The sequence below is a fragment of the Triturus cristatus genome, chromosome 5_1 (genome assembly GCF_964204655.1).
Source record: "Triturus cristatus chromosome 5_1, aTriCri1.1, whole genome shotgun sequence".
NCBI lineage: Eukaryota > Metazoa > Chordata > Amphibia > Caudata > Salamandridae > Triturus > Triturus cristatus.
Window position 1 is genome coordinate 982,448,578 of NC_140587.1, and position 72,089 is coordinate 982,520,666.

The window sequence follows — 72,089 nt, forward strand, 5'->3', positions numbered from 1 at the left end:
CATAAATACCACTAGACTATGTTTAAAAAAAACCTGATGTACATGATATCACTCACTGATTCTTGAATTTAAATGTTTAAAAATAGTTTAAAAGCACTATCCATATCCATTTTAGAGCTAGTTGTGAAGATTCTCTGACAATTAAACTGTTTGGTGATTTTGTGTTTAAATGTAATATATATTGTGTCTCCAGCAATAGTTCTCAGTTGCCTCCTTGCCTCAGTTTAGGCACCGCATCAATTACAAAATACTTCAGACAGCTAAAATTGTTATTATGGTGTTGTTTGAAATGTCGGACTACAGGATAAGTGGAATCAGAATTAACAATAGCTCTAAGGTGTTTCAATATTCTTACATGGACCAGTAATTTTGTACTTCCCATGTAGTGTTGCTTGCATGAACACTCCAAAAACATAGACCGCAATTTCAGTTTTAAATGTATACATGCAAGAGCTGCATTTGTATAATCTTTTCTAGAAGTGAGGCAGCTAGTTGTTTCAATTACTTCTGGGCTGCTTCTAGCCAGCGAATTGGTCATTGATGGAGCTTTTCTAAAGGTTATAATGGGATTTCTGGTAAGCCTTGAACCTACAGGATCACCGAATATTATAGGCCACTGTTTTCTGAGGATAGATCTTATCTGTTGCTCGTGTTTGTTAAAAGTTCAAATTAATCTCACATTGGTTTCATCTTTATTATCATTATCGTTTTTGTTTTTGCTTTTGTTTTATTTTTTGTTGTTATTGTTACCCCCAAATAGAATAGCTTCCCTACTCTACTGGTAAGCTTTGGCAATAGCTTGATCAAGGATCTTGACAGAGCATCCGCGTGCCAAGAATCTCTGTTTGACTTCCTGTTGACATCTTTCTGAATCACTGTCTTGACTATAATGTATTCTACAAATTCTTCGTAGTCTCAACATGTTCCCATCTGGTATACTATCTTTGAGATGTCTAGGGTGAAAGCTACTTGCATGCAGTATGGAATTGCCGCCATTGTTTTCCTGTGAAGGTTGAGACTCAGTTCTGTTATTCTGTATGTACAATTGTACATCTAGAAATTCAATTTTTTTACTATTTGTATGTGCTATAAAATGTAGATTCACAGAATTGACATTAATGCTTTCCACACATTTTTCAGCAGTGTCTGGGGTCTCTTTTAATATGATAAACAAATCAGCTATATAGCAAAGCCAACAGATAACATGTTTGTCCCAATATTCACCACGGTGTCTACAAAAGTAGCAGAGGACAACTTCGGTTGTTTGCACACGAAAAGCAGTAAAATGCTGACGCATTTCGGACTTCACGTCCTGTGTCAAAGGGCAAACTGCACAAAGACAGCAACATTGCTTCCAAATCAATCCTATTTTAAAACAGTCATCAAACTCAGGTGAGCAAACATCTGGTGCCAAGAATTATGGGATTGGTAGTCTATGTATTACCGTGATCGCACACAACCAAAAGTAATTTTACAGCTAGCGCGATCCACAACAAAGTCATTCTCAATTGCTTTGACCCCTGTTGTTCCACAAATTGCTTCCCAAATAAGCACACTGCAGACCCACTTCCATCTCGCGGTGGGCCACATCACGGCCAGGTGAGCCATATTAATGCAGTCTAAAGAGACTACCCACAAGCGAAGTGCACTCTCAACCAGGCATTTACTAGCAGAGGACAGCTTCGGTAGATCGCACGTGAACAGTAGTAAAATGCCGACGCGCGTGTTGGACTTCACGTGTTTTGTCAAAGGCAAACTGCACAAGGACAGCAACATTACTTCCAAATCCTCACTATTTTAAACAGTCATCACACTCACGTGAGCAGACTGCTAGTTTCAAGAATTATGGGATTGGTAGTCCATGTATTCGCCAAGCGGGTCGCCATGATCGCAAATAACCAAAAATAATTTAACTGCTAGTGCAAGTCACAACAAAGTCATTCTCAATTGCATTGACCCTTGTTGCTACACAAATTACTGCCCAAACAAGCATGTTGTAGATCTGCTTCCATCGCGCGGTAATGCCACTTCACGGCCGGGCGAGCTGTATTAATGCTGTTACACACACGCGAAATGCACTTTCAATCAGGCATTTATTAGCAGAGGACAGCTTCGGTAGATGCTGGCGCGTTTATGTCTATCTACAATGGCTGTACCCAAAACATATTGCGGGGTGTCCTCCAATAGTTACTCTTTCGGAATTGAAGCTCCAGTACTCGAAAATAATACTTTTACAGTAAAAGGCAAAATTTCCAAAGTAAGCTGTCCCCCAATATTGTGAACTGTACATAATTTGGTTAAACCGTGGCTCAATATTAAATCGAGACAATAAATGATATACCTAAAAAAAACGTAAGCAGAGTAAATGCAAACTTCACATTAGCCTGTCTTGAAATACGATGCAACCTTGTAGGTAAGTCTCAACATCAAATTCATACCTTCTCCCCTCCCTTTGACCAACACCTGCCATCTCCACCCACATTATCACAGCAATTAAATTCAATTACATCAAGACCTGCAAACTGAGCCAGGATGTTTTGATACACCTGTACCTCACCAGGGCATTGCTTCGATGTTCCTTTTCCCATGTGTTCTATTTTATTCAATTGCGTTTTTCCGGAGTGGAGAAGTACCCCACCTGGGGTCACTCTCCAGCACGCTCCCCCAGCAGCTCATCAGAAGAGGGACTTAGTAGTGCTGTTTTCTGACTTACTGGGACCTCTCCTCTTCAGTGGGTTGCAGAAATGTACTCCACTCTACACCCACTGTTCACCATTCGCTGACTTATAACCGTCTCGCCAGGGTTTTCACCTGCCCTGGTTGAGCATCTTTGGTCAAGGTGAACAAAAGTAAGAAAACAAAAACTGCCGTAACACATTTCCACAACATGGATATCTCTGTTCTGGGTGCACCTGCAGTAAAGCCCCACTTCCCTTCGGTTCCTGCATCACAACAACATGCAACAACACGCACCATAATGGCTTATGTGGCTAGAGCACCAGCAAGCTCTGGTGAACAGCAGTGGGTGTGGACGAGTCCTACTGGAACGCAACTGAGAGAGGCGCAGTGTAAGGCTTTTGCTCCAGGATCATCTTTAAGAGTCAAATGCTCTAGGATGGAATGGAAACCTGTTGTTCAATAGTCTGGGTGCACCACACAGCACCGGTCCCTTGCAGGTTAAAGTCTGAAAGAGGACTAGTGAGTTACAGGGCCGCTTCCACTTATATTCGAAAAGCGGGCAATTGAATAGATACCTACTACCTGTCAGTGTCCAGTGGATTTCACACTTCAAATGGTCAGTCAACTAGGCTGGGCTAACATTTTCTCTCCTGAAAGAACAGTTCTGAGAAAGTCCTCTGCCCTCTCCCCAAAGTGCTGTACAGGCGCCTTTGCTTAGTTGAAGAAGCCAGGTACATCTTCCAATTTGCTGCACTATCAGGGAAACAAGGGGCCTGATTTAGATGTTGGCAGACTGGTTGCTCCATCACAGCGGTGATGGATATCCCATCCACTGAAATAATAATCCCATTATATCCATGGGATTTATATTTCAGCGAACTGGATATCCATCACCGTTGTGACAGAATAACCCATCCTCCAAGATCTAAATAAGGTCCTATGTGTATTCCCAGCCAGAAAGTCCTTAAACGAAGGATAACAGGTAAGGAGTGTAGGCTGGAATTGTTCTCTCTGGGTTGCACTCTTCCTAAATCTAACACACTTTATTGTTACACCAAGATAAATGCTTATGATCAGCTATTGGTAACTCTTACAACACATGCACAGTAGTATTTGTGAAATATTTGCTGTACACATTTGTTGCAATGTTTGCGAAGGGTTATGGCAGAACTGACTGGCCATAACGTACAGAAGCACTACATTTACTTGAAAAATATACACAATGGGGCCGCAATCTGTTCCAAGCCTCTGGACTTAATTTACATGTTGACTCCAACAGGCAACTCCCCTGGATGCCACAAGGTAACCTGAAAAGTTTAATAAGCTGCCATCAGCCAGGGATCATGTAGATGGAGGCAGGAAGGCAGCTACCACTTTCAGAGTATGGGGTGAGAAGACTAATTTATGGTCTGCCTTCTCAGGGGTCACCTAAAAGATGACACTAAGAAACATGCACCAAATTCCAGTTTCAGGGGCCCTAGGGATTAGGAGTCAAAGAACTTCTAACAAAAAAATACAGGGAAACTTCTAGGGTAAATGAAAACAGGGCAGGGAGGTTCTGCTTTATTACGCATAGGGACCTGTGTCATTGCAATTACTCTTTTAGAAGCCTCCTCCTGATTTTTGTCTTGAAGTCCCATTATGCCCAGATACCATACATTTCAATGCATCCTCGCTTAACCCAATGCTCTAATAAAAATCCCAGGGTTATCACTACCAGTCAACATGGACTTCTGACTGTTCTAATGTATAGATTCATTGTAATCTTTTAAATTTCTTAATTTTTACTTCCTTTGCCACGAGGGGCTGGAATTAAAGATCACGCCATATAAAATCTGATCCGTCAGGGATCAGAAATTATCAAGTGTGAAAATGATCACCTAACAGGAGTTTAGCTTCACAAAATGGGGGCATAACTTGCGTATCGACCATTCATTCTCCCCAGGTATATATTGGCAGGTTTCAACTGCTTGATATGTTCCTGGGCAAAAATGTGGTGGTATAGATTTAATCTCACACTCTAATTTCAGAGTGTGGTAAAGTTCTCCCACTCATAACTCGAACCCTTGCGCTAACAGGGCCTTGTGCAAGGGTCAGAATGATGTGGCCCTCTGGTCATCAGGGGTTTGCGTAGACGAGACTCACTCATCCAAACTTTTCATGCAAATATCTTACATTATTCCATTTTCCGGGATTATATAAAATAGATCATAAACTCCTTCTATAGAGTATAAAACATCTTTCCCATTATGCCATGAATGCCTATAATGTGCATGAAAATGTCACTGTTAAGCGAGCTAAACACACACACACACACACATATAGCAACAACACAGTTGTTATTATACATGTGTCATTGCACGTTGAACTATCCTTTCCGTTATAAGAAGATACATTCATATAGGTAGAAAAATGTATATTACACCACAAGAGACAAGTGCATATTCGACAATGCCATAATTGCTGCTTCTATGTCCTTATAGGTGCATATATAATGAAGAGTTTACGCCTGTAACTAAAACTCCAAGAAATGTCATGAAAAAATGTACATACTTCTCCAGAAGATAACTGTGCACTTCAGACCATTTTAAATATTCTGTACATAGTAGGGAATGGCTCGTGCATATGTGTATGTCTAAGTTAATTCAAATTATTTGATTAAAAAAAACTTCTTTCAAACTTTCTCCCACCCCTCCCCCCTCTGACTCATCCCAAACATTTCTGATATTATAAACCCCCCCAAACCGTCTTCTGGAACTTTCCCCTGCTTTCTTTTACCCATGTCACTCAACTAACAGGCTCACACGACCTCTACTTAGAAAAAAAACACAACTTTCTTCTTTCCCTTTCAAATCCTCTCCCATCATTCTATGCCTACTCTAAACTCTGCTAAACACACAGCTAATCAAGAGCACAAACCTAACACAACTAATGCACAAAGCCGCCTGGTGGCTGACAACATGGCCGGCTAGACGTGTCTCGCGCTGCTCCTGCCCCAACGGACGGAATCCTATATAATCCTTGCGTGACAGTGACCTGCAATAACCTAGATCGATAACGGAACCCCCCGGAGTTTGTGGACCCCGGTGGTGCCTTGAGACAGCGGTCTGCAGAGTCAAGACGGGCGGCCGGAAATGCGCTGAAATCCTGTCCCCAGAATATCGCGACCGCCATGCTGCAGTGAAAATGGAGGACTGCGGCAGATGGCTCTCGAGCTAACTGACGGGCGGAGGAGGTGCCTGTGGCTCCAGGCAAGTCCCGTCAGCATTATTTGGCAGATGTGAGGCCCCGGACGGGGGTGCCGGTGAGGAGGGACGGCCGCGTACGGCCGCCTGGCAGGTCGCGGGCTACCGGGAACGAGCACTAACTGAGACAGGTGCGGTGGGGCCTGCTTGCTGCGGCCCAGAGGTGCCTGGAATTCCGGCGTGGCGGCTCCAGGAGACTGAGCGGGCACCGCCGTGAAATGCCTCGGGCCTCCTAGTGAACTGGGAGGAGGCCCGAGATACTTGATGTGATCCGCCGCAATGAGGAAAGTGGCAACAGCCTCCGTAGCGGCCTGCATTTCTGGGGAACAAACACGCCTGCAGTGAAGTGGGAAATCACACGGGGCCTGCAAGACCGGTCATAAGATGGCTGGCCTGTGACAGAGGCTCAAGCAGGGAAGGTGAAGAGCCCCCCTTCGGGCCAGGGCCTGGATCACTCGCTCCTCTGACCGGGACAGAGACTCCAGCTGGGGTGGTGGGGAGACACCCACCCCCATAACACGCAGGATCTCCTGGGGCTGGAAGGGCCACGAGGCGCAAACACAGGGCCTGGGACGGAGGCTCGGGCGCGGGGGTGTGGAGCCCCCCCATAATACGCAGGATCCCCCAGTGCGGGAGGGACAGCGAGGCACAAGTGAGGGCCTGACACACTCGCTCCGCGGATCGGTGGTTCTTTAAGCTGGACGGAGTGGCGTTCAAAGCAGGGAAGTCCGGTGGGGCCCAATAGCTATCCTGGCCAGCAGAGGGCGCAACCTGGGCAATATCGCCAACACTGAGGCTCTGGGTTCTGGTCGGGCGGCGTGGGAGTACGCCTAAGAGGGGGCCCCTACACACGTCATACCTGTTTGTTTGCCTAACGGGGCGCCAGAAAGCATCATAAGAAGGCCGCGCTGGACATGGGGAAAGACCAGCCTCTTAGAGGCGCCCAAACAAATAAAATATTGCAACACACTGTTCCGGGCCCGACGGCGGCAGAACGCCACAGAACACACCCAGAACAGGGAGCTCACCAGGACACGGCGTCCCGAGATAAGGCCGACATACTGGAAGCAATTTGTGACTCCAGAATGCGCTGGAAACCAAAGTGGACGGAATGGCCATGGACATCAATCATCTGCGCCTGGATCTCAGAAAGGTGGCCGAGAGGGTTACCACAACAGAAGGTGACCTGAATGCTTTGCAGACAGAGGTTCGTCAGCTACGGGAAACGGTAACGGCCCTCCAGGACCACACGGCTAGGCTGGAAGATAGGGCGGACGATGCAGAAGGCCGGTCGAGGAGGAACAATCTCCGTTTTTTGGAATTTCGGGAAAAAACGGAAGGGCCAGCGGCGGTCTTATTCTTGGAAGATTGGATTTGCACAACATTTCCAAACCTCAGACTCTCCAAACTGTTCGCTGTAGAGAGGGCCCATAGGTCTCTTGGGCCGCCCCCGAAACCAGGAGCCCCGCCCAGAGCCATGATCGCGCGACTGTTCAACTTTAGGGACCGGGACGCGATCCTCCAACATATTCGCACTAATGGTCCGCCCAGGTTCGAACACCAGGATATCCACATCTATCCAGACTACACGAAAAAGGTGCAAGACTTACGTAACGGCTTCCTGGGTGTAAAACGTCAGATGCGAAATCTCAACATTAAATATAGCTTAATGTTTCCAGCCAGGCTTCGTGTACAGTATGGCGACAAGGTGCACTTCTTTGATAACCCGCCGTAGGCAACGGACGGGATGGACTTGATGGGCTTAACTGGTCAGGCTCAAAACCGCGGCTGGAAGTAACAGAGGAGGCGGAGTGGTCGACAGTGGAACCGACAAAGGCAATATGAGGAACAGCGACCAGGAGCCCAGGAGCAGACGGACGGAGGACGTATCCTGGTGGGACCAGATGGCACACTCCTTACGGAACGAGAGGCGATTCCAACGCAAAACCAGTTCTCGCCGCTATGCTTGGTACAAGAAACACAATCAGAACTGGGGGACGCCGCCAGCCCGGTGGTTGAGGACTCTGGCAAGGGCTGAATGGCGGAGCGGGAGAGGAGATTGAAGGGGTCTGGGTCATGGACATTGTGAGTACATGCTCTGGGAACTGGACTTTACTGAGGGACTTGAGTGGGAGGGCCATGGGCTCGGGGACACGGTGGGGGGGGGGCTTGGGAGAAAAGTTTTAAGAGTTTTTGAGGAGATCACCCTATTACGCTAATATACTTCCTAGAATGGCTGGCTGTTGTGTGCCGAGGTGATCCGGCTAGGCCATTGGCCGGGCGGGGCCACGCAGTGCCAGTCAGTCGGTTACATTTTGGTAGTTGGGAGGGGGGTTTCTTGATTTGGGAAAGTAAGTGCTTTGCTAACTGTTCATTCAAGTTGGGTGGGGTGAATTTGGGGGCGGGTGGAACTTTGGGGCGGGGTTCTGAGTCCTCACAACAGGATTGGGTGAAAATGAAGTGCTACTGCTTGTGGGCTGGGGGTTTACATGTTGGTTCTGTTTGGGTCAATGCCGGGTCTGGTCTTTGTTGCATGGTTAGAGGTCAGGGAAAATCGTATCATGGGAGATTATGCTACAGCATGATAGGGGGTCCCATACAAGACTATTGGGCGCAACACCACACACAGCTGCTAACTCATGCACGGTGACAAACAGAGTTATAAACTAATAACGTGGAATGTTCGGGGGCTCAATAATAGGGTCAAACGGATCCGGGTGGCAAATTATCTTAGACGCTATGGGATAAGTATAGCTCTCCTTCAGGAGACGCACCTATGGGGAGACTGTCTTAAATATGTTCAACGTAGATGGAAGGGTCCGTTTTTTGCTACTTCCTACTCGGGGTTTGCCAGAGGCACGCTTATATGGGTGGCACCGGGGGTTCCATTTATGGCCTTACACACGAAACAAGATCCTGACGGGAAGTTTGTGACGCTGGATGGGCATAATGTGTGTGTGGTGAAAATCTATGCCCCAAATAGGTTTTTAAGTGGGGTTTTGGGGCAGCTGGATCTGGATCCAGACACGAAATTGATTGTGGCAGGAGATTTTAATTGTGCCCCGGATGGGGAATTAGACAGACACCCCCCAAAACTAGATGTCAAACCCAAAGTCAGAGAAGTGATGGGCCAGATGATTCAAAACTATGGCTTATTGGATACATGGCGTCACCGCAATCCAGATCGTCTTTTGTACTCGTGTCACACACCGGCTGCCAATACCTATAGTAGATTAGATTACTTCTTTATCCAAAAGGCGGCGGCGCATCAGATAGGGGAAACGCAATATCTGGCCCGCTATTTGTCCGACCACTCCCCACTACTAATAACTTATTCGCTGGGCCGACTGAGGTCTAAGATACCGCTATGGAGGCTCAATACTGAAGCTTTCGGGGACCCGATCTATAAGGACACTGTATCGAACGGATTGGAGGCCTATTTTGAGACAAATTGGGGCTCTGCCAGCACTAGGATGATCGAATGGGATGCAATGAAGGTGGTGGTACGGGGGGTATGCATGTCTACTGAGGTGGGGGTTAAAAAAAGTGCTGGAGCGAGACCTACGCCAGCATGAGGAACGTTAGGCGGCTCTGGAGAATTAGCTTCCCACGAATAAGGAGGACATGCGACGAAAGATTGGGGACATATGGGATTCACTGGGCAAATTCATTAAAATGCGAGCAGGCATCGCTGGTAAACAGAGGGGGATAAGGCGGGTCGGTTATTAGCGCGCCTGATTTGGGCGGAGACACAGCCCCACCCGATTTTGGCACTAAAAAATGACCTTGGCCGGATGGTCAATACACAACACGAGATTAACAAAACATTCTGGACCCATTTACGAAGAATATACTCTGAGCCTGCATCCCCCATGGCCCCCGAGGTGGTGGAGACTTTTCTGGAGGGCTGGAACTGTCTTGCATGGACTCGGAGAGTCAGGAGGCTTTAGGAGCCCCCTTTAGCAGGGAGGAGATACGGGCGGCGATCGCCCATTTGAAAACCGCTAATTCCCCTGGGATAGATGGCATGGTGGTGGAACTATATAAGGAATATGGAGGGGTCCTGATCCCAATACTGCTAGAAGTCACGGAGGAGGCCAACGAGTGTGGACAGCTCCCGGATTCCATGAGGGAAGCATTGATAGTAATGATCCCCAAGCCAGGGAAGGATCCCCTGATCCCCAGTTCTTATAGACCAATTTTAATGTTGAACGTGGACATTAAAATGATCAGTTAGGTGTTGGCCAATAGGCTCCTCCCATATCTTCGGCGGCTGGTTCATGAGGACCGGTCCGGGTTTATATCGGGCAGAAACACGCTGCAGAATATCAGCCGAACTACGAATTCCGATTTACTCACCTGTTATCAGGAGAGAACCCAGTGCTACATCTTTTAGCCCAGCACTGACCCTGAAAAGTAATTCTAAGCGTACTTACCAGTAACTTGTATTTCCTTCCATAGGAATCCATTGTGTGGTTTTCAGCAGAAAAGTTTCTGTGTCTATTTTTGAAACATACAAATATGCCTCTAAAATCAGCCGAACTACGAATTTCGGGTTTTGGGGCAGCTGGATCTAGATCCAGACACGAAATTGATTGTGGCAGGAGATTTTAATTGTGCCCCGGATGGGGAATTAGACAGACACCCCCCAAAACTAGATGTCAAACCCAAAGTCAGAGAAGCGATGGGCCAGATGATTCAAAACTAGGGCTTATTGGATATATGGCGTCACCGCAATCCAGATCGTCTAGTGTACTCGTGTCACACACCGGCTGCCAATACCTATAGTAGATTAGATTACTTCTTTATCCAAAAGGCGGCGGCGCATCAGATAGCGGAGACGCAATATCTGGCCCGCTATTTGTCCGACCACTCCCCACTACTAATAACTTATTCGCTGGGCCGACTGAGGTCTAAGATACCGCTTTGGAGGCTTAATACTGAAGCTTTCGGGGACCCGATCTATAAGGACGCTGTATCGAACGGGTTGGAGGCCTATTTTGAGACAAATTGGGGCTCTGCCAGCACTAAGGTGATCAAATGGGATGCAATGAAGGTGGTGGTACGGGGGTATGCATGTCTACTGAGGTGGGGGTTAAAAAAAGTGCTGGAGCGAGACCTACGCCAGCATGAGGAACGTTTTGCAGCTCTGGAGAAGGAGCTTCCCACGAATAAGGAGGACATGCGACGGAAGATTGGGGACATATGGGACTCACTGGGCAAATTCATTAAAATGTGAGCAGGCATCGCTGGTAAACAGAGGGGGATAAGGCGGGTCGGTTATTAGCGCGCCTGATTTGGGCGGAGAGACAGCCCCACCCGATTTTGGCACTAAAAAATTACCTTGGCCGGATGGTCAATACACAACACGAGATTAACAAAACATTCTGGACCCATTTATGAAGAATATACTCTGAGCCTGCATCCCCCGTGGCCCCCGAGGTGGTGGAGACTTTTCTGGCGGGGCTGGAACTGCCTTGCATGGACTCGGAGATTCAGGAGGCTTTAGAAGCCCCCTTTAGCGGGGAGGAGATACGGGCTGCGATCGCCCATTTGAAAACTGCTAATTCCCCTGGGATAGATGGCATGGTGGTGGAACTATGTAAGGAATATGGAGGGGTCCTGATCCCAAAACTGCTAGAAGTCACGGAGGAGGCCAACGAGTGTGGACAGCTCCCAGATTCCATGAGGGAAGCATTGATAGTAATGATCCCCAAGCCAGGGAAGGATCCCCTGATCCCCAGTTCTTATAGACCAATTTCAATGTTGAACGTGGACCTTAAAATTATCAGTCAGGTGTTGGCCAATAGGCTCCTCCCATATCTTCGGCGGCTGGTTCATGAGGACCAGTCCGGGTTTATATCGGGCAGGAACACGCTGCAGAATATCCGCCGCCTCGCCCATGTTATGCAATCATTGGAGGGACGGGCCCAACAGTGCACCTTAGTGTTCCTAGATATCGAATAAGCATTCAACTCGATCAGGTGGGACTATTTATGGCAGGTACTTCTAAAAATGGGACTGGGTGAGGGTTTCGTCAGTTGCGTGAAATTGCTCTATGCCCATCCGGTGGCGAGGGTTCCCATAGGAAGGGTGACGCAGCAAAGATGTCCACTCTCCCCCTTGCTGTTCGCCCTGGCAATGGAGCCATTGGCCTGCCACCTCCGAGGGATACTTGATGGACAAGGCATACGGGTTGGGGGTTTGGAGCATGTCATATCCCTAGATGCCGACGATACGCTAATATACTTGAATCAGCCGACCCGATCCTTACCAACCCTGATCGCTGCATTAGCGCAGTTTGCTGCCACCTCTGGACTTTCCATCAACACAACGAAATCTCAGCTTTACGCGATTGGATCGGAGAGTGATTGGGAGGGAGCCCAGCGTCCGGTGATGCAACTTCCCTGGACAGAGGGCACACTCCGATATCTGGGGATATGGATCGGCAGGACTGAGGCCATTTTCTATCAGCATAACATGGGGAGGTTAATCCGGGGTCTACGGGGGAGTTTTGCCTTTTGGAACATACTTAACCTCTCCCTAATGGGAAGATCGCCTTGATAAAGATGGTGGTCCTTCCTCGATACCTCTATATAATGCAAGGGTGCTTTTTTGAACTCCCACCCAGAGATTTCAAGGAGCTCGATGCACTCCTGGTTCTATTATTGTGGAATGGGAAGAGATGTCGGGTTAGCCTTGAGATCATGAAGCGTAGGTGGGGCAAAGGGGGTCTAGAGGTCCCGGATTTAGAACTTTACTACTTTGCATCACAATTGCAACGTGCTATAGCCTGGCTGGACACGGACACCTCATGGGAGAGGTCACTGCTAGAAGGCACTTATGGGGACCGACAGTTAAGAGCGCTTCTCTGGTGGGCGGGGAGGCAGCTGAATGAGAGTCCTACATTGGTGAGACTTGCAGCGGCAATATGGGACCAGGTGGCACGACGACTGATTCGGGTCCGGCCGTTTGCCCCGGAGGCGGTCTTCTGGCTCATGCCACCCTTTGCTCACATAGACCAGATTATGTACACAGATAAATGGAAAGATGGGGGCCGCCTGATGCTGTCTGACCTTTACCCTGACAATAAATTCATTACTTATCAAGAGGCGGTGAGCAATTTTGAGCTGGGATCGGAGCAGTTTCTGCAGTATGCTAAAATAGCTGCAACAGTGTGACACTTATGGCCCTCATTCCCAGAGGCCCCAGGGTGCACCCACAACCTGGTCACTATGCTCACCATGGCCGGGGGGCGGAAGTTTGTTTCTCACCTCTACAGGCCGTTGAGAGAAGATAAGAAGAATAGCCCCTTAAAAATAGAAGATCATTGGCAGTGGGTGTGTCTACAGGAGATTACACCACGAGACTGGGAAAAGATACACGAAGGTGTGCGGAAAGTATCGGTATGCAACCGCTTTAAACAAATTCAGTATAACATAATTAGGGCTCCCGGTTTTCCGTTTTTACGGATTTCTACATATAAATACAGACGGAAAACTATATTTCCTTTGTCTGTATTTATATTTAGAAATGGCAAAATACTAGCACATTTTGCCGAGCTTCAGTGCAGAGTTTCCTTGCCATGCCCTGTTTAACCCTCTCCAGCCGCTCAACCATCTAATCAACAGTAAACTCTCACCCACGTCACTTTCGTCCCACTTGTCCGACTCACTACACATGCGCGAGTCACCTCACTAATCCTGTTCAAACCAATTATCCTCCCCACTGCAATGGTGTAACATTAGCCCCCAGAAGCTGAGCACGAGCAGAGAGCAGCGAGAGGTGAACCCAGGCTGATGGAACAACCCAGGGGTAAGCGGGGCGCAAAGGGTTAACAGGCTCCAAGTGGCAGAAAGAGGCAGAGGGAAACTTCCCAGGAGCCCGACCACTTAGTGCGCTTGCCTCAGCTTGACACAAAAGCCTCACAGCTTATGCATATTCATTGAACGTGTGTGCGTGTTCATTTAGACTTCCTATGTACTGCGGGGTTGTGGCTTTTTGTGTTGTTATGAAACCCGTAACCTGAGGCCAAAACACCAAGGCTCATTTACAACACATCAGTTCTTGGCATCCTTTTGAATAATACAGTTTATCTATGCGAAGACCCTGCCCCCCCCCCCCCCCCACTACCTCTGAAGTTAGGACATTCTTACGCGTGACAGCGTTTCTTTCTATTATCGTATTGAATGTAATCATCCATTGTTAAAGTGAAGAGGCGTTTTCTCCAAAATCTGCTTTGGCCCTTGAGGCTGTCCTGGCTGTCCGACATGATCCACGACAGACTGTCCCACAGTCCCCACGTGCAGATAGCTTATCCGTGCTTGTCTGCTCGATGCCTGCCCTGGGGTGTACAGAATGCCCCAACTGCTCGATCGCTTTCATCCAGTTACTCCAATTATACATTTCATGTGAAGCTCTCAGAAGCATTCAGTTTTAGCAGGCGCTATAAAAAAAGATTGATCAACAATGGAGGTTACCACTGGGAAGTTGGGGAGAAATGATGGATAATGTTGAATTGTCTGTTTCTCATTGAGATTCATATACGTTGTTGCATTGTTATTACTTCCTGTTAAACTTTGTTGAATTCTTCTATCAATGCTATGTCTTGTAAAGCGCTCTGATACCCTCGGGTCTAGCCAGCGCTATATAAAACTCCCAATTAAGCCCCCGCCTGACACCCCCCCTCCCCCCAGCCTCGTTAACAAGTGAATGGTCTTTTAAAGACCTGTGAAGTACTCGGGTGCGGCTGGCAGCTCAAAAACGGTCTGTGTCTGTGTGCCTGTCAGCATCAGCACTTCCCCCCTCTCTGCCCAGTATCTTCTGTGCCCGCCCAAGTTCATCATCAAATGATTAAATATTAGGTGGACATGAAACCTGCATTTATACATCGTCCTTTCTGTCGGTGTATCTCCCTGTTCCTCTCTACGTGCCTGAGTGTGCACTGTCTGATTGTTTTTGCATAGGGTGAGACTGAGTTCAATCCTGTTTGTACTTTGTCTATGTGTGTCAGCCTCTGCATGTTGGGTTGTGGGTATAGGTACCTGGCTCTCCCTCATACAAGTGTAGGGTGCCAGAGCACTTTGCATCAAACACACACATTACATAGAGACTATCAATCATACATGTGTAAATCAGTGTATAGGAAATGTTACATAAGCCAAAGGACTAAAAGTGTAGGTACATGTCATGCATACTGGTAGGCAGTATAGTTTAAGAGTGCTTGGTCTGGAGAAGCACAAACTCAGAGTCGAAAAAGAAACAGCATAGTTGGGATGTTTTTTTCAATAATAATAATCGAATTCTAGCCAAATTAACCCTTTATGCAACATTAATCAATGTTCTAATGTATACTTTGCAGTGGGTATGCAGTCCTATGATGAAAGTTAATAGCTCACTGTTGAATATTATGACTTTAAGTTATAAATTGCAAGTAACAAAAGGATGTCTTTTTTAAAAGCAGTAACCTGCTGATCTGTTTACATTATATGCACTCTGTAATCTACTTGGTACACGTTCTTTGCAGCAGGCATGTTAATCCTCTGCACTAACTTAACATAAGTTAAAACCTCAACTATACAAAACACTGATCTCTCTCCAGGAAGATAATTAATCACACGAGTTTTCTTGACATTTTTGTGAGGCCTGGTAATTACCAGAAGAAAGAAACGCTGCAGCAGGTGCTTGAAAAACATACTAAACTTGCAAACACGGTGCCCCCAGGAAGGCAGCACCCGGTGCTATGGCACCAGTTGCACGGCCCTAGAGCTGGCCCTGTGTGCATTGTCAATTTAAATAAATGTGGAAAAATACTAGCTGTAGCGTTGGCGTTTGCTTGTGGCAAAAATAAATGTGGATAAATACAGAAAAAATGCCCAAAAAATAAATATGGATAAATACAGACGGAAATGGCAAAAAAATAAATACCATAAAACTGGGAGCCCTAAACATAATACATGACCTATCTCTCACCCAAACGGCTTCAGGCCATCGATAATACCAGGGACACACACTGTCCCAGATGTCGGAGCGCTCCGGTGGATTTCCCGCACATGGTGTGGACGTGCCCAACGATCCAGAAATACTGGCTGGTGGTCCTAGAGGACCTGACCAGGATAACGGGATGGATAATTGACCTGGACCCGCGTGCCTGTCTCTTGGGCTTGATTCCACAGGATCCTAGGCGCACGACGAGTAGACGGTTCCTGGTTTTGGGCCTCGTTATAGCCAAAAGGCATATCGCGATCCATTGGTTAACCCAACAGGGGCCGCTAGTGGCGAAGTGGAGAACAGATTTGAAGGAGTGGGCACTGGCAGAGGAAGTGCATATGTATAACAATAGGAGAGACAACAAACTACCTGAAGTGCTGCTGGCGTGGGGAGTGATGATCCAAGAGATAGCGGGACATACCGCACAATCCACACAAGAAAGCTCAGGGCTGACGCCTCCTGCAGGGGGGACTGCCCTAGGTTCCAGGGGACAGACACAAGGCGACCCAGTATAACAGATACGATGCATAGACCTCGAGTTATCCAGACCCGGGATGGGGGGGAGGGGGGTTGTTGATGGGTGGGGGTTCAGGGGGGGTTGGAAGGGGAGGGGGGAGTTAAGTTGCAGTTAAGTTCTGATGTCGTTCATAAAAAGGAAAAAGAACATTGAAAATGTGGACTCCTCCACCGACACGGCCTTTGGTCTAATTTAATGACTTGTATTATTACGAAAACGTGCTCCGCCTCGGCTGAGGTGGAAGAGATCGATGATGGTTATTGTACATTGTCTGCAGTAATGGAGGAAAACCAAATAAAGAAATAAAAGAAATAAAAAACTAATGCACAAGGCAAAAAATATATATATATATAACTATGAACCTCTAACCTTGGGCTCCAGAGGGGCATACTTGTCACCGCAAAGAGCTTCAACGCCTCGTCATGGGTAGTAAGCGCTATGACTCCGAATGAACATGGAGCGGGTCTCAAATCGGCCGAGTAAGTATACTTCAGTTAGCATTAAATTAAAGGTTACTTGAAAAAACCCATAACGTTCTACGCTTGTACTTCACTTTTTTGCTGTGCTAAGCACCAATACCTCTCAAAATGTCTTTGAGTCCATGGACACTGGGTGAATTTACACTGTGACAGACAGGTCAAGCATCACAGCAATGCTTCCAGGGCTTCACCAATTTAAAACAGCTGATCTCCTTCTTAAAATATGCATCCTTGAAACAGGTCCCTTAAAAGTGTGGAAGAGGAGACATTCGATAGAAATCTCAAACTGGTATTTTATTCAAGGAAATACGAGCTCACGTGCCTAACGATAAAATGCTACAACAAACAAATGATGGACGGAATGCTGACAATGCAGACATTCTCCCCCAGTCAAGAGATCTGGGTTAAATCCATCGTTCTTTTGCCCACTACGCCACACCAGTTTAGACATGGCCATATGCAAATCAGTCTTGACCCTGTGTCTCATGGGAACAGTCCAGCCCGAACTGCCAAGCCATGTCTTCCCTGGACCGGTCCTAGGATGCTTGTTTCCAGTCCAGGGATGACCTGGCTTGGCAGTTCGGGCTGGACTGTTCCCATGGGGCACAGGGTCAAGACTGATTTGCATATGGCTGGGTTCAAACTGGAATGGCATGGTGAGCAAAAAAACGATGGATTTAGGCCCAGATCTCTGTACTGGGGTGAATGTATGACATTGTTCTGCATTCTGTCCATCAATTGTTGTTTTTGCATTTGTCACCCCGAGTGGGAAGGGTGTGCTCAGACGTGAGTCCCTTGCTCTCCATGCCACTGGAATCAAGCTATCCTGGCTGACGAGGGCTGAAAGCCCGAAACCGGTCCTAGGATGCTTGTTTCCAGTCCAGGGAGGACCTGGCTTGGCAGTTCGGGCTGGACTGTTCCCATGGGGCACAGGGTAAAGACTGATTTGCATATGGCTGGGTTCAAACTGGAATGGCATGGTGAGCAAAAAAACGATGGATTTAGGCCCAGATCTCTGTACTGGGGTGAATGTATGACATTGTTCTGCATTCTGTCCATCAATTGTTGTTTTTGCATAACGATAAAATGCTGCCATTTTGTTCATTGCCATCCATGTTGGTTCCCTCTGCTTATCCTTTGCTCGCAATGCCATCCATCCACTGACGTAATTCATTTCCCAGTTTCCGCTTTTGGCCCCGAGTTCCAGCGTCCTTAATGTACAGGAGGGCGATTCATAAACGCAGCATTACTTCCGTTCAGCTGTTGAAAGATTGTTCGCGCAGCTAAAAAAATTCGCTTGCTACAATCGTTCCATAGATATTTAGTTTTTGTGTTGCTCAGCTTGTTAAAGGAGTCATTTCTCCCACATTAATTGAAGTGGAGAAAATGACCGGAGTGTAGTTTGAATTCCTCCTTTTAGAGTTCAGTCAGAAAGAAGATGGTGTTTGCGTGACTTTCACGATGATGTCACTGAGATATTATCTTGTCATGATGTGCGCCATCAGTTGATTTAATGTTATTTCTCATGGTATTATGATTGGCATTAATTTCAAGAAATGTCTATGGGTGTTCATTACATAATGTGCCAGTTTAGTTTTCGTGTACTGCTGCCCTCATGTTTTAAAATGGGCTTCATCGTAGGCATAGAAACATGCCATGGTGATGTAAATATTTTTAAGATGTGCGTACAACCAGATAAAAAGCCTTTAACACAGATTCTCTTACAGAAGCTGATGTCAGATGTATGTGGTCTAATATGTTAAATTTTATGGTTTGGGAGTATAGAATGTTGTACCACTGTATTAGAATGAGATTGCCTCCATGATTACACTAATTATATGTTAAGCTTTAAGCTTGTGGCAGTTTGGTTCATATCATGAAGAATTATGTAAGTACCGAGGCCCTCATTTAGGGAAAGTCAAATGTTATTAATTTTCGACTCAACTATAATTTGCTTGCACTCAACATTCTCCAGTACTATGTGATTGCTTAGTTCTCTTTACCAAGGTTATGTAGTTGAAGTTCCGCATTTTTTCGAGAACAACCATTTCTCTTTCAAGTTTTATTGTTGTGACGTTTTCAGCAGCATACCTTTTCAAAATAGCTGCACTTTTTTTAAACTGCTGAAATAGAGTGAAATACCTGGTTAGTTGGCTTCTTGTGAAATTTCTATTGATCTGCACATGAGTGTCCATGATCTGTGGACTATATGGAAATTCTTCTTCTTTTCTGAATAAGATGTGCATATTCACTATGCAGCAAAGTGTTTTGAAGCACAGAGCAACTGGCAGCCAAGTGTTGAGTTATTTATTCCTGGCACCTTGTAGTAATGTCTTGCGATAGGCCATTGAATTATGAATTGAAATGTGATTGACATTACAGTCAATGAAGCAACAATTGAAAGTCACTCTGCATAAATCTGTGTTGGGAGACTACCATTAACGATACTAGTGATATTCACTTGTCATGGCTAAGTGCATATAGTCTCCCCATACACATTGATATGATCAAAGGCATTATTGTATGTGTTTGAAAACCTTATATACACATACAAATTAAAGAAAACAGCAATACATCTATATAACATACAATAGAGTGTCTGATTCCAATATTCCATGACGTGTTCACAATATTGTGTCTTTTTATGTCTCATGTTGGGGTCAACATGGCAATTTGCAAGTGAAATCCTAAGAAGCTGACTTTGAGCTTGAAGAACAGATTTAATTTCTGTCAGGGCAATGGAGTATTTTACTACGTTGCCCTGACGGACATCCTGGCCACCAAATTGAGAGATGTCTGCCAGCTTGCGGACATATCTTAATGTTGGCGGGAACTGCTGTCATGATGGTTCATGTCAATTTGTAAAAGTTTGTCAGACAGCATTTTCAAACAGGATGTCCATCTGTCAACCTTTACATAGATTTACTTTTTTTAAAGCAGTATTTCTGGTATCACTTCTTTAAACAAGTCACATAAAAAATCTATAAGTATAGTAATGGTAATATTCTGCACAACTGACATCACCATCCAACAGTTGTGGGTGTGATTATTTCATAGAAATAAGATATACCCCCCTTGGCATCCCGGTTGACTAATGGGCTCTACAATATCAAGAGCTATCTTGATATGAGACCTGAACAGGTGAGAGTGGGTTCTTCTTCACCACTTTCTTTTTATCCCTGAATGAACACCTCATACATGATTTAACCATCTGTTCCACTATCAAATCCATGTTTGGCAGCTACTATTGGAACCTAACCTACTTTTTGGTGATGCTTCTACCTACATGTCTTTCATGCTCTAGATCAACAATTTTCTCTCTTAATTTTGAAGGAGGAACCACTGTGCTCTATTGAAAATTATTGCCACACTCAGTTTCTTATTCCCAGTTACCTTTACTCTCCCTAGGAAGGTTGTCACGATTCTTGGACCATTCCTCTGAGATCCTTACTCGAGAATCTACCAATGCTTTGCCCTTCATACCCATACCACTCATCTTTTTTAAGTCCAGAGTCCTCAACAGCCAACACCAATTCATTACACACTTTCTCAGCGTTGTACTCTTTGGTCAACAACTTCAGCGATAGGCACCTTGCAAGTACTCTAGTCTAAAAATATGCGCCTCGAATCCTAGGAGCCAATTGGGTATTCTGGGTTTGATGTACTTAAATCGTTTCACTGTAAATTAATTAGCGAGTGATTTGCAGTCTGTTTTCAGGATAAGAGGGATGTTAGAGAGAAAGAACTTTAAGTGTCAGATGGCCCAATGGATTGCCAAAGTCTCCCGTTCCACAACTACCTGCACTCAGGTCTTTTTACGGTGCCAGAATCAAAAATAACAATGTGTTCATTCCCGCCTACGAATTAGGTTGCAGTGGCCCCTCTACCGTTCATGCGTGTGACTGTAGTTACAATAGCTTGTAGTTTATCTATTTACATCAAAGTTGTCGAAAGAAGACACATTTGATCCCATTTAAACGGAACTCTTTTCTTTAGCAGTAATTACATAGGTTGTAACATACAGGCAATATTACTCCCAATCTTGTAATAATATTTGGCTAGCCCTAAAAGGATTTTGCTTGCAGGTGCTGAAGGCTTTTTTGCTGCCTTGACTAGATCTAATTTGAACTTAACCACATCTCTAGATATGATAGGCCCAATTAGTTTGCAGACCTCACACCAATATGGCATTTTTCTCTTTTTATGGTTAACCCACCCTTTCTTATTCTTTGTAGTACAGTCCTCAAGGATGCATTGCAACTCGCCTCTGACTTACTATAAGCAAATATGTCATCTTAGAAGCAGAGAACATTTGGGAGACCTTTTAATATGTGCTGCTTAATACAATAGACCATCACAACAACTCAAACGGCATCTTGAGAAACTTGCACATTCCTGTAATTGTTATGAAGGAGGTTACTGGTCTCAATTCAGGATGCAATTCAGCCTGCTGGTAAGCTGAGGAGACATCTATCACTCTGAATCAGTTTGTGTCCGCCACCAGGCTGAACATTTCATGGATTCTGGGAAGGGAATGTCTATCTACCCTTATTCATGAATTTAGGTCTCTGAGATCAACACACAACATGATGTTCCTTCACCATGAATTAGTGGCAATAACAATGGGTGCCAACCATTCAGAACAATCAATAGGATTATTGAACCCTTCCTCCATAAATATTTTTCAACTTAGACCTAATGTTTCCTTCATAAGGTGAAGAATTGGGCGTGCATGTTTAATACTCAGTTTAGTTTGGTGTTGGAAGTTGGACAGTAGTCCTAGCTTGTTGGAAAACACTTCTGGGAACTCCTTACACACTATCTCCACACTTAATGACATTCCAACTACTACTACAGGTTCAGTTTTGTTGTGGTTGAACTCGATAGCTAGTTCATTTTAGTGTCTTCACCCCATACAGATTGATGCACATTGGAACCATACATATTCTGACCATTGCTTTCAGAGGGATAGTTTTCATTGTGTTATATGTGACTTATGTCTTCTTTATCTAGAGCCTAGTTCTCCAAACTGATTTTCTCCAAGAACATCCTTCTATCAATCACGGTCAATGGAAAGCAAGACTTAGCAAATAATATGATTTATTTATCATCCATTGCTATTTTATAGCTATGCAAGTTGACCTTTAGGCTGTGTCACAGGCCTGCATCTCTCAAATATTTGCAGCAGTGTACAGAGGAGCTCTACAGTGCAGGCCATACTGGAAATGTCATTGAGATCCTTGATAAGGAGAAAGAGAGACAACTCTGAAGGTTCCCTTCCCCTCACTAAGCTCCTTATGCAAGCAAGGAACACTGACTGAAAAAATAGTGTATTTAAGACTACCACACACAGGGCAACTCAAGGAACATGGATCAGCAGAGAACAGACACCACCATTGTACAACAGGTAACTCTGGTGTTGCAGTGGGACACTGGTAGAGGTGGCTAAGATAGAGCACAAATAGGAAGACATAAGCAGCAGCACCTGCACACCCAGAGAGGTGCAGAAAGAGTGCGGCAACACTTCAATGTATTGAGGAAGCCTGGGCATAAGAGGCAACAGTGTATGGAAGTCAGCAAAAAGTTTCATCAATAACATAAATTCACGGATCGTGATATGAAGCTTGTAGGCCGCAAAAACAGATCCTAGGGTCGCAAACCCTGCCTTGTACTTCACAAACCACCTTGCCAGGGCTCTTGAACCCTTGTTGGTTCTTTTCTTGAGTTTGCCAACCTGGATTTGGGTCTGCAAACTTAAAGGGGTCTAAGAGTCCATAAGGCACCACAAACGTACTAAAAAAAGAAAAAAGGAAATAAAGAAAAAATGTTGATAAAAAAATTCTAAAACTTTAAGATTGAAGGCTGGGTGTAGCAGACAATTCCCTGAACATTTATAATTAATTCATGGCTAGGAATTGTTTTGAGCACATTAACGTACATTTTAAACACCTCTGAAATGTACTTCCCAATATTTATAAAAATAAGTTACAACACCTAAGGGTGCATCATTAAATAACAAGAAATATTCAAATCAATAAATAATATCATATTTATTGTCATTACAATAACAATGGTAACGGTGATGTGACACATAGTCTGACCTGTACGGTTATTTCTGCATTATGGCGTTTTTAATTTCATCGATCAATCAATCAGGGGTTTTATATAGCGCAGCTACTCACCCGTAAGAGTCTCAAGGTGCTGAGGGGGGGGAGTGAGATCATCAGCATTTCCTTTGCTGTGCACATTATTATACACATTTAATATATGGTTGATTATCAATTTCTATTTGTAAAGCATTTTATGGTTTGTTTATTACTTTGGTGCTATTTGGAGTATTTATGTAAGGTCCTACCTCTAAGCTAGTAAAAGTAAACTTGACTATGGGAACCAATGTCTGGGAACATAAACTGGTACCATTTTGCAAAGAAAAAATGTATTACTCTGTTTCATTATGTAACTCCTATTAAATCAGATTATCCCAAATAAACTTTTTCCATATTTTAAGAGTGAGAGCACATGCACTTAGCCTGACAGTGTTGCAGTGTACAGATTCGAAAAACCAAAAGCTTTAGTACCAAAAAATAGAGGTGATCATATCAAGTAGGGCACTTTCTCACAATTTCTAATTCATCTAGTAAAGAAATTTGAACCAGTTAACAGAAGATTTAGAATTGGGTGACATTCACAAATCCTTAACTTTGTGGAGGAAATCCAAAACCCTCTGAGAAGATGTCATTGGTGACATCCGACTCTTGGGAATAACTCATTATTAAAAAATCAGAGGATTTTCCATTATCAATCAACTCTACATTGGGCTCTTAAACTAAAGTATGTTTCTATCGAGAATTGACTCTATTGATATTTTGCATATTAACACAATTTTGAAATTAGGAGTGGACCAAAATGGAAATACACTTGTTACAGATTTGGAAATAACACCCAGCTAATCATTAGCCTAATATCCACAGGTGTAAGGAAATTACTTCTGTTAGACATAGCATTTCATGGTGTGATTACCCCTGACGTTTGCCTCTACCTCCTCTATTTTTAGTGCTGTGATGGATTTCATTTTGCCAACTTAGATGCTTTGGGCACTTTGCCACTGCTGATCAGTGTCCCTGTGTAAAGTGTAATGGTAATTGGTTGTCCATGATTGGTATGTTTGCCTTACTAGTAAAATCCCTAGTAAAGTGCACTATGTGTGCCAGGGCTGGTTATGCAACTGCTACTAGTGAGCCTGCAGCACTAATTGTGCCACCCACACAAGTAGCCTTACAGAGGAAACTCAGGCCTGCCATTGCAGTGCCTGCGCGCAGTTTGTTAAACTGCCATGTTGTTCTGACAAGTGCAGCCACTTGCCAGACCTTACCCTTCGCTTTCTATGCACATCAGATACCCCTTTGGTAGGTCCAAGATACCCCCTGGGCAGGGTGCAGTGCATGTGAAAGGTAGGACATGTACTAAGGTGTGTACCAGGCCCTGACAGTGAAATAATCTCCATTTCGTTTTTCACTGTTGAAAGGCCATCTTGCCCATAGGAAAGAATGGGGAGGCTGTGTCACATGTTTTCCAGCCTATCTTCCCAAAGGCTTAAGATGGAGAGGTGAAGTTTAGTATGCCTGAACTCACAATGTAATAACACATCTTTCTATGAAGGTGGTTTTTACATTGTGTATTTCTAAGCCACTCTTTTATAAGTGGCTGAGTTTTTGTGCTCTAACATTTCTTTGTGTCTCTGCCTGGTTGTGAATTGACTGTCTGGATTTGAAAGTGATAGGATCTGGGGAATGTCTTGACCCAGGGGAGAAGGTGAGACAGCAACAGGCTGACTTGCATCTGGAGTGTAAGGGGAGGAGTAACCCCAAGAGGTGAAGAGGCCTGGGTTGCTGCCATAAAACAATGGTCCCATCTCCTGCTGAGTGATTGAGAATCCAGACCCCCACTAATCAAAGGAAGAGGGTATCACTGGTAGGGAGGCACTCAGAACTTGTTTGAACAGGGGTCAGTGCCCCCTGAACACAAAGACTTCAAAGACATTTGCTAAGGAAGATACAACTGAAGAGACTGAAGGAAAGGACTGACCCTTGCTGTGTGTTCTGGGGCTTGCCTGCAGTTTGCTGTTTTAACCAAGGAGAGGCTAAAGAGACTTTGCTGTGTGCTGTGTCCCCCTGCTTGAAGGGACTTTGCTGTGTTCTGTGTCCAGAAGTAACTTATCTCCAAGGGCCCGAGGTGAGCTTGCTCCCTGTTGCGGAAACTCAGGAACACAAAAGTTTCCAGGAGAGTCTCAGCGACGCTGTGTGCAAGTGATTTTTGCAGCCTGAGACCCTTGTAAGAAGTGCCCTGTGATCGTTGGCACCTGCAGTCCAAGCAAGGCTCAGCGATGCTGTGTGCGTGTGCTTTTTGCAGCTTGAACCCTTCGTGAGGATTGTCCTGTTATCGTGTGCACCGGAGTTCAAGTGAGTCTCAGCGACGCTGTGTGCATGTGCTTTGTGCAGCCTGCGACCATCATGAGGATTGCCTTGTTATCGTGCACACCCTGAGTCCAAGTGAGTCTCAGCGATGCAGTGTGCGTGTGCTTTGTGCAGCCTGAGACCTTCATGAGGTACCCTTGTTATCGTGCACCCAGAGTCAATTAAGTCTCAGCAACGCTGTGTGCATGTGCTTCGTGCAGCCTGAGACCTTCCTGAGGTGTGCTCTGTGATCGTGCACCCGAAGCTCAAGTGTGTCTCTGTGACGCTGTGTGGGTGTGCCCTGTGGCAGCCTGAGATCTTAGTAGCATCAGCCGCCAGCCGTTGCCAGACCTCGAACCAACCTCGTCGAGGGAGGACCCGAGTCCCAGTGCCCGGAATTCACAAAGATTGCATCGGAGGCCCAATTCGCTGGAAGAGGGGAGGAGAGCGAGGTCCCACCCCCCAGGTAACGTGTGTCCACTCCTGGGGGGAAGTGCAGGCTCGGAGGGAGACGCTCTCGGCCTCTCCCATTCCTGCAGCACGAGCCTCTGCTTCAGCTTGTATCGCGGCCCGTACTTGCCAAAGGAGTGGCAGTACCGGGGCTGAAGGGCAGAGCTGCACTTTTTGTTACACCACACCCGTGTGGGGACAACTGTTGACAGAGGCTGACTGTGAGTCAGCACGAGTGGCGGAGAGACCACCTAAGGCACCGTGATCGGTGCGGGAGTGTATTACGCATTGCATTATTTCTGCATAAGGAACTACATGATTGTCGTATTACACATTGCCTTACTTCTGCATTACGAACTGCCTGATTACTGTATTACGCATTGCATTATTCCTGCATAACGAACTACCTGATTAGTGTATTACGCATGGCATTATTTCTGCATAACGCACTACCTGCTTGTCGAATTACGCATTGCATTGTTTCTGCATATTGAACTACCTGATTAGTGTATTACCATTGCATTATTCCTGCATACCGAACTACCTAATTAGTGTATTACGCATTGCATTTTTTCTGTAGAACGAAGTACATGATTGTTGCGTTACGCATTGCATTATGTTTACATTGCAAAGTGCCTGATTCTAGCATTAAGAACTGCATTATTTTTACATTGCAAAGTGCCTGATTCTAGATTTACGAACTGCATAGCATTGCATTAGGACTGCAGTGGAACGTTTAGAAGTGCTCATTAATATCGCCAGAACTTACAAGGGCTGGCTGACCTAACAACCGGGAAGGAGGAATATTACAAATACGCATATGTTGGATTTATATGGTGTGGTCTTATCGTATATTTTTTAATATAAATTTATACTCGTTTTTATGAATCTTGCGTGGAATCCATTTGTCGGGTTATCATTGGGTTGCTGTGAGCGTGGTTGCAAATACTTTACACATTTGCCTTGAAGATAAGCCTGGCTGCTCGTGCCAAGCTACCAAGGGGATGAGCGGGGGCTATCTGCGAAGGTGTCCTTCCTTTCCCTGATGTGGAAACGAGGGTCCCTATTTGGCCTAGGGTGCCTGCCTCAGCCAACTAGGGATCCAGGGTCTAACAACTTCCCTTTCCCAAGTTTATCCACTAGATTTATTTTTTAACATACTTTAATGATTTTCCTTTTATCAGTTACATTCATGAAAACATTTTGTACATTATGCTGTAATTAAGCAAGGCATCATACGTTCATTGGTTACATTAAACTACAGACGTCAGTTAAACTGAAATTGTAACAGCTACATCATGTATACATATATCTCACCATGGGTTAAGATAAACTTCCAGTGTCTGGATTTGCACTCAAGCTACAACAACTACCCGTCCCCCCTCCCACCTCCCCCATTCTGGCTAGTCTGATCTGGCCTCTACTATGTTGCTGCGTCTTGGTCACATTTGTGCTATGTTTGCAGTAGCAGTGTATGTACTATCTGCTTGCGCGCCATACCTGTGCCTGCACTGGGCTCTTCTATACAGTGTTGAGTCAAGTCAATGTGTACCGACTATGCGCTAGGGGTGCTAAGCATGGGATCAAGTTCTCGGGCTTTGAACATGACATCCCATTCCATAGAGACGGGGTTCTTACGCAGCCCTCGGGCGTCATCCCGCCGTATAGCTGTGCTCTCAGCTCCACCCCAGCACACCACCTCGCTGTGCCAGGTGTACACTGTTGGAGGTTTTACTGACTTCCATCTCATTGTTATGGATCATTTAGCTATAAGTAAAGCTAGGTCTAAAAACCAGAGCTGTACTTTTTGTGAGGCGGTGCATCGGCGGAGCCCTAATAGACATTTTTCAACTGCTTCCCTGGTTTGGAGGTGGGTCACTGTGTCTATGTTTCACCGTACTTCCTCCCAGTATGTTCTGAGGGGTGGGCAGGGCCATAACATGTGGACTAAGTCCGCTCCTTCTATTTTACATCGGGGGCAATGGTGCTATGTATTTGGGAACATCTGCTGTAGGCGGTGTGGTGTAAGGTAGGCCCTATGTAGGTCCATGTATTGTATGAATTTAAATTTTGCATTTTGTGTGACTTTCTTAGGGTATTCTAAAATGCTAGCCCATTCCCTGTCGGATATCTCCTTTTCTATGTCCCCGGACCATTTGTCACGCAAGTCATTGAGGGACACCGTAGCCTGTGCCCGAATACCTGTAGACAGCCTTTTAATGAGATGGCGTCCTTCACCTATTAAGTACATCGCCTGCACTAATTCATACAGTGGGGGTTCTTCCTGGCAGGAGCCCAGTGTTTCTTTATGTATTGTATTATGGCATCATGTGTCATATATAAATGGCCTGGGACTATGTTCTCTTGTGTGAAGTTCTCATGATCTAACAGGATTTTATTGCTGAATAGTGCCCCTACGGCATTAACCCCCTATTCAGTCCAGACAAGAATACTGCATTTCGTGATCTGTCCACTGGGCAGTGAGAGTCCTAAAAGTAGGATGTTATTTGCGTATGGGAGACAGAGATGCGTGTATTGTATTGCTTTTTTCCAATACGCAAGCGCTATCCGTAATAGCGACGGTGCGTCCTGAGGGATCTTGCTTTTGGGCAACAATAATGTGTGTAGGGTTCCCTGGTTGTTATCGTGCATAGTGTATACTAGCTCCTGCAGATTACGGCCTGCAGCCCAGTAGGAAAGCCACTGGAGCTGGCTCGCATAGCAATACGCACAGAAATTCGATGCCCCCAGTTCTCCTCTGCTAGTCTCCAGTTGCAGTGTCTTTAGTTCCACCCTTCTTCGCCAGGTCCCCCATATTAGATCCAAGAGTATAGTGTCTGGCTTTTTGAAAAGAGAGGTGGGGACTGATACCTGCATTTTAGTAAAGAAATATAGGAGACACAGGAGGACCACCATTTTGGATATGGCTACACGGCCCATCACGATAATGGCAGCAAGGTCCAGAAGGCCACTTTAGACCAGATCACCCTAATCGCTCTGGTAAGATTGCCCTCTAGTAAATCCACCTGTGATCTGTAAATGTGTATGCCTAGGTACTTGAATGTATGCTGTGCTACTGATAGGGTGTATGGACCGAAACAGATCTCATCGGAGTGGTCACCTTCCCGAAAAAATAAGGTTTGTGACTTTGTCTCATTGATGGTAAGTCCTAATATGCGCTCAAATTGGGAGAAAATACTTGGTACCAGTTCCAGCGTATCGGTCAGGTCCTGGGTATATATTATCATGTCATCCGTGTAGGCTTATATCAAATGTGTGATGTTGCCTAGTTGGATTCCTGTTTGGCCTGCCTTCTTTCGCAGATTAACAGCAATATAGTCCCATGTAAGTGTATCAAATGCTTGCCTCAAATCAATTGTGACGCATCCTGCATTTTTATGGTCTGCTGGGGTGATTTCCGTTATATGGTGCAGCCTTCTAATGTTTAGGGATGTTCTGCGTGCTGGCATGAATCCACACTGATCTGTGTGGATAAGCTTACTCAGATATGGGAGAAGCCTATGTGCCAGTATTTTGCTTAATATTTTATATACTGTTGCAAGGAGTGAGAGTGGGCAATATCCTGTTATGTCCGCCACATCCCTTCCTGGTTTAGGGAGTGAGATGACCAATGCTTGCATAGTGGAGGGGGGAAGGTGGCCTATTTCCAGTGATTTGTTATACAGCGGCTCCAGCTCGGGAACTAAAGCCTCGGAGAATGTGTCGAATAATTCTATAGGTAGGCCATCCAGGCCTGGTGCCTCGTTACATGGCAGTTTCCTAATGGCCGCTTTGATTTCTGCTTTCTTAATGGGGCCTGCCAGTTCTTCTTGCGCTTCTATGCTGAGTTGGGGGTAGGGCAGATCATCTAGGAATGTGTCTATGAGCACACTTTCTATGTGGGTAGGTGCACTGTATGGAGTATCATAATATGTGCAGAAGGCCTCATTAACGTTCTGTTGAGTGACCACAATTTCTCCCCCCGACGTATTGATATAATAGATTACAGTGGTTGGCGGTGTATCCCTCAGGATCCTGGCAAGGAGTGTGCCCGATTTGTCTGCCTCTGTGTGCTTTACCTGGGTGTACGCTCTATGGTCTATAACCCTGAGGCTCTCTAGCAGCTCAGCATGCTGTATGCCCGCCTCTTGCAGTGATGCCGTTTTTGTAGGGTTTCTCACTGTCTCCTGCTCTAAAGTATTAATTTTATTGTCTACTGCTTTATGATTTTTGTGTATCTCCTGTCTTGCACCCACAGTGGTGCTTATTGCTGTGCCTCTTATGAACATTTTGAATGCATCCCATTCCACTAGGATCGAGGAAACTGTATTTGTGTTGTCTGTAAAATATTTAGTGATGGTAGTGGACAGGGTGCTGCGGAATGCGGTGTCCTTCAACATTTGGGGCCAAAGCTTCCATATGGGTACCGGGGTGGGGATTCTGCCCCATGCGAGGGAGATTCTTAAGGGTTATAGTCTGAGAATGTGTTCCTTAAGTAAGTGCCATGTGTCACCTGTGCGGTGATGGAGAGCGAGCACAGTATTCTGTCAATTTGTGTGTGTAGCTGATGGGTTGCGGAGAAGATTGAGTATTCTTTGCTAGTCGGGTTCTTCATTCGCCATACATCTCCCAGTGTCCACCCAACTACCCATCTGCATAGGGCTTCTGCTTGTTTAGTAGTTCCCGCTCCGTGTAGTGGGGTGTGCGAGCGATCTATTTGTGTGTACATAACTGCATTGCAGTCTCCTCCCAGGATCCATGGGTACGCCTCCCATTCCGTTAATGTTGTGTTTAAACTCTAAAGCATTTGTCCTGGTCAACATTTGGGGCGTATAGGCTGCCTATCACTACGTGCGCACTGTCTAGCATCCCTCGTAGCAGTATATACCTTCCCTGAGGATCTATGCGCTGCTCTAGGATCTCAAACGGGACCCCATGTCTAATCCAGATCGTCGCACCCTTGGCAAAGGCTGAGTATGTTGTGGAAAACACTTGTTGCTTCTATTTTTTTCGTACCTTCCCCGCTTCTGACTCCATGAGGTGGGACTCCTGCAGTAGCACTATTTGCGCCTTTTGCCTGATCAGTTGCGTGTGTATCCTGTGGCGCTTGTTCACTGAGCCCAGCTCCCCCACATTCCAGGTGACTATGTTATATGAGCCTTGCAATGTGTGTTTGGTGTTACTGGTTTGTCGTATGTCTAATGTATGTGCCGAGATCATCTATGTGGAACATGTTTTCAAGTGTGAGCCAGAACCCCAGAACTCCTATTTCAACCATGACTACTAGGTCCAGCCATCGAACTGTGCTGGTCCAAACTAAAAACATATCTGTGTTAACAATAGTCCATTTAGGTGGTGCTTTCGCAGTAAAGGGAGTGTCGCTTATGCCATGCATGGTATTGTAAGCTTTGTGTGGGTTCTGCAGTGCCTGTACTGTATACTTGTTTTAATACATTACCTACGTAGCCAGGTAAAGGATATTTGTGCCAATTGCAGTAGTTACCACTTCCATGACTTCGTTTGTCCATCTGGCAAACGAGGCCTTCAATCATGCGCCTCATTAGCTTAACAAATCGTCCGCAGTGTGAGGCGTTACCGTGGGGAACAAAGCGATACTGTTCTCTGAGTCCTATTGCACAGTACTTTCCTCTAACGATTCGGATGCTGCATGACGGCCACAGTCTGTGAATGTGCTTGCTGCTGGCAGGGCCTCTTCTTTGCTCCTCCAGGCTTGTTCAAGGGTAGGGCTGCTCACTTGTGATTTGCGGGTGGTTTTCATGTTGCGGTGTGATCGCCGTCCCGGTATTTTCTTGGGGCTGTGTGAAATGCTTTGTGATGAGGTACCGGATGCTGTGGGGGGGGGGGTTCATGACCTCTAGCCATTCCTCTGCTTCTTCTGGGCTCTCAAAAAAGTATGACTTTTGGTCGTGGATAATCTTCAGGTGGGCAGGAAATAGGAGTGCATATTTAAGTTCCAGGGCTCCGAGCTTCTTTTTAACTGGCTGATATGAGGACCTGCGGCGCTGGACCAGGAGTGTATAGTCAGGGTAAAGTGATATGCGATGGTTCTCATATTCTTTTGGGGATCTTTCCCGTGCCTTTTGGAGGAGGACATCCAGGTTACGGTAATTTAGAATCCTGACTATTCACGCCTGCGGCGAGCCCCCGCAGTCGGTCTGCCGGTAGGATTCCTGTGGGCCCTCTCGACACAAAAGAAGTCCGATAGGCCCTCGGGGGCCATGTGCTCACTGAACCATTGTTCAATAAAGCTGGTGGCTTTGGGGCCCTCGCTGCGCTCTGGGAGACCAATGACGCCGTCGTTATTCCTTCTTGTTCTACCCTCGGTGTCTTCGACTCGGTCTTGTAGTCCGGAGACTTACCTTTGTAGTTGCTTGATTTGTGTCACGTGTTGCTTGTGTTGAGGCAGTATCTCCGCCAATGTCGATTTGTTGGTCTGTACTGTAGCCGCCAGTTTGTTGTGATCTGCTTTAAGTAGCATAAAGGCCATAGTTAGGGAGCCTATTTGCTGCTCTATGGCCTTCCGAGACTCTTTGACCTCCTGTAAGATTAAATCCAGTTTGCCTGGGGCCGCCTCAGTGTTTGTGGATGGTATACAGCTGAGCGAGAGTGGATGGGTGGAATGTTCTGGATCTTCAAGCTGTTGCGTGTTGGCATATGTATCTGGCAGCTTCCCTTTAGGGCGCCCCATGGCGCATTGTATTTATCCTCAGTGGTGGGGTTTGTCTGTAACTTCCAACTGTATGTAGTGGGTAGTGCCTATGTAGCCCACCCCGACATGTATCGCGAATCTCTTGTTGGTTGCCTTATCTCGTTGCTGTGTTGCTAGCTAAGGGGGCCCCCCTGCCGGTGGATTAACCATGGAATGAATAGCTGTTTTTCTCTTGGGCTGGTTACGCTTTGTTAACACTCTGGGCATCTCTGGGACATGGTGTCCGGGTGGCTGCTGTGCACTTCGTCTTGGTTGGAGGTCCTAGTTTTGGTGCAAGCCTTGTGCGCCCCACTCCTTTTCACCCTTGGTGGTGCAAGAGGATATAGGCCCTACAGATCACTTCATGCTGGTATCGCCACTCCAGTTGCACCAGTACACTTCAGTTAGTGGTGTGCCTCACGCAGGGTCCCCTTCTCTGCCTGCGGCCCTGTTCAGTATGTGTCGCACTTCAGTACAATGGGCCACAACACGTGTTTCGGGATGCACTATTTCTTGCCGCCCCACTTCGTCTTCATTCGCCGAGGCGGCATTTACCACGCTTATTTTTATATCTGGTGCGGCCCCCCTGATGTTCTTCGCACTGTGCCTGGCCTTTCATAACGTATTTATTTCCGGCGTCTTCACAGGGGGCACCCCTCGGTTCTGGAGGCCCCCTGTGCGCACCGCAGGCCTCACCGTGCTGCACGGCTCCTCCTCCTCTGCTGATGCAAGCTGGGCCGCATGGATATTGCTGCCCTCACACCCACCGGGGTCCGTTTACAGCGCAGGCCTCACCGTGGAACCCGGGCTTCCCGGGGTTGTTATCCACAGCTGAAGCGGCCAGCTGGCTTATTCTGCTTCCATTGTCTGGCCGGTTGTTTTTTGGGGCCTGGATGAGCCCGGCTGATGGTAAGCGAACAAGATTAGGCGGCCCAGGCTGAGTGCTCCGCTAAACTGCAAACACCATGTTTGGCGGTTAGCCACGCCCCCCAAGTTTATCCACTAGATGACTGCCCTTTTCTATTTAGGCAATAGAAGAATTAAAAACTAAGGTGAAATGAGGTTTTACCATAGGGCAGCGCCACAGGCCTTCCTGCTGTGCTGACCTACGGAAAGAGAAAAGGGCAGGAATGCAACGTATCTATCAGACACGGCGCATTCCTGTCCTTTTCCCCTGTGCCGGCACACAATGGGCTGCCATGCGCTAATGAAGGCACCTTTGCCTGCATTGCAAGGATGAATATTTCTGAGTAGGAAGGGAAACCTTCCTGCACAGAAACAATCAGAAGAGGCTTGTTCCTCTTTCTATGTGTGCTGCAGAAAGCAGCACACATAGAAAAAGGAAAAATTAGGAGAAATAAAGATATTTCTCCTCGTTGTGCCTCCCTTACACCTCCCCTGGGGAGGCATACGTTTTTGCCGCTGCCTCAGATTTATGATTTCTCGTGAATCTGCGGCAGTGTCAAAATGGCATGGATGTTGCTGGAACGCTCCCTGCAACACCCATTGTATGCTCCTTTAACTCAGAAAACAGCGTTAAAGGGAGTCATACTTATAAGGTGGCATTAGGCCCAAAAAAGTGACTTAGTGCTGCAACGTAAATATGGAGCAAGGTCCTGCGCCATGAAAGATCACAAAAAGTGACGTTCCGGCGGCGCAAGGGGCCTCATAAATGAGGACCTAAATGCTAGTTGGGATGCAAAAAAGTTATTTTATGTTATCACTTTTTAATAGTTAATATCAGATATTAATCCTTTGTCAAAGAAACAATTTGTGCTTCTGTTAACTAGAAAATCCATGATCTTAAAGTTGTCTGACCTCTTTTATTTTGAAATCATTTTTGGGCGAATAGAAGCAAGATATAGAGTTGCTTATATAAGACAGAGTCAATCCTAATGATAGGACAGACCCTTTTCAATTATATGTAAATGAAGATGACACTCCCAGAGTGGTCTTACACATTGATGTTAAAATAGTGAACTTAATGAATGTATTCATTTATCTGTGATACCTTAGGTGCAGTGCACTGAATACATGGAACTTTAGGTCACCAGGTAGGGAAAGGGTGTAGGGGAGAAGAAGGGGAATTAATCAATAGTAAATTAGCTAGGACTTTGACAGCTGTGTACTTTACATTTAGCTTACTTCTTTACAGGTCAAAAACAATTTGGTGTGTGTGGTCTTGCTTTCTTCCACTTGTTCAATATTTTCCTCTGGCTATTTAATCTTCCTTAATTGAAGATTGAAAGTTGTCATTCTGATGCCTATTCTCTGCACAGGAAGGCATCCTTTTGCTGTTTCCACCAGGGCTATAGATTATTCCGTGACTCTGGGTCTCATCCTCAAGTATTTTTTTCTCCAGTTGATTTTTGCTGAATTTTGTTATTACACTCCTACTGTCTGTCACCAATCTGAATTGTGGGTTGTAGTGATTAAGCCAGTTGTTTGAGTATTTGGCCTCCACGTTAAGGAGTCATACATATCATCTTAAAGCTGACTCTTAGTTCGATGGAAATCCACTATCAGGGTTGTAATGCAGCAGTTATGTTATTTGATCTTGCATTGTTTTGAACCACTTGAAGCTGTTTCAATGATTTTTAGAACCGGTTAATGTAAAAACCATTAAACTAATCCCTATGGGATAAGGCCAAGGCTCATACCAATTTCAACATGTAGTTGTTGTTTTCCATGACTCTAATGTTTTTTTTTATTGTGTGGCTTAAGATGAGCGTTTTTAATGTAAATTGATACTTGTATAGCGCACTACTCACCTGCAAGGGTCTCAAGGCGCTTGTACGAATACCGCTGTGGAACCCATCCTGGCTTTCCCTGTGAGGCGTCCACTCCTGGGCACCCCCATGGTGGAGGCCAGGCATCCTTAGCGTTGTGGGGGCCGTTGTGGAGATTACGCAAGCTATTGCCTAGAGTTGCAGAGTGGGACTCCATGATTGGATTGGCACCGAGGCGAGAATTATCAGGTCCATGGAATTTTTGAGCCTAAGACCCGCCCAGGCGGGGAATTGAACCCTGGTCCCGGGCTAGAACTCTGCATCAAGGTCTGCTGCTCTAATCATTGAGCCACACTTCTCCACTTAATGACTCCATTCATCTGAGGGATGAAAAAGCGAGCAGAGTCAAAGGTCACCTCCAAGTTTTTACCGTTTGTCAGCAGGTTTAGGGGCTTGCCCAATGAAGTTGATCATTTGAATGATTGATGGCATTGCCTCACCTTGCCAAAGAGTACAAGATGAGTCAATTGATTAGGGGAAAGCTTGTTTTCCCTCATTTATTCTTGGACATATGTGTGGCATGAGGGGGTCTACTCTGTGGTTCCACACGTAAGTGAAGCGTAAACTCTAGATCATCCATGTACTTTCAGAACAACAACACTGAGCAAGATGTTGGTCAATGAGTGGGTGTATCCAATGAACCACCACTGTGAGAGAGCTGAGTAACTGCCTAGGCTATCTCATGCACTTAGAGGCAAATATATTTATCCTTGTTGCCTGCAGTCCTGCGAGATATAGGCATTCCAAGATAGGGCTATCACAGTGACACTCATGTGAACTGGAAAATGTTGAAGTAGGATGGAATAGTAAACAGTTTTGTTTGCCACTAAAGGCTTAAACACGTTTAGGTCTGCAGATTGGTCCTCCAGAAGAACCTTTTCACAGACACCTATCAAGGTAGTTTCTCTCTTCTTAGCCAGCCCAATTCTAAATTATTAGCTAGTTAAGAGGTGCCAGTTCTCGCTGTGCTGTCAAAATTGGCTTGGGCATCTCTCTCTTTCATATAATTTAACCTTGATCAAGAGATGTGAGATGTGGCAATAGCTGGCTGTGTTCTTAGCATTTGCCTTTGTATAGTTTTCCTGCAGAGTGGTAATAAGCACTATCAAGCTGGCCCAACCGCAATATGATATTGCAATGATTTAAAGATTTAATCTAGTATTGAGGCAAATACCTTTACCTGTTTCTTGTTACAACTTTCATGACATGGCACAGAAGAGACCTAGGAAGACTTGGCGAGCAAAAATGTTTTAATTATTAATTCATATATCATTAGAGTAAAGGTTAAGAGGGCAGGGACGGTGGTAGAGAATATTAGCATGGGTGCCTAAATTGTTAAATTTGGGATTGATTGTTTTCAAGTTTCCATGAAACCTAAGGCAGAAGGGAGTTTACGTGATTATGTTTTTCAGCTGGTGTGAAACTACTTCTTTGAATTCTTGTCACTGGTTTCTACTGTAAATACAAAAATTCTCCCCAATGAATCGCCATTCATATTAGTCAAATTGTTCATAAGTAAGGCTTCCAGTTTTCCGCTTTTACTGATTTTTATAGATAAATACAGACAGAAAACAATATATTCCCAGTCTGCATTTATTTTTAGAGGCGAAAACATTCTGAAAATTGTGCTTCTTGTGAATGACTCTCCATTGTCATTAGTAAATTCCAGAACAGCAGCTGAGTAGACAGACAGTATGAGGAGTTAAAAAACAGGTTGAACTTTTCCTAAATACAGTCATATGTTAACAGATATTTGTAGTATGCTGATATCTATCTGTGGGTGCAGTGTTTTGCTATATTTGTCTGCTTAATTTGCTAAAACGCGACAGGTATGAAAGTATGAGCGCATGTTTATCAGCTAAATAAAGGTGGAAAGATACCATTTTATGACTCCATTTATTCTCCAAAAACACAAAATAAATAAGGATAAATACCAATAAGATGGCCAAACATTAGATATGGATAAATACAGACGGAAGGTTAAAAAACATAAAACCGGGAGACCTATTCATAAGGTAAGTAACTATAAAAATTGTCCTCTTATAAAGCAATAATGTCGGCAGGCATGATGAGTTTTTCCTGGAACAGATATACATATATTTTGCATTTAATTCTAAAATACATTAGTGAATAGTTAATCGAGCTTAATGCTCTATTAACTTACCGGTAATCTTCATTACTCCGGGTCCCGTTGTCCTCGTCCCATTCATTAACAAAGCGGAGATACCCATCTCCCGACATAAAAAAAGACCAGAGGAATGCTGGGACCTTAACCCTGCCCCTCCCACTGGGAGTACAAAAGCAGTACTTACCCAGCATTCCCCCTGAACAACTAAGCCCACTCAGGAAGGCTGACCGTCCGGGAGGGAGGGAGGGGCGTATGAATGGGACGAGGACAACGGGACCCGGAGTAATGAAGATTACAGGTAAGTAATAGAGCATTACCCCCAGGTCCCTTATGTCCTCGTCCCATTCATTAACAAAGTGGAGAATACCAAAGCAGAAACCCGGCCTTCCAAACCCTCAAGCAAACCCAGGAAACCACACCAAAGGTAGCAACCCAAGGGAAGCAAAAAGGGGGGAACCACAGGAAGCAACCGGCCAGCAACCCAGAACAGGACAGCAGGGACACAAACAAGGACCGGAAACATAGCCAAGGAACTCCGAAGGCTAGAGCCACAACAAGGCCAACAGGACATGGCCAAGGGAACCCACAGGACAAGGCTGACAAACCCAGAACCACCAGGAAGGCACACAGGACCCGTCAGCAGCACAAACAGCGAGCAAACCCCAACCACACTGGAGAAAGCAGAAGAAAAGAAAAGAAGCCAAAGCCGATCAACAGGGAGCAGGCACAACCACCCAGACCAACCAGGAAGGAGGGAAGCACCGGCCAGGCACCGCCCCCCAACCCCAAACAGAACGACCCGGCCACCAGAGAGGCCAGAGGGCCAAGCCCCCAAAACCCCGCAGAGGAGGCCCAGGCCCCAGGAAAGAACGTCCAGCATCACCAGGGCCGCCAAAAGAACCACCAAGCACTCAGCCCAGAAGGCGCAGCCACAGCTAGAGCCCAGGAGCCGGCCAATAGCCAGACCCCAACCAAACAGAAAGGACAGGGAAAGACCCAGAGACCAGAAAACCCACAAGGCCAAAAGCCCCACAGCAAAGAAGGCCACAACCTGAACCAGGGCCTGACACAAAACCCCAGAGCAGCAGGAGCAGAGGATGCCAACACCAAAGGCCACAGGCCAGAGACGTCCCCAGAAAGACCAGGCAGACAGCCAACCAAACAACAGAGAGTCCAGCAAAGACCGGAGACCAACAACCCGGAACCGCACTGGCACACAGACACCAAGGCCCAGCAGGCGGTAAGGGCGGGCAGGAGCAGCATGGCGCATAGCACCCCAGACCAGGAACCAACCTGGCTCGACCCCACCCAACGCCGGAGAGGAGACAAAAACAGGACACGGCAGGGGCGAAAGGCCACAGGCCAAGAAAACCGCCCCAACCAATTCAGCAAACACAAAAAAAGGAACCAGGAAGCCAGGACCGAAGCCAAGCAACCCGCCAAAGCAAGAGGACCCCCCCCACCCCCCGGCCCAACCACACCTGGAAGAAGCCCACGCATCGCACAGATCGAGGCAAAGGGCAGGGAGACCAACAGAGACCCCCAGCCCACAATTGCCAGACCACACAGGAGGCCGGAAGTAAAAAAACAGAGGCAACCACCAAAGCAGAAACAGGAGGAAGTAGAGTAGCCAGAAGCCCAAGCAGCACCAGAACCCAGACAACCAGCAGCAAGACCCCCAAAGCAGCAAGACAAACACCACAGAACTGCACCCCAACAGGAGAAGGAGGGGGAGCGCCAAACAACAGACACATACCAGGAGCAGAGTCCAGGGAAGCAAGAAGATAGGAGCAGGCCACAACAGCGGCACTAGAAAAGGACCGTAGAAGGCAGGCAAAACAAACCCCAGAGCCGGCAGAGAAGCGAAGCACAGCCAGCAAACCAAAGAGGACAGCCGGAGGCCACACCGAACCAGCAGCAAGCTGGCAGTCCATACAGCCCCGAACAAGACCAGATGCAGCCTAGGGCGGAAAAAGCCGCCAGCCACAAGATAGACCAACGAAGGAGGAACCCCGGGCCAACAGGGGGAAACCCGACGCCCAACCGCCACCAAAAGAAAAGCAGGACCAGGCAGAAAACACAGACACCTAACCAGAGGCAAACCAAGCCTGGGAAGGGAACAGCCAGCAGGAGCAGAGCCAGAAGGGGCACACCAGGGCACAGCCGAAACCACCGGAACGCTATGCCAGAAGACCCAGATAGCGCACAGGCAAGGACGCAGAGCCGAAGAAGGCGACCAACAGGCGCTGAAAAGCCCACAGGAATAGGAAAGCCGAAGCGGCCCCCCAACCAGGCACCAGCCAGGCCCGACCCTGCCCAAGGACGGAGATAAGACACGACCAGGAGCCCCCAAGGAGCAACCGCACCCGGAGCCCAGACGGACCCCCAACAGGGAGAACCATAGAGAAGAGAGGAAACCCAGCACCAACGACTACGAACACAGCACCAGCAAAAAACAGCCAGGTGGAAACAGCAGCGGCAACCCAGAACAGAAAACCAACAGGCGAACTGCCCCAGGGAAGACACTCCCGGGGGGAACGGGAGCAAAGAACAATATCCAACCCCCAGCCCAAGACGTGCCACCATGCCAGGGCAAGAGGAGGAACCAGCCCAGGCGCCAGGCACACTGGGGGCAGAAAAAAAACAACCCAAAGCCAACGGCCAGGCCACAAGAGGGACGGAGCACCAAGGCCCCCAACGGACAACCAGAGGCAGACCCCAAGGTGCAGCGCCCAGGAAAGGAAGTGGAAATGCAACCAGAAGAAATCAGGGGGCCGAACACCAGCACCAGCCACCAAACAGGAGGAGACAGGCAGCAGGCAGAAGCCACCAGCAGGCAGAGGGCCGCAGAAGGAACAGCCACAGACCAAGCAGCAACGCCGACGGAACCAGAAGGGCTCGGCCAGGACCCACCAAAGCAAGCCAAAGACCAAAGGTAAACACAGAAAACAGAGCAGAGCCGGCAAAGACAAGACCAGAAGACCCGTCATGGCAACACTGGAGGAGCAATCGGAGCGCAGCAGAAGCAGGGGAACACAAGGACAATGCCAAGGAAACCGAAGATGCCAGGAATAGTGAGCCACAAATGACAGCAGTACCCGGCACGGAAGAGGCAAGCAGCTGGAGACAGCACCAGCCAGCCCCCAAGAAGCAACCCAAAGGCAGAGGACAGGCCACACAGTCCGAAGGCCCCAGGACAAACACCGGGAGCCCCAAGCCACACAAAGCCTCAGGCCACACAAGACCCAAACCAGGAGCCACCACGGGGCGCAGTAGGAGAAGCACAATGACAAAGGCCGTGGAACGGTACCGCCCAGGCCACAGGACCAACTTCCAGAGCCAGCTCGAGGAGCAGGACACCAGCACACCGACCCCAAAACACACCTGCATACATACACAAATGAGGCACGCAAAGGAGAACAGCACAGCTGTAAAGGATGCAGCAGGTGCGAAAGAAGCAGCAAAGCGCATACCAACCCCAGAAACAACACTGCGGCCAGCCCCACCACCCATGACGGAGAGAACCACTGCAGCCCACATGACCTGCTGCCATGAAGCAGGCCTAACCGCAGGGCAAAGGGCGAGCAAGCGAACAGCGCAAGCCAACGACACAGCCCGTGGGAGCTGACACCGAAGCCCCTGGAGCAAAGTATGCCAGCAAAAACAGAGTGTGAACAAAACCAGAAAGGCACAACAGAGCGCCACACAGAACACCAGATGCGACACATGGAAACCAGCAGAGAGGAACCAGGCACAGCCCACGGGAATCCAAGCAAGGAAGCAAACAGCTAGACCAGAGGAATGCGCCCCGACACCAAGACGCGAACCCAGATCCCAAACCCAGTGAGAGCAGCCAGCTACACAGACCGCCACAGCCGCCGGACCAGAACTACACCCCATGGAACAGCGGAGCAAAGAAGGAGCAGTCTGGACCCCCTGCAACAGCAAAGGGCCGAAGGACAAAGGACCGTGCAGCATGGCAGAAAGCATACCAAACCACCACTGTTAGTGGAAAGGAGGCACGAAAAACACTCAGCAGCCCCAGGAGAGGCCCGAACTCACAACCATGCCAAGGCTCAGTGCAAGCACCGCCGTAGAAGCACCGTGCGCCAATCCACAGTGCTAACGCAGATCACAGCATACAGGAAGGCAGGGCCAGAGGCACCAAACAGCCACGCACCGCCCTCTACTGTCTGCACAGAAGCAGAGGCGACCCCGAGGTGCGAACCCCGGCCACCCAGCACCAAGTAGACCAGCCTCGAGCCCCCCCCACCCCGTAAACAGCACAAACTGCAGGGAGAGAGCTGCGCACCCCGCACTCAAACATGCGGAAACAGGAACCACTGGGCACCGTGACACACTATCCAGAACGTCATACGTAAAATAATGCACAGTCACTCATTGGCCCAACCGGGTCGGCTGGTTAAGCTCCGTTCACTGTCCGAGGGATACTAGCATCTGACAGACAGAAAGCAGGAAACAGCAGACATGTGCAAGTAGTCCACTGAGCCCTCCAGGGGACTGTTTGCATACTTCACACAAGAAGCACCCCACACCAGACAGCACAGTCACAGTGGGGAGACCCATAGACAGTCCTCGAAGAAGTCGGGCGCGCCGCCAGCAGTTCGGAAAAGGAAAACTGATCCAATCCAAAACAGAGAAAGAATCCGCTATGCGGCACTCACCCTGAGCGAGGGTCACCCAGGAACAAAGCCCCCACTCCAACAGCCAGCCCAAGGGAAGTCCTGTCGGCAAGATTACCAGGAACACCTCCAGCGCGGCACTTCTTCCACCCGGCCAGGCCCCAGGAAGATGTGCCCGCGACCCGGAAGCAACCGGGATGCCACACCAGCCACAAAGGGCCGGCCGGCAAGGCAGGGCCGCCACGAACACCAACAGCCTCCCAGCAAGCCCGGCAGGCCAGGAGACAGTGACCAGGAAACCCCCCCGCCCGCACAGCCAGGCAGCCGGGTGGAGGGAGGAGAGAAGAAAAGCTACCAAAGCCGAGCAGGAGCAGCACCAACATCCAATGTCCATTCTGTCGACAGACAGAAAAAAAGAACAGGGGGAATGCTGGGTAAGTAAAGCTTATGTACTCCCGGTGGGAGGGGCAGGGTTAAGGTCCCAGCATTCCTCTGGTCTTTTTTTCTGTTGAGAGATGGTTATTTCCACTTTGTTAATGAATGGGACGAGGCCATAAGGGACCTGGGGGTAATACATTTTCCTTCTTTGGCAAAGTAAGCATGAGCATACCTATAGTACACAAACACTTTTTATAAATGACTCCTTGGGGAACATTTTTGTGCTGATTGTTTTAGAACCAGCTCTCCTTGGGAATGCTGCTGTAAATAGTGTATGATTACTGGTGTCTGGTAATCAGTAATTATAATAGTCTTTTTTTGATTCATGTTGTTTTCAGATCCCCTTTGCTCTTTATTTTACAGAACATGGTGTCTAACTATGTTTTCGATCATCTCTGCCTTTTTAGGGCTACTTGCCACATACTGATTTTTATTACTAATTTTCTATTCTTTAAGCTATGAAGTAGAGTCTGACCAACCTGCAATGCAGGAGGTCATGATTTAATGGCGAGTATGTTCATTAACAAAAACCAAAGAAAAGGATGGACGGAGTGTTGAACATTGCAAGCACTCACCCCCAGTCAACTGATCTGGGTTTAATCCATCACCGTTCTTTAGCCCACTCTGCCACCCCAGTTCAGACATGGCCATATGCAAATCAGTCTGACCCTGTGCCTCATGGGAACAGTCCAGCCCGAACTGCCAAGCCATGTCTTCCCGGGACCGGAAACAAGCTTCCTAGGACCGGTTTCTGGCATTTCAGCCGTCTTCAGTCAGGTTTGCTTGAATCCAGTGGCAAAGTGAGCAAGGGACTGACATCTGAGCATACCCTGCCAACTTATGGCGAACAAAGCAAAAACCAAAGAAAATGATGGACGGAGTGTTGAACATTGCAAGCACTCACCCCCAGTCAACTGATCTGGGTTTAATCCATCACCGTTCTTTAGCCCACTCTGCCACCCCAGTTCAGACATGGCCATATGCAAATCAGTCTGACCCTGTGCCTCATGGGAACAGTCCAGCCCGAACTGCCAAGCCATGTCTTCCCTGGACCGGAAACGAGCTTCCTAGGACCGGTTTCTGGCATTTCAGCCGTCTTCAGCCAGGCTTGCTTGAATCCAGTGGCAAAGTGAGCAAGGGACTCACGTCTGAGCATACCCTGCCAACTTATGGCGAACAAAGCAAAAACCAAAGAAAATGAGGGACGGAGTGTTGAACATTGCAAGCACTCACCCCCAGTCAACTGATCTGGGTTTAATCCATCACCGTTCTTTAGCCCACTCTGCCACCCCAGTTCAGACATGGCCATATGCAAATCAGTCTGACCCTGTGCCTCATGGGAACAGTCCAGCCCGAACTGCCAAGCCATGTCTTCCCTGGACCGGAAACAAGCTTCCTAGGATCAGTTTCTGGCATTTCAGCCGTCTTCAGCCAGGCTTGCTTGAATCCAGTGGCAAAGTGAGCAAGGGACTCACGTCTGAGCATACCCTGCCAACTTATGACGAACAAAGCAAAAACCAAAGAAAATGATGGACGGAGTGTTGAACATTGCAAGCACTCACCCCCAGTCAACTGATCTGGGTTTAATCCATCACCGTTCTTTAGCCCACTCTGCCACCCCAGTTCAGACATGGCCATATGCAAATCAGTCTGACCCTGGGCCTCATGGGAACAGTCCAGCCCGAACTGCCAAGCCATGTCTTCCCTGGACCGGAAACAAGCTTCCTAGGACCGGTTTCTGGCATTTCAGCCGTCTTCAGCTAGGCTTGCTTGAATCCAGTGGCAAAGTGAGCAAGGGACTCACGTCTGAGCATACCCTGCCAAATTATGGCGAACAAAGCAAAAACCAAAGAACATGATGGACGGAGTGTTGAACATTGCAAGCACTCACACCCAGTCAACTGATCTGGGTTTAATCCATCACCGTTCTTTAGCCCACTCTGCCACCCCAGTTCAGACATGGCCATATGCAAATCGGTCTGACCCTGTGCCTCATGGGAACAGTCCAGCCCGAACTGCCAAGCCATGTCTTCCCTGGACCGGAAACAAGCTTCCTAGGACCGGTTTCTGGCATTTCAGCCGTCTTCAGCCAGGCTTGCTTGAATCCAGTGGCAAAGTGAGCAAGGGACTCACGTCTGAGCATACCCAGTCAACTTATGGCGAACTAAGCAAATGTTCCTTAAAACAGCACTTCAGATATAACATTCCAACCATTTACATAACAGGCAGAAGGAAATAGCTTAAGGCATAGCAGCTTTGTACCAGCAATCTACAAATTCTAATGAATATTTAAAAATCTTCATTACATTTGCTGTGCCTCTCTAGCGAAAAAACTGTCTAAAACATTGCCTTTATTGAAACTAGTCCATCTAAGTTAGAACAGAATCAATAACTCACTTGATTGGTGTCAATTGATCACCCCTCGGTGAAGTACTCACAGAATAATTCTGACTGGATTGGAGTGCCTCGAAGGAGGCATCTTCTTCTGATGGTGGAGGTGAGCATCAGCACATATGCTGAGGCACATGCACACATTAGGGTCTCCAATGCAGCACATGATCCCCATTTACCCTGGGGGTTTCTTGGCTGCCTCTCACACCTAGTTAAGGTGCAATAGGGGCTTGTGCGGATGCACCTTCCTTCCTGCTCTCTAGACTCACGTTGCATCCATGATGGCTGTAGGCTGCTGCTGATATTGGCAGTGGCTGGATTAGCAGATTGCAGTGATACAGGTGTAGAGCTTTACACATCTCTGCTACTTAGATTGGATTCGATTCGATTAGGTAACATTAGATTAGATTAGGTTAGATTAGATTAGATTTGTTTAGGTTAAATTAGAGTAGCTAGATTCGATTAGATTAGATTAATTTTATAAAGCGCAGCGAATGCCCAAAGTAGGTGTGGCTGTTAGACAGTCAGTACGGTATAGAGGAAGAGACCAGGGCTGTCCAAGAAGAGTCACTCCGGCAGTTTTGTGAGAAGGGGGAGGACAAGAAAGGACAGCTGGAGGGAAGAGAAGGAATGTCTGAGAGGTGTTACACTGCATTCTACCACTCTAAACGCTGGCACCTCTTTAGCTTTCCTCCTTCTCCTAGCTTTCCAGTGATGCCAGTGACCACTGCCAACTATAGCAGTCAAAAGGGGGATGAATTAGTCAAAATCTGCAAACAAGCCTGCAATATAGCCATGATGTGTACTGCCGGGCTGTCATAGAAACTGCAGCCTAATCCACCCTACTGCTTATTACGTTAGTGGCTATGTTGTCCCTTACTAAAACCATTCTTAGTAATGGCACAGTATCCTGCAATGCTAATGCATCGAGTGTGCCCAAGACAAAAGGACTATTGCAGATCAGAAAATTAAAGGTGCATTTGTATTGAAGTATATTTATCTGTCCAACCAATATACCTGCTGATATATCACAACCTTTACAAGCAGCTATATCTTTGGGAACACATGTTATTTCCATGCCAGCTCAGCTTGCTGACCTGATTACCTGACCTGTCTGCATCATGTACACATTTGAGCAAAGCAGACAATTCCACTGTGCAAAAAGCGCATGGCTAGGAGAAGGAGAGCCTTTGGGGCGAGAAGAAAATTAGGGACTCAGTAAGGAAGGGGTGTGGGAAAATCTCAATGGAGGAAATCACATTTTAAAATGAAAGGGGAGAAAATACAACTTGCTTTACTAAATCTTTGACACAATTTAAAATCATTTCCAATTGATAATTGAAATGTGTAGGAGAGAGGTTGAAGGGGAAAGATCATTAAGAAAAGAGTTGGCAGGATTTATTTTCCAAAACATCTGCAGTCACCTCTAGAAGTAAAGAATATCAAGAAAAGCCTCCACTGATTGTTTATAAAAATGCAATGATACTTATCCAGCGTTTTTTGGGCCCACTTGCTTGCCATTAGTCCTCCAATGGACCTTTTCGTCCATCTGAGAGGTGAAGGGAGATAGTCTGAACCAGTCAAATACAATTTCAATGAACAGAGCAACCCATTTGGCTGCACAATGAGGAGCATAAATCGGTAGCCAAGTTCAAAAAGGTTTATTACAAGTTAATAATCAAATATGAATAAATAACTCTCAGCCCCATACTGTAAAGGTATAAAATGACAACAGGAATGCCTAAACTGTGAAATAAATGTATATCAGGCTAATAAGTTGTTCTGTAATGGCTATGCAGAACAACAACATTAAAATGTGATGCTCAGAGAATATTCTAACTTTCGTTCTCCTATAAATTAGTAATCTAGAATTCAGAATCCTGGGGATGGATTGGGGGATTATGGTTTTAGCAATCAAGGAAGCTCCAGAAAGTCAAGACAAAAGAAATCAAAATTGGAAAATGTTAGCATCTGAGAAGCTTGGTCAAGAGTCTTCTATGGGTCAAGTGTAAGTTCCAGCCAAAGTCAGACTTAAGCAAAAATCAGGAAAAGCATTGGGGCATGAAACCTCTAAAACATTCATAAAGCTATCAATGTCTCAAGAAAGTAAGGAATCAAGGAAAGGTGTCAAGAAGGGATCTGGTCTGCATAGGGGGACGGTCTGAAAAAGTCTGAATAAAGTCCAAGGGGATTGGAATATTATGACATGTAAAGTCCATTAGGCGACAACCCCCATCGATCACACCATCAGGGGTTCACTGAAATCCACAAATCATCACTTTGTAGCCTGCAACATTGCTGGTTTGTCCCACACTGGATATGGGAACCACATCTCTCTCCATAACACACATAGGTTGCAACTTGTGGACAACAGGTCATTCAGTTGGCTCTCTGTTTCTCTGTGCACCTTTTGTCACGGTCTTTTTTATCAGGCTCCTGTCTCCCTATCTCTGGTACAGTAATGTATCTATTCTAAACTAACAATGCATGTGAATACCTGCAAGAAAAGTTGCGTTAGCCGAAAAAATGAAATCAGGTTTATGCAGCATGGTGAAATACAGGATCTCTGACAAAATTTCGAAAGTCAGAAATTCGACCTACAAAAATATCGCAACAAAAATATCGATGTCAAGAATATCGACATCCTATCTACAACATGGTAAGTACAAAAATATCGAAAATAAAATATCGATGTCAAAAAAATCGTTTTTAAAAATATCGGGTTTTTTTTGGTTACAAAAAATATGTAAAATAAACATAATAATACTTATAAATAAAATAAACATAATTAAATATATTTCATAATGTTAAAAATTAATAATTAATCAATATAATTTAATAAATAATTAAACATATACATATAATATATACTTACTTAATAAAGTTTTTATAATTATTTTAATAAATTATTTAAAAATATTAAAAATTGCAAAAACATTACACACATAAAACAATAACATAAATAAAAGTTAAATAATTATATATAACAAATTAAAAAAATTACATTTAATTTAAATACTGTTAAAATTAATTATATACTACATTAGCTAAAATAATAAATAAAATATTAAGGTGCCGATTAGGATCCTGGAAAAAATTCCCACGTACGACTCGTATCCGGTCTTTTTACCGTACGAATCGTACAAGTGCCGTACAAACTGGCAAGTACGATTCGCATGGGAAAAAGTCCATACGAATCGCATTGGGAATAATTCCCCACACGTCCTCGGGTCGGAAAATGTGTCCGACACGTCCCCGGACGATTTACCGTTCAAATGTGAAAAGTGAAGTCCGACCGCGCAAGTACGATCCATCCCGTGCGTCCGATGTCACAACCGGATGGAAAAAACACCGTCCGCACCGAACTCCCATAGCAACCATGGAGACATGGTCCCGCATACGCGCCGACCCCCCCCCAGCCCCCGTATGTACGCGCCGACCCCCCCAGCCCCCGTATGTACGCGCCGACCCGCCCAGCCCCCGTATGTACGCGCCGACCCCCCCAGCCCCTGTATGTACGCGCCGAACACTCCCCCAGCCCCCGTGAGTACGCGCCGAACCCCCGTGTATGCATGGAGCGTACCCCCGTGTATGTATGGAGCGTACACCCCGTGTACGTACGAGTCGTACCCCCGTGTATGTACGGTGCGTACCCCCAGCGCGTAGCCCGTGTATGTACGGTGCGTACCCCCAGCGTGTAGCGCTGGGGGTACGCATCGTACATACAGGGGGGGTACGACTTGTACGTACGTACACGGGTGTACATACACGGGGGTACGACTCGTACGTACATGGGGGGTACGCTCCATACATACACAGGGGTACGCTCCATGCATACACGGGGGGGTACGCTCCATACATACACGGGGGTACGCTCCATACATACACGGGGGGTACGACTCGTACGTACACGGGGGTACATACACGGGGGGAGCGGCGCGTACATACAGGGGCTGGGGGGGTGTTCGGCGCGTACTCACGGGGGCTGGGGGGGTACGGTGCGTACCGGGCCCCCTAATCTGGTCGTTTCGCGGCGTACTTCGCTTTTCCGGCACTTTTTGGGTGCCGTAAAAATATTGCCGTCCGGACTGCTGTCGGTTCGAATCGTACTTCCTGGTTCGTGAAATGCTGCCTGAGAGCGTCCCGACGTCACGTCGGCGCTTTCCCCGGATCACATTTGTATGTATCTTTTCATCGGTCGGTGTTTTGTACGACTCGTACGGAAATGGTGTTTCCGTGCGAATCGTACTTGCATGTTTGTAAAGTTTTACAACCGGGTACGAGTCGGACGGAGAAAAGCCTCCGTCCGACGGTTCGTACCCGGTTTCTCCAGGATCCTAATCGGCACCTTAATAGCAGAGACAATAAAACTACTACTCCAGCTCCAAAAAACAACAGAAAGAAAAATTTTGGATAGCGGAGGGCTAAAAATTACTATATCCACTCCAGATAGTGTAACAGTAGGGAAAGTGTTGGATAACGTAGAGGTATACATTATTATTCCGACTCCAGGGAGTGCAACAGTAAGGAAAGTGTTGGATAGCGTAGGGGTAAAAATAACTATTCCAACTCCAAAGAGTGCAACAGTAGGGAAAGTGTTGGATGGTGTAGGGGTAAAAATTAGTATTCCCACTCCATACAGTGCAACAGTAGGGAAAGTGTTGGATAACGTAAGGGTAAAAATTACTATTCCAACTCCAGGGAGTGCAACAGTAGAGAAAGTGTTGGATTGCGTAGGGATAAAAATTACTATTCCCACTCCAGACAGTGCAACAGTAGGGAAAGTGTTGGATAGCGTAGAAGTTAAAAATAACATACTTATAAATACAATAATTCTTTAAAATAATTAATAATGTAATTATTAAATAACTCAAAATTACTTACAAATACCAATAGATATTTATTAAAACCATAACTACCAATAAATAATTAATTAGCAATAATTTATTAATAAATACCAATAAATAATAATTAATGAATATTAATTACCAATTAAAAAATATTAAACAATTACATTTTTTATACCAAAAAATAATTATCAAACTTTAATTACCAATTAAAAAATATTAAACAATTGCATTTTTTTATACCAAAAATAATAATTATTATACATTAACTACCAATTAATAATTACTCATTAATATAGTCATTAGAAATATCAATAAATAATATTTAAACATATCTAATTACCAATTGATTATTAATCAACAATAACCCAATTTTCATAACCAAAATATTATAATTTAAAATATTTACCAATTAATAATTAATCTCCAATTAATTAATTATCAATACCCAGCAACAAATTTAATAATTACTTAATTAGATTTCAATTACTTCCAACACTATTCCCCTATAAACGCATGAAACACTCAAATAATAAAATAATACAGTTAACATAATTAGCAATTAATCAATTAATAAAAACTAATTACCAATTAATAAAAATTAATTACCAGTTAATACTTAATTAACAAAAATATAATTATCAATACCAATAAATAAATAAAAATATTACAATTAATTACAATTAAATTACTTCCCACCCTATTCCCCTATAAACCCACAACCCGCTACAGAATTTAAACGCAAAAATTATTTTAAATTAATTTATAATTCCTAAAAATTTATAATTAATTTCATATAACGAAATTACTTCCCACCCTAATCCCCTATAAACCCACAACCCGCTACAGAATTTAAACGCAAAAATTATTTAAAATTAATTTATAATTCCCAAAAATGTATAATTAAATTAATATAAATAAATTACTTCCCACCCTATTCCCCTATAACCCCACAACCCGCTACGGTACTAAAACACAAAATTAACTTAAAAAAACATTATTAACATATTAAAATTGTATACATATATTTTAAAACCAGTTGAACACTTAACAAAAAATAATTAACACATACATATTAAATACATAATAAAATACATAGCAATATTATACATATCGATATTAGTGACATAGATATTAGTAACATCGATATATTTCATATCGATATTACTAACTTCCATATTACTAACATCGATATAAAAAAAATCAATATTACTTACCTTAGGGTCGATATTCTGTCCATTGATATTCTTGACATCGATATTCTGTCCCTTCGATATTCTAGACTCGATATTATTGTAGGTCGAAATTAAATTTTCGATATTTAGACTGCTCACCGTGAAATGCAAGCCTACTCAGTTTAAGTTCTGAATTGATTTCAATTGTGCACATTTAACATACATGTGCACATTTAAACACAAATTAATATACATTTCTAATGCATTAAGGTGCCGATCACGATCCGGTAAAAAAATTGCCCGTCCGACTCGTATCCGGTCTTTTTACCGTACGAATCGTACAAGTGCCGTACAAACTGGCAATCACGATTCGCATGGTAAAAAGCCCATACGAGTCGCATTGGGAATTATTCCCCACACGTCCTCGGGTCGGAAAATGTGTCCGACACCTCCCCGGACGATTCACCGTACAAACGTGAAAAGTGAAGTCCGACCGCGCAATTACGATCCATCCCGTGCGTCCGATGTCACAACCGTATGGAAAAAACACCGTCCGCACCGAACTCCCATTGCATCCATGGAGACATGTGCCCGCATATGCGCTGTACCCCCCCAGCCCCCGTGAGTACGCGCCGAACCCCCCATGTATGTACACCCCTGTACGTGTCGAACCCCCCCGTACATACACAGGGGGTATGCACCATACATACACGGGGGTACGCACCGTACATACACTGGGGGTACGCACCGTACATACACGGGGGGTACGCACCGTACATACACGGGGGTACGCAACGTACATACACGGGGGTACGCACCGTACATACACGGGGGGTACGCACCGTACTCACGGGGGCTGGGGGGGGTACGGCGCGTACCGGGCCCCCAATTCCACTCGCATCGCGGCGTACTTCGCTTTTGCAGCACTTTTCGGGTGCCGTAAAAATATTGCCGTCCGGAGCGCTGTCGGTTCGAATCGTACTTCCTGGTTCGTGAAACGCTGCCTGAGAGCGTCCCGACGTCACGTCGGCGCTTTCCCCGGATCACATTTGTATGTATCTTTTCGTCGGTTGGTGTTTTGTACGACTCGTACGGAAATGGTGTTTCCGTGCGAATCGTACTTGCATGTTCGTAAAGTTTTACTACCGGGTACGAGTCGGACGGAAAAAAGCCTCCGTCCGACGGTTCGTACCCGGTTTTTCCAGGATCGTAATCGGCACCTAAGTTTCATACTACATTAGTCATCATAAAATTCAGTGATAACTATGAATAGGAACTACATTTAAATCAAAAATATGAAAATAAATGCATACAATGCATAAAAGTAATATCGTTTTTAGCAGCATTATATTCTACATGTGTAAGGAAATGTTTAATCACAGTATCCATTTATTACGTGGAATTCGTGTGAAGTAGCACATTTAGAAAGTCACTTTTCATCTCCATGGTGAATACATTGTCTACTAAATTAAGATTATTCTTTATTAATAATACTTATTAAGGCAAAACATTTGGTTAAGTAAATTCTCTAATCCATCAGTGAAGGCACTTCTAATAATGTCAAGTACAACACTTAAGTTAATTCACTAAACCATACATGAATAATATGCTAAGTTTGCTTTCATACCATTTGTTTCTTAAGGGTCAGTGACATTTGTGACGTGTAAAGGGTGGGCTACCTTTGCACTGTCCCAAAACCTGGGAAATAAATTGAAGGAGTTTCAAAATCAAAAGACAATGAGATGGAAAAAATAGATGATCAAGTCAAGATATCCCAAAGAAAATAAACTGAAATATTAAGGAGGTATGTGGAAAGTGCAGCCTGATTCACCTAGCTTTTACAGCAAGGCCCATGCCTATAACAAACACAGACTGACAATCAGAATCTAAATCACAAAAGAAGAGATATGTCATTGTCTGCATACCTACAACATTGATAAATCTGAGAACAAAGTTGAGTCCAATGGCTAATTTAAAAACCTACAAGGAAAATGTTATTGCCCAACCTCAGAGGATAGCCATTTTCTCAGATACCTCAGCCTGTTTTTCTACCAAAATCATCTTCAAATAAAATTCCTGCTGAATGTGAAGACTGAGTCCTTCTTTCCCTACTTCTGTGCACAGGAGCGAGCAGCCACGTGAAACTTAAAAAAAAATGCCATCTGCAAGGATTGAAATATTCAGATCTTGATCCAGGACCAACTTATCATTATCATAAAGAACACCCAGAAAGTTACCAGGTGGGAACCCTGTGAGGCACTACACAATACAAATGATACATCGAAGAATAGTGCAATCCTATGACCCAATCATTCTGAAGAAAGTTAATGCAAAATAATGAGAGGCTGGGAGTGAATGTGTCATAAGTGAATGTTGGAAAAGAAACCTTCCCAAAGCGCTATGGAGCTTCTAGTATGTTATAACTCTTGGGAGCAAATTCTTAAATGTCACCTAAATTGTTGACTCATCTCCAGCAGAGGATCGGTGAGGAAGATGATAACCGGAGTGAAATGTTTCAACATGAAATTACACTACAAAGCAGTTGATACCAGTACATGGCTCTATCACTTCTCTATGTAGTGACATCTGCAACCTTGTGTTCCCTGCTCAGAATTATTCATATGAACATGTATCCTGTTATTGTATATTTTACTCAGAATATTCCTTTCCTGACCATTTTCCTTGTACAGTAGTTTGGCAGTATTCTATGACTTGATGTATTGCTGTTTTTTTGTTTTAGGGTGCACCAGAGACTTCGCAGTTGAAGCCTCCTAATAATAATACTTGAGCGCCATTTGAAGGAATCACTGAGACAAATTCCTACGACTACTTACCAACTTTTGAATGGTCACATTACTGAAGAGTAATAGTACACTAAAGTGAATTGCATTTCAATTACCCTTTTTTTAAAGATGTTGCAGCAGTAAAGATAGATGTCTTAGTGCCTAAAGACGACTGGATAACACATTTCAAAGGTATTTTTAATCCAGAAAGGGTAAATACCCCACAAAAGGAGAAAAATAATTTTATAACAGTTGAACCCGTAGGGATACCCCAGATAACTCTAGAAGAAATTAAATGGGCACTTAATAAAAGTGCTAGTGGTAAAGCCGCTGGCCCTGATGGAGTCCCAATCGATGTTTTTAAGCATAATACTGAATACTGGTCACCTATCCTACTGAATTTTTCTAACGCAACCCTTGATGGAAAACTGCCCACATCTTGGGTTGAAAGTATTATAGTTCCTATATTTAAAAAAGGGGATAGAGGAAATGCCAAATGTTATCGCCCCATATCTCTCCTTGACTCTACCTCGAAATTGATGGGGAGTGTCTTGCTGGGAAGACTAGAAACCTGGGCCGCTGAGAATAACATTCTCTCAGAGGCCCAGCATGGGTTTAGGAGAGGTATTGGGACAATAGAACAATGTGTAAACCTGGATCTTTTGGTGGGAAAATACACCTTAGCAAAAGGGGGGTCCCTACACCTTTGTTTTGTGGATCTCACCAGTGCTTTTGACCTGGTGAATCATGATAAATTGTGCCAAACACTGGTTGAGCTAGGTGTCCCCAAAGACATTGGTGCCGATCACGATCCGGTAAAAAATTCCCCCGTGCGACTCGTATCCGGTCTTTTTACCCTACGAATTGTACAAGTGCCGTACGAACTGGCAATCACGATTCGCATGGTAAAAAGTCCATACGAACCGCATTGGGAACATTTCCCCACACGTCCTCGGGTCGGAAAATGTGTCCGATACGTCCTCGGACGATTTACCGTACAAACGTGAAAAGTCAAGTCCGACCGAGGAATCACGATCCATCCCGTGCGTCCGAACTCACAACCGTATGGAAAAAACACCGTCCGCACCGAACTCCTACAGCAACCATGGAGACATGTGCCCGCATACGCGCCCAACACTCCCCCCAGCCCCCGTACGTCCGACACGTACCCCCCGTGTATGTACACCCCCACCCGTCTAGGTACACCCCAGTACGTCCGAGTCCTACCCCCACACCTGTACGTGTCATACCCCCGTGTACCCACACCCCAGTACGTGTCGTCCCACCGTCTATGTACACCCCAGTACGTTCCAGTCGTACCCCTACCCCAGTACGTGTCGTACCCCCGTGTACCCCCACCCCAGTACGTGTCGTACCACCGTCTATGTACACCCCAGTACGTTCGAGCCCCACCCCCACCCCAGTACGTGTCATACCCCCGTGTACCTACACCCCAGTACGTTCCAGTCGTACCCCCACCCCAGTACGTGTCATACCCCCGTGTACCTACACCCCAGTACGTTCCAGTCGTACCCCCACCCCAGTACGTGTCATACCCCCCGTGTACCTACACCCCAGTACGTTCCAGTCGTACCCCCACCCCAGTACGTGTCATACCCCCGTATACCTACACCCCAGTACGTTCCAGTCGTACCCCCACCCCAGTACATGTCATACCCCCGTGTACCTACACCCCAGTACGTTCCAGTCCTACCCCCACCCCAGTACGTGTCGTACCATCGTCAATGTACACCCCAGTACGTTCCAGTCCTACCCCCACCCCAGTACGTGTCGTACCACCGTCTATGTACACCCCAGTACGTTCGAGCCCCACCCCCACCCCAGTACGTGTCGTACCACCGTCTATGTACACCCCAGTACGTTCGAGCCCCACCCCCACCCCAGTACATGTCATACCCCCCGTGTACCTACACCCCAGTACGTTCCAGTCGTACCCCCACCCCAGTACGTGTCGTACCACCGTCTATGTACACCCCAGTACGTTCAAGCCCCACCCCAGTACGTGTCATACCCCCCGTGTACCTACACCCCAGTACGTTCCAGTCGTACCCCCACCCCAGTACGTGTCATACCCCCGTGTACCTACACCCCAGTACGTTCCAGTCGTACCCCCACCCCAGTACGTGTCATACCCCCCGTGTACCTACACCCCAGTACGTTCCAGTCGTACCCCCACCCCAGTACGTGTCATACCCCCCGTGTACCTACACCCCAGTACGTTCCAGTCCTACCCCCACCCCAGTACGTTCCGGTCCTACCCCCAACACAACCTCCTAAGTACGGAGCGCACCCCAGGCCCCAACATCACCACCGCATGTACGAGTCGTACCAACCCACACACAAGGACAGCACCGTACAACCAAATGGCCCATGTACACACCGTACACACGCTCAAAACGCACGTACACAACCAGGACAAAACAAAACAACACAAGAATACACCATTCGAATGGCACAAAGCCACTAAACATGTCCAACAACCACTAAAACAACACATTCACTGGCCTGCAACTGCCAAAAACAAACAGAGGCCAAATACACCACCACTCCTTATAACCAACCCACCCAAGATTCAAACACAGCCACACCCACCAATGGACCAATAAAAAGGGCCCACACACACAAACCATGAGCCTTTGCAACAGACTCACTGCTGCCAGACACCACAGAACCACACTACAAGCTACACCACATCTTACACTTGCACACCTTCACACAACCACCCTCACAAACACCCCCTCATCACATTCACACACACACACACACAACCATCCACACACCCCCCAACATCCACACACCTCCCCCCCCACCATCCCCACCCACACCCCTCACCATGCCCACCACCAAGAATCCAAAGTTCAGTAACCGAGAATTGGAGGTCCTTGTTGATCAAATCCTCAGAGTCGAGCCACAGATCTTTGGAACATTGGTCAGAAGCACCAGCCTGGCAGCAAAAACTGCCATGTGGCAGACCATCGTCGATGCTGTGAATGCTGTTGCGGACACCAGACGGACCAAGCAGGAATGCCAGAACAGGTGGTACGATCTGCGGAGGAGGGTCCGAGCCAAGAGGCAGGATGAACACGACCAGGCCAACGCCACCGGAGGAGGGCCCTCCCGCAGACCCGTACACTACCATCCCTGGGAGGAGAGGGTGATGGCCATACTGCCGGTGGAGGCAGTCGAAGGATTAGAAGGACTCCGAGACCCGGGTGAGTACACAAACAACGCACCTCACAAGGGGGGAACGGCATCCACAACCAAAATCACCAACAGGCACGCAACCACCACAAGCCATCGCATGACTCAACCACACTCCATGAGCACGCACATGCCACTGCTGCCACCATGCCCCATGCACCCAGCTGGACAATGTCAAGTCACAGGCCACAGAAGACAACAACACATGACACGGTAACCCGGATGGCGGCAGGCTGGGCCCAAAAAAGCACATAGTGCAACTCAGAAGCAGACAACAATTCACTCTACCCATATGGCCTAGGTCACAGCCAGACAAACAGTGTGTCCCAACACAGGAATGACTTGCCAGCAAATGGTGGACGCCTTGCATCAACACATGGGGGTGAAGGCACTGTTTTGCACATGACAGCAGCTAATGAACAGCCAACATTGTGAACGAGTGGCAGCACACACCACCACAGCAGCAGCGCACAGACACAGACACTACACCCAATGGGTGCCTGGAGATCAAAAACAAACTCACATCAACAATCCAAGGGCCACTCAAAGATCTGCTAACAGTGTGTGCCCAGGAAGCTGGGCAGAGGTGACAGAGGGTGACACACGGAGGGAGGGAGAGGGGGACAGAGAGGGAGGGAGACGGACAGAGGGAGGAGGCTGACACACGGAGGGAGGGAGAGGGGGACTGAGAGAGAGGGAGAGGGGGACAGAGAGGGAGGGAGAGGGGGACAGAGATGGAGGGAGAGGGGGACAGAGATGGAGGGAGAGGGGGACAGAGATGGAGGGAGAGGGGGACAGAGATGGAGGGAGAGGGGGACAGAGAGGGAGGGAGACGGACAGAGGGAGGAGGCTGACACACGGAGGGAGGGAGAGGGGGACAGAGAGGGAGGGAGAGGGGGACAGAGATGGAGGGAGAGGGGGACAGAGAGGGAGGGAGAGGGGGACAGAGATGGAGGGAGAGGGGGACAGAGAGGGAGGGAGAGGGGGACACAGAGGGAGCGAGACACAGGGAGAGCCAATCAGCCGTGTTGCGTGTGTGAATGTCTGCTCGTCAGCAGGTAGACTGCGTGCATGTAGACAAGGGTGGCCAGTGCCAGAAGCCCCCCTCTTCACCATGGCAAAACACATGGCCATGTCACAACCTGTTCACGAGTACAAGGACAGCTACCTGGATCATATAAGTGGGTGGATCCACTCCATGTGCACATGTACAGTGCATGGCTCGCCACACCTGCCCACTCCACTGCTGACTGCAGTCACACTTGACACAGCAAGTAAGACTGTGCCACACATAGTTAAAGGGGCCAAAGTGGTGCCCAAGGGACACACCCATGCACAAGTGCACTGTGAGTGGAATGCAAGACAAATCCTAATTCCAAGAGGAAATGTGCCAACTGTGAAAATGATGAAACATGGATGTTGCATGGACAAAAATTAACATTGTCTCTCTCACACACAGGTCAACGTCGTGGTGCACCCCCCAACACTGGGGGGGAACACTCACAGGACCTGGATCTGCAGGAGCCCGATCCCACCGGCAGCGACCACTCTCACCACTCAGCGGACGACCCCGACCAACCTGGCCCCTCTGGTGTCCAACTACCTGCAGCACCTGCGTCAGGTACAACTGTGCCAACCACCACCCCCACTCCTGCCACATCCCAGGAGACACCCAGGATGGCGGAGGCGCGAGCCTGACCAGTTGGCTGGGGATCCGGTATTTTCCCATGTCCGTAACATCCTGGACTCATACCGGCAGGACACCACGGGCATGGCCCAGGTTGTGTCCGTCCTCGAGGGGATAAAGGCCCAGCAGGCCCAGCAACATGCGGAGCTAATTGCCTGTCTACTGGTACACCAACGGAGGATGGAGGACAGACAGGCTGAGCAAGTGACGGCATTCCAGGGGATTCACGCTACACTCCGTCGGATGGCCGACACCATGGCCGACCCTCCCTGTGCCAGAAGGCGGAGAACATCACCACCCACAGGGAGGGATCAGGAGGAGGAGGAGGAAACATCCGACGGAGCATCCCAGACGTCGTCACGGCCTGCTGGTGAGGTTCCCCGCAGGAGGCCGGTTCGTCCACGGAAAGGACTGTGAGGGTGGCTGCTACATCACCATCTCCCAGGACACCTGGCCTGGCACCTGGCCCACTGGAGCAACAGCATCACAGCATCAAGAGACATTCTCTGCCACATGGCCCTGCTGGTCACTGGCTGACCAATGTTGACAAAGACTGTGGCATGGACTCTGAGGATTTCCAATGGCAAGGACCCCAACTCCCCTACTGAACTTTGGATTCAAACATCCCGGAAAGACCCTTACTTTGCCCCCCCCCCCCCACTAATAAATCACACTATGATGAGTAGATGCCTGCTGGTAGCATTATTAACTAACATGTGTCTTGTAAAGTCAAAACATGCCTGAGTCATCTTTTGTCTTCAACCATCCACACCCTGGGGCCTGAGTCTGGCACAGGACACATGGGTCACAGTGTATTAGGCAAGACAGACATGGAGCACCATACACACCCGTGATGGGCCCAACCAGCTGAGGGGGTTGCCGAACAACCGTGCTGACACACACATTGAGTACAGCAACTGTCATGCGCAGTGGTCAGGGATCCAGTCCAGTGTCCTGGGGGGCACCCAGGCATGTGTACACAGGTGGCAGAACCATGTCCTGCAAGCCGGAGTCCGGTGGATGCCGAGAATGGGGGCCTGGCCAACGTTGGATGCATGGGGATGGCACATGTCACAATACCAACACAGTCATGGACATCATGCCCAATACACAGTCTCAGCCCACACACACAGCTTGCATCTTGCAACTCGACACATTGACACATAGCAACAATCAGGGAATACCATGCCAGACATGCAGGATGCACCGTGGCAACACACCAGCATTGACTGAGAAGAGGCACCTTGGAGGCATATGGACACCTTTATTAGACATGTATTCGGGATTGCAGAGGCCACTCGAAGTACACATGAACACATCATGTGGAGTAACATGTGGGTCCAACACTGGCACCCCCCTTCTGCAGCACACATGCGTGTTTGCCATGGAAGTGGCACACAAGCGTCGGCTAACAGCTAAATACCCACAGCTGCACACGGAGAGCCTGCCATACACCATAGATCCGCTGATGTCGAAGTCCCACACCATGTCCAGCCAATGCTAACCTTATGTGGCCAAGGGCAGTGTCACACACATTGATGCCATCATCACAATCCCCTATCCCATCACTGATGCCTGTAAACCAGGCAGACCATCTATTCAGGTGTACACAGCTGCATGTCGTGTCCCATGGGGATGCGACATGGCTGCAGAGGAACAACACATCGACAGGGGCAGTGTGCATACATCGTGAACAACTGCCACACCCAATACACCCCAGATGCATCCCTTACCCCATGGAGACTTCCAAACGTGTCCGTGCCTGTAACGCTGAGTCAGCCCACGATGTCATGTCCATGATGAATAGCAGTGCCACAACAATGCAACCAGCAGACGGCATGTGCAGGTACCTGGGGAAGAGAGACACACAAGAAGTCAGCCACAAAAATGCACAGCCACTTGCATGTGCATTTACTCGACACATGTATGGATGACAACATGCTAGGTCATTATAATGACTGGGGAAATACTACCATCACTGGCACCATCACTCCAATGACACACCCACACACACCTCTGAGTCACGTGCCATACATGCAGGTGGAGACACACATCACAACGCATGCCACACGGGGACCAATGCGTGCACACTCAGACACTGGTACTCACCACTAAGCAAAGAAGTCGCGTATGAGCCGAGTCCGGATGTCCTCTTGCGGCTCCACATCCTCCACATCACTAGCCCCATTGCCAAGCCCTTCGTCCTCCACGGGTGGATGGTCCTCGTCATGTTGATTCAGGATGAGTGGCACAGCTCTTTCAACTGCCATGTTGTGCAGCATGCAGCAGACCATGAAGATCTTGCAGACCTTTGCCGGGGCATAAGGGAGTGCACCGCCGGTCTTGTGGAGGCACCGGAATCGGCTCTTCAGCATGCCAAACGTCCTCTCTATCACTCGCCTTGTCCGGCCATGGGCGGTGTTGTAGCGGAGCTGTGCCGGCGTGATGGGGTTCCGGAGAGGTGTGATCAGCCATGGCATGTTGGGATAGCCAGCGTCCCCTACATGGGAAGCACATGGTCATCGTTAGAAGTGGTGAAGCGGTTGTGCTGGTAGGCGATACAGAATAGAAGACAGACAGACTGTACCCACCTACAACACATGCCCGTTCGTTGCGCAGCTGCATCATCATATCAGGCATCCCGCTACACCTCATGATGTAGGCATCGTGTGCTGATCCTGGAAAACGAGCACAGACATGTGAAATCACCATGTTGGAGAGACACACCACAAGGGCATTGATGGAGTGGTAGTGCTTCCGATTGCAGTACGCCACCTCCCGTGCGTGTGGTGGTACCAAAGCTACATGTGTCCCATCTATGGACCCTATGACATGGGGCATCCCTCCCAGGGCATAGAATCCACGCTTGACCTCAGTCATCTGTTCAGGGGTTGGGAACTTGATGAAGTCATCCAGGTGAATCAACATGGCCTCCAAGAAATCATGCAGCACACCGCTGAACATGCTCTGGGACATGCCACCAACCTGAGCTATGGTATTTTGAAAGGTACCCGTGGCAAGAAAATGTAGGGCAGCCATTACCTTCAGCTGGGGTGTCAGTGCCGTAGGATACCTGTGCAGCGGTTGCAGGTGTGGTGCCAGTCTCGCCGTCAACTCCAGAATCAACGGTTGGGTGAAGCGGTAGAGCCGGATGCTGTCATTCTCCTGCATGGCAGCCAAGTCTGGAATTATTCGGGCAAGAGGCGGCGCTCTGCAGTAATTTGGAAGTGACAAGGAAGAGTGAGTGCACCACGACAACAACTCATGTCTACTGAGCACATGTTAATCTGGCAATACACACATGCTACATAGGGAGTCAGGTATGTGCTACATGGCCAGCACACGTATGGATGCAAGGTGGCACTCCTTCCAAGACCCAGCTACACACGGAGATTGAGAACCTCCCCATGCCACGCCATGGGAATAGCTGTGTCCCAGTGCAAGTGAACAGCCAGACGCAAGACAGGAGTGACATACACCCACACATCAGCAGAAGTAGGATGCCAATTGCAGAGACTGGTCGCGGAACACTGGAGCCACAGGTCACATGACATTACACTAGGACAGCCCACACACCTTGCCATGAAGGTGCACATGTCATGACTCACCACACATTCCTTGTGAGGATGCAGACATGGCCTTGTCACGCTACTCCGTGTCCCATGCATACATGTGCACCTCACATCCGATACCACATGTGGCATGGTGTGCGGAACAGTGTGCAATGACAATCTACACACAGACACATGTTGGTTGCTGCTACGGCTGAAGCTTATGAGGGTGCTACAACATCAACCTGATGTAAATCCCCCACACATAAATGACATAGTCACATTGTGCACTGTGGGTAGTGACAAGTCAGGTGTCATAACCCCTGTCCCGGGCATCATGGGACACTTCCGTGTGTTGGTGTCCGTGCCATGCCAGTGACGCTCACCCCAAGTGTGCAGTCCGACATGCACACATGTCAAAGGAGTCAAGGGCATGGCTGGCACACATTGCACCGTCACACAGTACACCTATACACATCTCATCATACATCTGGTGCCTTCTCCACTCAGGAGTCATGTTCCACATCACAGCCTGTCACACCTGTGCCCCACACATGTAGTAATGCACAGACGATGCCTTGATGTCCATTCCTGGACAAGTATGTCCATCCATGGACAAGTATGTCCATCCATGGACAAGTATGTCCGCCCTATTCCTACCTGTGTGTCGCCTATCACCACTGTGATGTGTAAAAACCGCCGTACTGCTGCTAAGAGGGCCTGTGTACGTTCCCAAATCACTGTGGGAGTGCTGCCGTATGTGTACCCATCGTGATGGCGAGCATACAGGCATTTGTACGGTCCGTACCACTACGAGTACGCATAAGCGTGCAGACCCATAGTGATAGTGAGCGTAGATGCGTGTGTACGGCCCTGTCACAATGTGTGTCCTCGCGTATGCGTACTCGTAGTGGTACGGGCCGTACACACGCATCTACGCTCACTATCACTATGGGTCTGCACGCGTATGCGTACTCGTAGTGGTACGGACCGTACACACGCATCTACGTTCACTATCACTATGGGTCTGCACGCGTATGCGTACTCGTAGTGGTACAGGCCGTACACACGCATTTACGCTCACTATCACTATGGGTCTGCACGCGTATGCGTACTCGTAGTGGTATGGACCGTACACACGCATCTACGTTCACTATCACTATGGGTCTGCACGCGTATGCGTACTCGTAGTGGTACGGACCGTACACACGCATCTACGCTCACTATCACTATGGGTCTGCACGCGTATGCGTACACGTAGTGGTACGGACCGTACACACGCATCTACGTTCACTATCACTATGGGTCTGCACGCGTATGCGTACTCGTAGTGGTACGGACCGTACACACGCATCTACGTTCACTATCACTATGGGTCTGCACGCGTATGCGTACTCGTAGTGGTACGGACCGTACACACGCATCTACGCTCACTATCACTATGGGTCTGCACGCGTATACGTACTCGTAGTGATAGTGAGCGGACATGCGTGTGTACGGGCCGTACCACTACGAGTACGCATACGCGTGCAGACCCATAGTGATAGTGAGCGTAGATGCGTGTGTACGGTCCGTACCACTACGAATACGCATACGCGAGGACACCCATACTGATAGTGAACGTAGGCATGCGTGTACGGGCCGTTGCAACGCATTTGGGGTGCCCTAGGGCCCCGAAACGCACCGTACCTGTGTGTGATGCTCCAAATTACATAGGGGACAAGTATTGAGGCCTACATGCATGCTGGTTGGCATGGAGACCAAGTTCAAAATCTGAAATTGTTCTGGAAGGTGCACAGCAAAAGTCAGTTGGAATTCTTCTACATTGTTGCAATGTGTTTGTGGGTCTGACATCATGCAGGAGAATGAAACCGATAGAGAACCCACAGACTTCTAGGTTTGAAGGGATTGGTGGAAACATAGGATGCAAATGTGAGTGACCAATCACTCTGTACTCCTGTGCATGAGACAGGGCAGAAAGGCAGATATAAGGCAGCCAGGTCCCATGAGGGAGTACTTGCCTGCACATCTTTGCTTTCGTCGACCCAGCTGCTGCTACTGATTCCCTGGAACCATGTCAAGGGCTATGGAGAGGACACAGCCATTCACCCTGGAGGAGAACATGGCTCTGCTGGATGTGATCCTCCCACAGTACTCCATGCTGTATGGGCGACCAGGGTATCAGGTGAGTGCATAGGCCACTGGCACAGACTGTCCCTATGTTGTGACTGTGACTTCTGGCATTGTGTCCTGGTGTGACACACATGCCATGTACTGTAGGGGGGGTCCCAGGGGGGGGGAAGCCTGATGTCTCCCAGCAGTGCCCTGAGACAGGAGGGGTGGGTGTGGAGTCCTCCCAGCAGTGCCCTGAGACAGGAGGGGTGGGTGCCTATCACTCCCGGCAGTGCCCTGAGCCAGGAGGGGTGGGTGTGGAGTCCTCCCAGCAGTGCCCTGAGCCAGGAGGGGTGGGTGTGGAGTCCTCCCAGCAGTGCCCTGAGACAGGAGGGGTGGGTGTGGAGTCCTCCCAGCAGTGCCCTGAGACAGGAGGGGTGGGTGCCTATCACTCCCAGCAGTGCCCTGAGACAGGAGGGGTGGGTGTGGAGTCCTGGGTGTGGAGTCCTCCCAGCAGTGCCCTGAGACAGGAGGGGTGGGTGTGGAGTCCTCCCAGCAGTGCCCTGAGACAGGAGGGGTGTGTGCCTATCACTCCCAGCAGTGCCCTGAGACAGGAGGGGTGTGTGCCTATCACTCCCAGCAGTGCCCTGAGACAGGAGGGGTGGGTGTGGAGTCCTCCCAGCAGTGCCCTGAGACAGGAGGGGTGGGTGTGATGCACAGTGTGAGCCTTGATCACTGATTGTGACATTGCCATCATTCCACCTGTGTACCCACTATGGCACGTACAGCTTTTTCCCTCACCAGGGGATGATGTCCCTATGACAAAGGTGCAATGCGTTGGCTGCATGACATGCCTTGTTGTAAACAGCTAATGTGTTCTCATATGTCTCTCTGTGACATGTGGCTGGTGTATTGATGTGGTGTCACTTGTTCTTCCTCACAGGTAGGCGCCACTGCCAAGGAGCAGATCTGGCTGACCGCCGTCAGTGCCGTGAGGGGTGTGGATGGTCGGAGGCGGAGCCTGCCCCAGGTGAGGAAACGCTGGCAGGATATCCGGTGCTGGACGCGGAGGATTGCACGGCTCCTGCTGGGGGACTCACCTGAGAGCCACAAGAACCGTGGCCGCCGCCGTCTGAGCCACCTCCACAGGCGTGTGCTGCCGGTGGTCTTTCCAGACCTGGAGAGGCGCTTACAGGCGATGCAGCAGCCGGAAGGGGGTAAGTACATGTGCGTTTGTTGTGTGTCACCGGCATTTGTAAGGGCACGGTAGCATTAATTCACTGGCAGGGTTTAAAGGTGCTGTGCAGATCCTGTTTGCCCCAGTATAGCGCTGCGCCCCTGCCACCCTTCCCCTCCTTGCAATGTGTTCCCTGGTCTGTGTGTGGTCACTCCTTCACAAGGTAATGTAGGCTGGTGCTTTGTCCACGAGAACAATGCCTGTAGCATCATGTGTGGGGATGGTGTGTAACAGCTTTTTGGACCTTGGCTGTGCCCTGTCAAGTGCACTGCATGTGGGTTCCATGTCAGTTGGCACTGATGCTGACTCCAGACATGGGAGTTGGTCTCTCATGTGTCATGCCTTACAGCGCGCATGTCCTATGTAGTGGCCTGTGACATGATGTGCATGAGTGTGCGATACGCATAGTGCAGGGATGGTGGCGTGTGTTGCAGTCATTACCATTCAGTAGCATGTGGTTGCGTGGCCACTACTGTCCCCTGGAGCACCTTTTCCTCAGTGGTGTGTGTCATCATAAACGTGGACACTCTCAGTGTCTACAGCGTAGGTTGTGCTCTGTGCCATTGTCCCCTGGCACCATGTATATAGACGTGCTATTTTGTACAGGTGTCCACTGTGCAGCCTGACCTGATTGTCCTTCTTCATACTCACAGTTGGCAGTGCCTGTGTGTCTTGTTATACTCATCTGAGGATGGGCACTGGTACCTCATTATTTGTACAGGTGCACCTTGGCTGTTTGGCGTCCAATCTTGCATTTTGCCTGCCCCTGTGTTTATCACCCAGACTATGAGATGTTGGTGCCACCTGTGTCTCAACAATTTGCCTCGTGTAGGGGTTGGTTGGGGCGGGCAATGCCTATATGTAAATTCCTGATTTCTACTTGCTGGGTCTGGGCAGTGTGTGATGTTTGTCTGGACACACACGCAAGGTGCAGTGACCGAGTCATGTTGGGCATGTTTCCAGCATTACCTATGCAGCATGTGTCTCAAGTTCGTGCATATGGTCCCTGGTCATCGGTATTTTCACCAACGCTGTGTGGTGCAGATGCAGTGCTGGATTGTCCCCAGGGCCTGGGTGCTATGTCAGACTACGTTTCCTGTCTTGAGCTATTGTCTCATGCTCTCCATGGTGTTGCAGTGGCATGGTGGCTCAACCAACTGTGTGTTTCATGCCCTACATCGGTCCCTTGTTTAGTAGATGTCAGGGATCTTCCTTTTCAGGCTATGCAATGTTACCTATGTAGATTGGACTCATGTGACTGATGTGTACAGCTGTCTGATTAATTTCTGTCTCTCCACCCTGCCCACAGCATCGTCGGGGGACACAGAGGGAGACATGGACACAGGCAAGGCGGAGGGACCGAGCACCAGTGCCAGCCGTGACATCGGGGCTGGCACATCGAGTGGGACAGAGGTGGAGGATAGTGCGGCCGAGGACCTGTCGACTGGCACGTCAGAATACGAAGCTGACAGGTCCGAGGAGGATGTCTCCGAGTGGGCGGTGGCTGCACCAGCAGCTGACAGCGGAACAACACCTCGCACCGCCCCCTCAGTTCCCATCAGCCGCCTCCCACTTGCTCGTGTCCCTTCCCAGCGTGCCCGGTCACAGCATGTCTCCTTCCTGCCAGGCACCGCACCCCCTGCCCCTGTCTCCACTGCTGCCGCCAATGCAGAGTCTGTGGACATCCAGCGGCAACTGCAGGTTGGTCAGGCTGCGATCCTTAATGTCCTCCATGCCCACGGCAAAACCCTCACCAACATCGAGGCATTCTTGGAGGGCATTCATTCATCGCAGGCTGACCAACGCAACTTGCTGAGGTCCATAGACTCCACACTGACTGCAGCAGTGGGTCTCCTGCAGCGCGACCTCCCCCCACCTACCCCTGCCCCATCCACACTTCCCACTCCCATGCCTGTCCCACGTACACCCAGACGTCGGCATGCACCCACATCAACGGACACGGGCACCACACCAGCAGGGAAGGTCCACCGCACTCCTCCTGACACGCACACACAGGGTGAGGTAGGCACACCCACTGGGTCGGGGGGCAAACATGTGACACGCAGCCATAGTGGGAGTCCGCATTCCACCCAGTCCACTCCCTCCAAATCCCCTCCCCTCAGCTCTCCTGGCCACATCTCCCCCAAGGACTCCTTCATGGCCGCTCTGTCCCTGAGCCCCACAGTTACACCACCACGCAAGCGGTCAAGGAGGTCCCCGGTCAGGGTGGTTGAGTCTACCCCCCTGTCTCCACCCTCCCCCGGTGGCGCTGCGACCCATCCCTCTGACCCCCCCCCTCCTTGGGGCCTGAGGTCCCTTCGGGTGCAGGGGACTCCCTGGAGGACCTTGCAAAGGTGTGTAGTGCCATCCTGGCCTCCGCCTTTGGCACTGACCCACCCCCTGTGGTGGAGTCCTCCATCCCTGCACCCACAATGCCGCCCCTTTGCCCTGATGTCCCTGCGGTGCCTGTTGCTTCCCCCCCCCTGATACCCTCACCAGTGTGGAAGACGATGCCATTTGACTGTGCAGGCAAGGTAGGGGACACGCATCCCACTGTGTCCCCCATCCAGCTGAGAATCATTGACTGCCCTATGGGCTTTGTGAATATTGAACTGCCTGCGATCCACGGACATTGTGCTCATGCTGAATAAAGCTTAATTTTGTTTTCATTATCACACTACTGCTATGCTGTATTGGTGTTGGTGGGGCTGCTACATGGTTTTGGGTGGTGTTTAAGGGTTTGGGTGTGTGGGATATGTAGTAGTGTGCTGCTCATTGGTGGGACCCTGGGATCTGTGTGCCATCACAAGGTGTTGGCTAACTTTCTTTGTTCATGTAAGCAGTTACTGCATGGTGCACTTGTCCCAGGGTGTATTCCTTCCTCTGTGTACCCAGCTTTCTTCCCTGCAGAGTGTTCCCAATGTTTAGCGCAGAGCTGTGTCTACATGAGCTGTGTGTGTGACGGAGCCCTTCTACTTTGGCCATGCATGCAGGGCCATGTCTCCACCTGCAACAATCGTGGCATCCTTGGTGATCACTGTACTTGTGTGTGGAGTCTGTTGACATGAGTTCATGGGGACATGTTCCCTTGTAGGCAGTATGCATGTGGATAATTCTGGCCTCACACACATGTGTTACACCCCTCCTGTCTCAGGGCACTGCTGGGAGTGATAGGCACCCACCCCTCCTGTCTCAGGGCACTGCTGGGAGTGATAGGCACCCACCCCTCCTGTCTCTGGGCACTGCTGGGAGGACTCTGCACACATCCCTCCTGGCTCAGGGCACTGCTGGGAGGACTCCACACCCACCCCTCCTGTCTCAGGGCACTGCTGGGAGTGATAGGCACCCACCCCTCCTGTCTCAGGGCACTGCTATTAGTGATAGGCACCCACCCCTCCTGTCTCAGGGCACTGCTGGGAGGACTCCACACCCACCCCTCCTGTCTCAGGGCACTGCTGGGAGGACTCCACACCCACCCCTCCTGGCTCAGGGCACTGCTGGGAGTGATAGGCACCCACCCCTCCTGTCTCAGGGCACCGCTGGGTGGACTCTGCACCCACCCCTCCTGTCTCAGGGCACTGCTGGGAGGTCTCTGCACACACCCCTCCTGTCTCAGGGCACTGCTGGGAGTGATAGGCACCCACCCCTCCTGTCTCAGGGCACTGCTGGGAGTGATAGGCACCCACCCCTCCTGTCTCAGGGCACTGCTGTTAGTGATAGGCACCCACCCCTCCTGTCTCAGGGCACTGCTGGGAGGACTCCACACCCACCCCTCCTGTCTCAGGGCACTGCTGGGTGGACTCTGCACACACACCTCCGATTTCAGGATATGTACGCTTGGAACATACACGGTGGGGGTACGCTCAATGCATTCGAGGTGAGGGTACGAGTCTACTTACACTGGTGTGGTGGGGGTACGCTCCATGCATACGCAGGTGAGGGTACGGGTCGTACTTACACTGTTGGGGTGTGGGGTACGCTCCTTGCATACGCGGGTGAGGGTACGGGTCGTACTTACACTGTTGGGGTGGGGGGTACGCTCCTTGCATACGCGGGTGAGGGTACGGGTCGTATTACACTGTTGGGGTGGGGGTACGGTCCGTGAGTCCGCGGGTGGGGGTAGGAGTCGTACTTACACTGGTGGGGGTGGGGGTACGGTCCGTACGTCCGCGGGTGAGGGTTCGAGTCGTACTTACACTGTTGGCATGGGGGGTACGCTCCATGCATACGTGGGTGGGGGTACGGGTCGTACTTACACTGTTGGCATGGGGGGTACGCTCCATGCATACGTGGGTGGGGGTACGGGTCGTACTTACACTGTTGGGCTGGGGGGTACGCTCCATGCATACGCGGGTGGGGGTACGGGTCGTACTTACACTGTTGGGGTGGGGGGTACGCTCCTTGCATACGCGGGTGAGGGTACGGGTCGTACTTACACTGTTGGGGTGGGGGTACGCTCCATGCATACGCGGGTGGGGGTACGGGTCGTACTTTCACTGTTGGGGTGGGGGGTACGCTCCTTGCATACGGGGTGGGGGTAGGGTCCGTACATATACGTCCCCACGCTATGTGATGCTTGTGCGGCCCGTACCCAGGCCTTTGCCACGTGGGTGCGATCCGTCCCGCCATTGTTGGGGTGACGTGTGTGGGCGTGGTATGACTCGTACCCACGCTCTTCAGGCGTGGGTACGGGACGTACCTGTCTGGTTGTGTTGCCGGTTCGCGTGGTGACGGACTTCCGTTGTGGCGGTCGCTGGCTTATCAGGACACGCCCCCACCCCCTCGTGGTGACCAGGGCATGGGAGTCAGGTATGTCCAGGCCATGTGTGGTGTGTGACTTATGTGGTTGTTTTGTGGCCTGCCCTGGTCCTGCCACCCCCACCCCACCCCACTTTCCCCCCTCCCTTACTTATTCTGACCTTCTGCGGCGTCTGCGTCGTAACCTGTAGAGGAGGTGGACTGCTATGAGGGCAGGGATGACTCGTAGGTTCGGGTCCATGTCTGTCCGTCGCGTACTGGTACTCCTTGATCGCGTCGTCCTGTCGCGTACGGGTCCTCCTTGATCGCGTCGTCCTGTCGCGTACGGGTCCTCCTTGGTCGCGTCGTCCTGTGTGTCCGTCGCGTACTGGTCCTCCTTGTTCGCGTCGTCGTCTGTCCGTCGCGTACTGGTGGTCCTTGTTCGCGTCGTCCTGATTTCCCGGCAGTTTTTGGCTGCCGCAAAACATTCACCGTGCGGGGTGACGTCGGTGCGAATCGTAATTCCTGGGTCGTGAATGGCTGGCTGCGAGCGTCCCTACGTCAGGTCGCCGCTTTTCCGGATCGCATTGGTAGGTTTTTTTGGGTCGGTCGGGCTTTTTTACGATTCGTACGGTAATGGTGTACCCGTGCGAATCGTAATTCCTTGTTTGTAACAATTGACGACCGGGTACGCGTCGGACGGAGATTATGCTCCGTCCGACGGTTCGTACCCGGTTTTTGCCGGATCGTGATCGGCACCTAAGTTGTTTATTTATCCCAGATTTACACTTATTTGTTATCCAGAGTTCGATTTGGTTTAAAGGGAGAATGCACGCCTGACTTCAGGGTAACTCGTGGGATAAGACAGGGGTGCATTTGAGTACCCCTTTTATTCTCACTATACATAAATAATGTTGATTGTTGTTTACAGAACCTTAAGGCTGTTGCACCAAAAGGAGGACCTCGCCCCACCCCAGTGCTCCTCTATGCGGACAATGTCATCCTTATTTCAAGGACAGCAAACGGTTTGCAATGCCTGATTGAAAAATTCACTCATTTTATGACTGAAAAGGATTTAAAATTGAACCTAACCAAAACCTTTGTCATGATTTGTGGAAAAAATACATAAATGATCAAAAAGCATTATGTGGACAGCATTGCTATTGAGAGAGTTTCAAGTTTTACTTATCTGGGTTTACTGTACAATGAAAACGGTACATGGGGTTCACATATTATTCTATCAATTTTAAAATGTATACGAAGTATAGAGGGCATCTTTAGATTCTCAGAAAAGATAGGAAATAAACCCATAAGGGAAATGCTCACCCTATATAGAAGTAAAGCAATTTCGACTGCATGTTACAGTGCAGCTTTATGGGGGAGAGCTAATATTGCAATCCTCCAAACACAAGAGAATACGTTCTTAAAACGTTTGTTAGCAGTCCTTAGTGCTACATCTAACTGCTTAGTTCATAGAGAATTGTCTGTTCCCTATATTAGCGATTTTATAAAAATACCTGGTTTAACATTATGGCATGGGATTTGGACGAGAGAAGAAGCTAGGTTCACTAAGAGCATAATACTTGATTGCCTGGCTCTAGATAATAGTAGGAAAATATTGTGGCTTGATTATATACAAACTTTACTAAAAAGCTGCAAACTAACCCCAGAGCTTAAGGAACCGATGTCTATCCAAGAATATAGTAGGAAAGAACTGAAAACAAGGTTTATTACTGCTATGGACTTTGTAAGGGAGAGGGAATCAAGTACAAAACAAAGTATTACTTCTTACTATGAGCACCCATTTTTTATGGGCATACAACCCTA